A 72,089-nucleotide genomic window follows, 5' to 3' on the forward strand; every position below is an offset into this window, starting at 1 on the left:
TGGCTAGGACTTAGTATGAAGATTTGTGATTTTTGGCTGGAAAGAGAAGGAGAAACCTAGAATTTATGGGTTCGAAGGGGCGCACCGCGACCCAGTTCTGGGGTGCCGCATCGCGTGTGCATTGTAGGCCCTGGGTGTGATCTTGGGTTTGTGGGTGCACCGCGACCCAAGGGGCAAGTCGCACCCCGCCTCCCCTATGGCTTGGGTTCTTGGTCTCTGACATAGGGGCAAGTCGTGACTCTTGGGGCCAAGTCGTGGCCCGCCTGGGGGTTTTGCCTTAGGTTGGTTTCTAGGTTTGGTAAGGCTCGGGGACTCGAACATAGGCGCTCGGGACAATTTCTACTACCCAGTTTAGTAGAAATTAAGGTCTCGGAGGCTATAATTATATCTCGAAGTTATTTATTGGATTAGAATTTGATGGATGGCTATTATGAATATGTTGTGACTTGGTTTTCAACGAGGCTCGTGTTAGAGGACTGTGCTCGGGATTGCGGTGCTCAGATAGCTTGGGACACAGGTAAGAAAACTATTGTACCTGTAGAGCAGGGCGTGGCCCTATTGTTTGTATTGCAGGGCGTAGCCCTAGTGTTTAAGTTTAGTGTATGGTTATTTATCTGTTATTACATTATGTGATGTATAATAGTGAGTGAACGTCGAAGGCCAGGAATGGCAAAGGCCGGGAACGGTAAGGAGCTTTGTACAGCAAGGGGCCAGGATCAGTATTGAGAACACAAATTGCAGGCCATTAGGGCGAGACCCTCCTAGGATGCTGGAGACATCCTCTCAGTGAAGACCATGAACCCAGGGCCAGGTAAAGAGCCTGGGACGGCATGGCTGCTTTGTGTTTAACCTATTGGCTACTTTGTTATATGTTGTTGATAGAAATGCATATGTTATTTGTTTTGTGTTGAGTTTTCTTGTTGGGTTTTGGCTCATGGGTGCTCTATGGTGCAGGTAAGGGCAAGGGAAAAGTCAACCACCCATGAGTATGAGAGTGTGGGGTGACGGGTACATGTTTGGCTTGCCCGGCCGCCACAGGTAGGGTTATTTTTGGGGAAATGTACTGTAATAGTTGATTTGTCGCCTAAGTCAACCTTAAATTTATTTTGAGATGTAAAGTATTTTCTAAACAGTATTTAGGGATCCCAAATGTTTAACTATTTATGTTTCCAATGATGACCACATTTTTATATTATATGTCTTTAAACGGCTTTCGTCACAATTTTAGCTACACTTTTAACCTAAAACCTCGATTAGCAAGCTAATGGCATGATTTAAACTCACTTAGTAACGACTCTAAGGAAGTAGGGCGTTACAACTTGATATCAGAGCGAGCCAAGGTTTATGGTTCCTGGAGATTGACCGAACATGTACGCTCGCTGCCAGTGACAAGCTGGACTCAGGGTTGGTTGGTAGTTATTTAATTATATGTTTAATTGCTTGTTAATGTGCCCTATTATCCTGAGTACTTATGTAGAGCATGATGAATGAGTTGACATATGTATGATGCTAGGGCATGGCCCCCTTTATTGTTGTATGTTATTTGTGATATGTGGATTTGTTGGTTGTGATTGGTTGATGTGAATTGGGAGGTGGTTTTGGATGTTGTTATCGTACCTGGTGATCAGCATCATTGATTGCAGACATATTGTTGTGATGCCACGACGATCAATCAGACTCTGCAGAAATAGGGCCGAGGATGACAACGAGGGTCAGGACCCTCCTCCTGCCCCACTAAATTGGCAACAGTTATTCGCTGAGATGGAAGCTAGACTTCACCAAACAGAAGAAGAGCTTCGACAGTTAAGGCAACAGACCCCTCCTTAGGGCATTGGGTTGCAGGTCCCATAGGCTGTGGCACCAGTGCCAGCCCAGCCTACTATGGAAAATAGATGGGAACCTTTGTATGAGAGATTTAGGAAGTAGCATCCTCCCACCTTAGAGGGTGGACCAGACCCACTGCAGGCAGAGCAGTGGATGAACACGATTTCTTCAATCCTTGATTTCATGAGGGTGGAAAGGAATGAGAGGGTAGCTTGTGCCAGCTACACGTTGAGAGAAGACATCCGCATTTGGTGGGATGTTGTGTCACAGAGAAGGAATGTTGCAGTTATGACCTGGGAAGAGTTCATAAACATTTTTAATGAGAAGTATTATAGTGTCATAGTCCGATCTTCGAAGGTTGATGAGTTTACCAACCTGACTCATAATCGAATGACGGTTACTAAGTATGCTCTGAAGTTTGACCGGTTAGCAAAGGTCATGTTGGATCTAGTGCCGACTAACATGACATGAAGAGATCGGTTTGTGCGGGGATTGAATGTCATGATCACTTGGGATGTCAAGATAACTTTGGATCTGGGGACTGCCACCTATGCACAGGAAGTGTACAAGGCCTTTACAGCTGAGGGGGTCGAGGGTCAAATATGGAGAGAAGGCACTGCTAGGCACGATGTTCGGAGGATGGTGCCTCCTTTTACTAGATCTAGTCGAGGTAACGGCCCCAGTGAGCAGAAGAGAAAGGCGCCAGACTCTTTTGTTCCTCTTGGCTCGGATAGGAGGGCACCGGGAGCTTTCAATGGCCGTCAGGGCAAAGGAGGCAACTGGAGGAATTTCCCAGTGTATCCTCGATGCAGACAACAACATTAGGGAGAATGGGATCAGAACCTGCTTTACTTGTGGGAGCATCAGTCATCTGAGGAAGGATTGCCCACAAGCCATAAAGGAAGAGTCAAAATAGAGCGACAGTCTTGCTCCTACCAGAGTATTTACCTTGACCCAGACTGAGGCTTAGGCTAGCCCCTCGATCATGACAGGTTAGATTTCTAGTGTTGGTTCTTTTTTTACAACATTGATTGATTCAGGGGCTACCCATTCATTTGTTTATGCTAGAGTGATATATTAGTTGTGTAGACCTAGTGATTTGTATGATAGGGGGTTTCAGACTTTGTTGCCAACTGGGGAACTGATAGTCTCTAGGAAATGGGATAGATCATTGCTGGTAGAGAAAGACAGTAGCGAGCTGTCCGTTGATCTGATTGAGTTAGCAATGGATGACTTTGATATGATCCTAAGGATGGATTGGTTATCGAAGTACGGGGTGACAATAGACTGCAAGCGCAAGATGGTGACTTTTGAACTGGAAGGGGAGGTACCATTTGTATTCATGAGGATAGTGAGTGGACCGCAAGTTCCTATGATTTCAGCATTGAAGACTAGAGACCTAATGCAAGAGGGTTTCATAGGATTCCTAGCAAACATTGCAGATACCTCTAGAGTTGTGTTAGTTGGGTTGAGTGAGACCAGACTAGTATGTGAGTTTCCAGATTTGTTCCTTGCAGATTTTCCAGGATTTCCGCCACGCCGTGAGATCGAGTTTGCTATAGAGTTGGCGCAAAAGGCGGAGCCAGTACCCAGGACACCTTATAGAATGGTTCCAGCAGAGTTGAAGGAACTAAAGATTCAGTTGCAAGAGTTAGTGGATTTGGGATTCATTAGACCGAGATTTTTGCCATAGGGTGCTCCAGTGTTGTTCGTTAAGAAGAAGGATGGATCCTTAAGGATGTGTATTGACTATAGGGAGCTGAACAAGTAGACCATTAAGAACAAGTACCCACTACCCATGATCGACAACTTGTTTGATCAACTACAGGGGAAGACAATGTTCTCTAAGATCGATCTTCGGTCGGACTACCATCAATTAAGGAATAAAGAGGACATACCAAAAACTGTTTTTCGCACGAGGTATGGACACTATGAATTCCTGGTTATGTTCTTTGGATTAACCAATGCCCCAGCTACCTTTATGGACTTGATGAATAGGGTCTTCAAGGATTATCTTGAAAAATTTGTGATCATATTCATTGATGACATACTGGTGTACTCTCAGTCAGAGACAAAGAACGAGCAGCGGTTGAGAGAGCATAGGTTATATGCTAAGTTCAGCAAATGTGAGTTTTGGCTACCGCAAGTAACATTTATGGGTCATATTTTCAATAAGGAGGGGATTCTAGTTAACCCAAGAAAGATTGAAGCAGTGAGAGAATGGCCTAGGCCGAGTAGTGTACCAGAGATTATGAGCTTTTCTGGATTGGCAAGGTACTATCGGTGGTTGGTCGAGGGATTCTCCAGAATAGCCACACCATTGACCAAATTGACGTGTAAAAAGACTAAGTATGTATGGACAAACAGGTGTGAGAACAGTTTCAAGGAATTGAAGCAGCGACTGATCATCACTCTAGTATTAAGTTTGTCGTTAGACAGTGAGAAGTTTGTAGTCTATTGTGATGCTTCCAGGCAGGGTTTGGGATGTGTTCTGATGCAAGCTGGAAAGGTAATAGCCTATACGTCGAGACAGTTGAAGGAATATGAACAGAGGTATCCCACACATGATTTGGAATTGGCGGTGGTGGTATCTGCACTTAAGGTTTGGAGACATTACTTGTATAGTGAGAAGTGCAAAATATACACCGACCATAAGAGTTTGAAGTGCTTCTTTACTCAAAAGGATCTGAATATGCGCCAGAGGCATTGGCTAGAATAAGTAAAGGATTACGATTGTAATATTCTATATAACCCTGGGAAGGCCAATGTAGTGGCCGGTGCGCTGAGTCGGAAGGGCCCAGGACAGTTGTTTAGTTCGAGGCAGATATCAAATAAGTTAGCTGAACAGATGACTAGAGCGGGTATAGAGGTGGAGGTTAGTCAGTTAGCCAACATCACTCTCCATTCTACGCTCCTTGAGAGGATCAAGGAGGCATAAGGGGAGGATCCCCAGTTGAGAGAGCACAAAGAGAGCGTTTTAGCCAGAGCAGCTAAGGACTTCTCTATTTCGGAGAAGGGACTATGGAAGTATAAAGCCCGGATTTGCGTTCCGATGGATTTTGGTATTCGACCAGAAATCTTGGATGAATATCATACCACTCCCTACTCTTTACATCCGGGTACAATGAAGATGTACCAAGATTTGATAGCTCTATATTTGTGGCCAGGAATGAAGAGGGATGTGGTAGATTATGTGGCAAAGTGTTTAACTTGTCAGCAAGTAAAGGCTGAACATCAGAGGCCAGCAGGATTGTTGTAGCCTCTAGGGATTCTAGAGTGGAAATTGGAGGATATCACCATGGATTTCGTGGTTGGATTACCAAAGACTGTGGGACAATATGATCCATGTGGGTGATTGTGGATTGGTATACCAAATCCACCCACTTTTTACCTGTTAGGACAACTTATACTATGGAGCAGTATGCTAAATTGTATGTGAAGGAAATTGTGCGACTACATGGGGCTCTAAGGTCGATAGTATTCAACAGGGACCCCACCTTCACCTCCAAGTTTTTGGAGAGCCTGGAAAAGGCTATGGGCACGCAATTGCAGTTTAGTACCGCTTGTCATCCTTAGATGGACGGACAGTCTGAGAGGACGATTCAGATACTGCTCGATATGTTACGAGCTTGTGTGCTGGACTTTGGGGGATCTTGGAGTAAGTATCTCCCTTTGATTGAGTTTTCATACAATAACAACTATCAAGTGACTATCGGAGTGGTTCCGTATGAAATGTTATATGGGAAGAAGTGTGATCACCTATCCAATGGGATGAGACGGGTGAGAGAAGGTATCTTGGTCCTGAGATTATACAGAGGACCATGAAGCGATTGAAAAGATTAGAGCTCGAATGGTTGCCTCCCAGAGTCGCCAGAAGAGTTACTTAGACTTGAGATGCAAGAGCGTAGAGTTTCAAGTCAATGACCATGTATTTCTCAAAATTTCTCCATTGAGAGGAGTGAAATAGTTTGGTGTATGGGGCAAGCTGAGCCCTAGGTTTTTTGGCCCTTTTGAGATTCTAGAACGGGTTGGAGAGGTAGCTTACAGATTGGCGATACCTCTAGCTCTATCAGGGGTTCATGATGTGTTTCACGCATCCATGCTTCGGAAGTATGTATCAGATTCCATGCACGTGCTGAGTTAAGAGAACTTGGAGCTCGAGAAAGATTTGTTGTATGAGGAGAAGCCGTATTAGATTCTCGACCGAAAGGATAAAGTCTTGCGCAGCAAGACCATTGCCTTAGTAAAAATGTTGTGGAGTAACTGCAAAGTGGAAGAGGCGACTTGGGAACTTGACACAGATATGCGGGATCGGTATCCCGAGTTATTCAGGTAATTTTGAGGATGAAATTTTTGTAAGGAGGGGATAGTTGTAGCGTTCCAAATTTTCTAATAAGGCTTAGGGCCTTGATTAGCATGTTGGGAGGGAAATACTTGATTTAATTACGTTATTATATGATTTTCGTGATTATGTGATTAGAAATGAATGTTTAGGTGAATAAAAAATATGCATATGGTCCGCATTTGGTTATTAGGGACATATTTGTAAGTTTAGCTCGTTGAAGGCATAAATGCAATATTTGTGTATATTGTGAGTGATACCACAAGTGAGTGGTGATATATTTGTGATGCACGATCCGAGACGGTCATAGGGAGAATTTTATCTAGAAAGTCACAACAGGGTCAAATACTCGGCTTGGGAGGAGCCTAGGGGTACTTTTACAATGTTATATGTGTTCGGGAACTATTGAGTAATGGGTAGTAATTTAATAATTATTTAGACATGTCGGGATTAAACGGGGATTTATAGGAACACTCGAGGAATTAGCGAGACTTGGCAATTGACGAAATTGCCCTTGGTGGCACTTGAAGATTTGGGTAGACTTAAGGGGAATTTTAGTCTTTTTGTTAAGATTGGGTATACACTTAGTGGCTTGAGAAAACACTGGAACTAAGAAAAGAATAAGGTAGAAACTCTCAAGTCTCTCTCTCCTTCGGTTCTCACCTCCTCTCTCTATGGTGCTTGGTGTTTGAAGAATTTTTGAAGGATTTTAGGCTAGAAATTCAAGGGTTCAAGGCTGGAACTTGGGAGGTCAAAATCTTGGAACTCAGGGAATTAGTTCAGAGGCTTATTTAAGTTCAAAGATAAGCTCTTAAACTTGATCATCATGTTTTTTCTGCTAGTTTTGTTGTTAGAACTTAAGCTTGCATGAGATCTGGTTTTGTGAGATGTATTTTATTTGAAATTGGTTGTCTTGTGAGAGTTTGAATTGCTTAGAAGTTTAGTTGTGATGTTTAGACTATGGGAATAAAAACTCTGGGCTTGGTTTTGAATTTTGGTTAGAACTTAGTTTGAAGCTTAGTAGTCTTTTGCTAGAAAGAGGAGGAGAAACCCAGAATTTCTGGGTTTGAAGGGGGAGTGCCGCGACCTAGTTTTGGGGTGTCGTGGCGCGTGTGCCCTGTAGGCCCTGGATGTGCTCAGTTTAGGGGCGCACTACGACCCTAGGGGGCAAGTCGCAACGTGCCTCTCCTATGGCTTAGGTTCGTGGTCATTGACTTAGGGGCAAGCTGTGATTCTTAGGGCCAAGTCGCTGCCCGCCTGGAGATTTTTGCCTTAGGTTGGTTTCTAGGTTTGGTAAGGCTCGGGCGCTCGAACCTAGGCGCTTGGGACAATTTCTACTACCCAGTTTAGTAGAAATTTAGGTTTCTACAGGCTAGAATTTTATCTCGAAGTTATTTATTGGATTAGAACTTGATGGATGGCTATTAAGAATATGTGGTGACTAGGTTTTCAATGAGGCTTGTGTAAGAGGACTGTGCTCGGGATTGCGGTGCTCAGATAGCTTGGGACACAGGTAAGAAAATTGTTGTACCCATAGAGCAAGGAGTGGCCCTATTGTTTATATTGTTGGGCGTGGCCCTATTGATTGAATTGCAGGGGCGTAGCCCTAGTGTATGTTTAATTATCTATTATTACATTATGTGATGCATATTTGTGAGTGAACGGTGAAGGCCAAGAACGGTGACGGCCGAGAACGGAGAAGGCCGAGAATGGCAGGGAGCCGTGTATAGCAAGGGGCCGAGATCGGTATTGAGCATGCAGAGTGCAGGCCGTTAGGGCGAGACCCTCCTAGGATGCTGGAGACATCCTCTTAGTAAAGACTGCGAACCTAGGGCCTGGTAAAGCGCCTGGGACGGCATGGTCAATATGTGTTTAGCCTGTAGGCTGCTTTGTTATATGATGTTGATAGATATGCATATGTTATTTGTGTTGTGTTGAGTTTTCTTGCTGGGCTTCAACTCACGGGTGCTCTATGGTGCAGGTAAGGGCTAGGGAAAAGTAGACCAACCATGAGTATGGTATGCGTGGAACGATGGCCGCCATGGCTAGGGTTATTTTTTGGAAAATGTACTGTAATAGTTGATTTGTCGCCTAAGTTAACCTTAAATGTATTTGAGATGTAAAGTATTTTCTAAACAGTATTTTGGGATCCCAAATGTTTAACTATTTATGTTTCCAATGAATGACCACATTTTTATATTATATGCCTTTAAACGACTTTCGTCACAATTTTAGCTACACTTTTAACCTAAAACCTCGATTAGCGAGCTAATGGCATGATTTAAATGCACTTAGTAATGACTCTAAGGAAGTAGGGCATTATAGTATGTTTTATTTATATAACAATAGAGAGAAGACCTAGCCCTAATCTCATTCGGCCTATGGGTGGGCCATAGTCCATTTGGATTATGGTTGGCACCAACTACACAACTTTTGGCCCTGTGGTATTTGATCTCCATAAAATGATATTTGTTGGGCCTTTATTATATTTTATTAGGTAGTATACAATTATACCACAAAATTAAATATTATTAAATTAATTTTCAATAAAAATAAATTTCATAAAATTATTCACATAATTTTATTTGTCATTAAATATTATTTCACAAACAATATTAATTTGTGAGAATAAAATTAATACTTTATTATTTTTAATTATTTCCTTTTAATACCAAAATCCTACCTCTCTATTATCGAGCTAGTACAGGGACAATATGGACCTGTAGTTCTAAGCTTCAATAATTTAATTAATTTCACTAACTCTTAGTTCTATTAATTAATTTATTAACTATGAACTATTCCACTAGAAATTCATAGTTGAACTCTCACAACTACAGTCTTATATTATTAGAAGCTATAACTATGAAGTTGTCCATTGATTGAGTCGTTGCATGAGTTATGACCCTCTGCTAGTTGTTCATAATTAGAGCTAGGTCTTAATGTCCGTTAATCTCTCTAATTATTTCTTCATCAAATAGTTCCATTGATCCTCTAATGAACATTATTCAATAAATTTAATTACATAATGAAATTTATGTTCTCTAACAGAAATTGAGCGTTCTATGTTCAAGCCCCAAATCAACATTGAAAGGAACAAATATGATGCTCTTTTTTTAAGTAAAGAGCAGATTCCATATCTGTGAAGTAAGTTCACAGCCACTTACAATTCTATGACTCCAATATATCAGGAATTTGGTCATAAGAATAATGAACCTTACTCACTGCAGGATCGAGGTCAATTCTTAAACGACCATTGATTGATGAATGTTGAACATCTATATTTTAACGGAGATTATCGGAAGTTGTTTCTTTCATCGTGTGTCAGCCCAATACAATTTATATTGTATACGATAGCTCTATCCTTTTGCGTCGCTACACTTTGTAGTCCGGATAAACTACTATGTCTTAAAAAAAGATGGATTGTACTCATAATCCTTATTAAAGAAAGCTCCCACTTTATTTAGTGATTACAGACATTTTTTAAATTATTATCTTGAGTTAAATCCTCTTGTATATATGTCATTATACATATACTTAATTCAATACAACATTAATAATTATTGATCTTCATGATAAATGGCATGTATAATTAAATACAAATGCAAGTGCAAAATATTAACTTTATTTAATTAACACTAATCTTTCATACAGAAATATGCTTTAAGGGCATAAATCCCAACAGAAGGTTGGAGGGATTCGAACTACTTCTGCTAAATAGCATAAAGTAATTTTGTGTTCGCACACACTACAACATTTACAGGCGGTTAATCTCGAGTACATTTCTACTATCCCTTTTCTATTTGAGTGTTCTTGATGCTTTTTGGGTTTAGGCCTAGACTTTTAATATTTTAGGATTCACGGGTGATTTTAGCCTCCTCTAGTGTCATTCTAGGTTTAGGCTAGCATTAAAACTAGCCAAAATGGACCGTTTGGGTCGTTTGGAAAAAATTTCGCATATTGGGCATCTTACCGAATTTTGGAAAAATTTCCAGATTCTGGTGAAGTTCGGTAGTTTCTGGTGGTGTTCTTCGGGGGCCGATTTAGGGTTCTGGCGACAGTCCTTTCCCTTATAAATTTCTATTCTCCTCCATTCCTTGAGTAGTTGTCTTAGGAGTTCTCGTGTTTTGGCCCATTTCCTTTCTGTCAAGGTGATAAATACTTTGTTATTGTTTTCAGATGTCCGAAGAGCTCCGAGAGCTACACCAACAAGGCTTTTACGAGTTTGACCACAAACTTCATGCCATGGCTCGAGAAGGAGGATAGCAGTAGGAGGAAATATGGGAGGAGGCCCGAGCACTAGGACGGGAGCTGGTGGTAACAGAGGTTGCTCCTGCTGCTGAGATGCCTGCCATAGGGGCATGACAGTAAAGGAAGTGAATGAGCCTCCCATTCCTCACCCCACCCAATAGTGTGAGGCTACGGGTTTGAGATTGAAACAGGTCCCTAGCAAGTTAAAGAGTCTCATGGCCCTAGAGCACATCATGAGATATTATGTGATCAAGGAGGAGTTTCTGGTATGTCTTTTTCGAGAGACGAAGAGAGCGCACCGTAGTGTGAATGGGCTCGGAGCATGGAGCCAATCACACCTGATGGCCGGAGTTGCCCTGCCATTACACCAATACTTCGTCAAATTTTTGAAGTATATGGAGATCGCTCCCTTTCATTTGTCCCCGAATGAATATCGAGTCCTCGAGGGCTTGTATATCCTGTACTGGAAAAGGAATTAGCCAAAGCCTTCTCCAATTGAAGTCCTGTACCTTTAAACCTTTCATACCACCCCCAAGGAAGAAACAGAGTGACCTCTAGAGGTACTACACCTTGATGAAGTTTGCTAACCCAACATGGTGTACAAGGCTCCTCATCACAATGAGAGCCATGCGTGGTACTGAAAAGACCAATTCTTTTTCACGAATGGTTTCCCATCATGGACCAAACCTACTCTCATCCTCGAGTTCTCCTGGGTTGGTAAGTGTGCTTGCGTCTCTTGAGTTGGGTATTTTCTGTCTGGAAGTTTCCTAATACTTGGTAGTTTCCGCTTTGTAGGTCCCTTTCGACAAACCCCATCTGTCCAAGCGTATGACGATTTCTTATAGAAGATGAAGGGTCTCTTAGACGTGGAGCTAGAATTAAGCTACCTAGTCAAAGAGGAGAACATAATTGTTGCCGGTCTTCTTCGAGCAGGACAACACATTAGCTACGTGGGCTTGATAAAGTATAGGATCATAATTGTTACAGTCGCTACACTATGAAGGAATTCCAAGATTACCAGCACCTGATCGATGTCTACCTTCATACTCATAGGAGAAGACTACCTCCGTGAGTATTCGTGCCACTAGACGATGTGACGTCTTTCTAAGTGGACCAATTTTGTCAATATGAGACCAACACCACCCAGGAGATGGGTAGGCTTGTGAGGGAGTTTGCACACATAGATCTTTACCCAGAGGAGTCACCTAGTGGTGGGGCTTCTTAGAAGCCCACGTTCTCTCGACTAATTTCTTTTAATTTTATGCACATTTTGTACTTGTCTTCATATGGTTTTGTCTATTTTCTCACTTGCAGATCAAATGTGGTTGGCGAACTCTATTCGCGCCAAAAGGAAGAGGCTAGAGGGACCAGCCAAAATACAAGTCCCTGCAGCACTAGTAGTAGTGCCCGTAACTCCAACAGCTGGAACCACAGCTCCAGCCACTGCTCTCAAAGGAGGTCCCAATGGTGGATGATCCACCAGTTATTGACCACTTTCGTGGGTCCCCCACCCGAGGGGAAGGGGTGTCTAAAGAGGAGGCTAACCAAATGTCCCTAGAAATGTCAGATAGCCCTCTAGATGAGAATCCTTGGTTGGTGACCTTCCCCAAAGACTACGAGGGAGAATAGCTGGAGAAATGCAAGGTCATGGTGGAGCACTTTAATGAGCATCTGGAGGAGGGAGAGCACGAGGTCAAAACGTTGGTGGAATACCTTCGGCAAGATAATTGTAACGACCTAAAATCACTAATAAGGCTTAAGGGCCTTGATTAGTGTGTCGGGAGGGCATAATTAGTTTATGTGTGATTTAAATGATTAAATGCATGATTATGTGATAAGCATGCTTATATGATTATGTGGATGTATGAAATGCATATTTATGAGTATTAATAAGCATGTGGACCCTGTTTAGCTTATAAGGGCATATTTATAATTTTGGCCCGTTGAGGGCATTAATGTGATTATTGGTGGTAAATTGTTAAGACCACATTATTATGTGGATGTATTTGCAGCATATGGCTCGAGGCGATCTTAGTGGGCGGTTTAGCGAAATAGTCACGGCGGGGATTTATACCTGGCTCGAGGGACCCTGGGGTATTTCTGGGAATTTGGGAGATATGTTGGAGATTTTTAGACTTTGGGGAAAATAATAGGTGATTAATTTGGATGACGGGATTTAAGTGGTAAATAATAGGGACACTCGAGGAATTAGCGGGAATTGGGAGCAGATGACCAAAATACCCTTAGATTGATTAAAAGGTTTAGTTTTAGTTGGGAGGGTAAAATAGTCTTTTGATTATTAAGGGGGATAACTGATACTTAGTTTTCCTTAGACAATAGTAGAAGGTGTTAGAAACTAAAGGAAAAAGAAGGGAAACAGGGCACTCAACTTACCTCTCTCTCTCCCACATGATTTGCTCTCTCTCTTTCACCCTCTCTTATGGATTTTGAAGCTGAGAATTCAGAGAAAGTCTAGGCTAGGTCTTGGGACTTTGATATTTGGAGTGGCTAAGGAGTTCAACTGGAATTAGCTTCCAAATTAAGGTAAGGTTTAAAGGTTTTATCTGAATTTTCAGAGTTTTGTTCAGGTTGATCTCTGAATTTGGATTTTGGATGGGAATTTAAGGACCTAAGCTTGGGGATTGGAGGAACTATAGTTTGGAGGAGCATTGAAGGCAACCTAGGGTTGGATTCACTCAGCTGAGGTAACAATTCCTGATTTTGATTATCTGGGTTTTCTAGTTTTCAGATGAAGTTCTCGAGCTTCAAGCTCAATTTTGGTTTTCTATGTTTTATGATGCTATTAGCTAATTTTATGATGTTGTTAGCTTATGATGGATGAGATATCGTGGGTTGTGAACTCAATTTTGAGTTTGGATAATGATTGGAGTGAGTTTTTGGAGCTTTGGCTTGGGAAAGTTCGATGGAAAAACCCATAATTTTGCATGTTCGGGTTGCATTATTTATGCTCTGCATTATGGTTTTCTTGCTGGGCCTTGGCTCATGGGTGCTACGTGGTGCAGGTAAGGGTAAGGGAAAGGTGGACCAGTCCTGAGATGGACAGCTCTAGGGCATAATGTACATAGTCAACTGATCAGCCGCCATGACCGAGGGATGGTACAGGGATAGGAGAACCTAAAGTGCCTATTTTGCCATTAGAGTGGCTTGTGGTTGTACATAAACTTTGAAATTTTGTAAATTTTCATTTAAAACCTATTTTGGGATCCCATGTATTAAACATTTATTTTAATGAGAAATTTCCTGTTTATGACCAAAATCTTTTAACCCTAACCTAATTACGACTTTAGGGTCACATTTTCAACTATATGACTTGATTAGCAAGTTTTGCACCTTTATAATCACACAGTGTAACGACCTTGGTTATCCAGGGTGTTACAATAATCCTCCCAAAGGAAGTCTCCCCAACCTTCCATAGGTCGAGCAGAACGAGAGTCCTTCTTCATGGGGAAGCTCAGCTGCTGCACAGCTCCCCAACCTCCCATTGGTTGGGTGGAGCGTTTGAAAATAGTGATTGAATCCTTATGCGAGATGACTTCTTGCAGCTATGCACACTTGGGGGTGACTCTTAAATTCCCTATCATGCTTCCTGCCGCTACGCTACCACCCGGGTAGGCCTTTGAACTATAAACTTGTTTGTTAGCACATTTATGATTTTATACTAAATTGTGTTTTATTGTGTCAACGTTTGGGGAACATCGTGACCATGAGGTTCTTCGAGCTAAGGTAAGCACATGTGGAGCTGGCCAAGCGAACAGTCTCCCACAAGGAGCTTGCATAACTCCAGAATGCCTTGGAGGATGAGAAGGCCCGCTCCCAAGAGTTGGAGAAGTTAGTGGTTGAGGAGCAGTCTTTAGTCCAAGCAGTGGAGGAGACCTCATTTTAATTGGTCGAGGAGGCAACAAGTTGTACCAAGGATGCTAAGGCGGTCACGGCTAAGGTGGTGGAGGAGGCCAAAGTTGCTCGGGAGGAGATCAAGGCCGCTCAGGAGGAAGCCACCAAAGCCTTCGGAGAAGCTTCCTAATCTGTGGATGAGGCCACCAGAGCGTGAGAAGAATCCTCCAAACTGGTGGAGAGAGCCCAAGTGGTTGTGTCTGAGGTGGAGGACCTTTGAGGTAACGTCGATGATCTGAATAAAGAGGAAAATGTACTCGCTGAGGACACACTCTATGTTCCTTGGCTGAGCAACAAGCCTTCACCAATGATCCCAACATAAGGCTTCAAAAAGCGCCTTCATGCAAAGGAGGCCGCCGCTGCTGCTGCTTAGGCTTCCATGGAGGCAGGCCAAATTCTTGAGGCTGACCCAATTATAGAAATTGTTGAAAAGGTTCCCCTAGCAAGATCTAGGCCGCCTATAGTTTTTCGTTTTTTGGTTTTACTTTTGTAGGCATATGTGCCATCTCTTCACTTCACTTAGGTATAGACAAGTGAATGCTCAAGCCCCCGAGAACAATTTCAAATATATGATTTTTTTAAGAATGCATTTTGCTTGCTCTATTTACTTGCCTTCTTTGTTTTTTCACTTAACTCATTTTTAACACAGCTTTTAGTAATAATGTGAATTGGACTTGAAATTTACAAGGTTTTTCTTCAACATTTTAACATAATGCGAAATCCCAAAATATATTTATTTAACCATGTTTTATCCACCATACATGGGCCTCAGTCTTACTAGACTTAGGTCTTGAATGCCCTAGTTGTTGAAACTTAGGACTTGTGCCTAAGTCTTGGCAACTCGGGTCTTGCATGTCCCGCAGGCTTTTTGTCTTCTCAACACTTAGTGTTGCTTTGAGGGCACTCGATTCTTAGGAAGTAACTTGAGGTTGTCACCAAGTTTGGGAAACTCGATGCATGTACTCGAGTCTAGGCAACTCGGGACTTGGAAGACCAAAACAACTTATGTTTTCGGGAACTTAGTGTTGTTTCGCATGAACATGGTCCACGAGAAGTCACATTGAGTTGAATAGTTTACGTGCCCAGTCTAGGGGACTTGGATCTTTTTGCTCAAGTTATGGAAACTTTATACTTGCCTCCGAGTATAGGCTACTCGGGGCTGCTTTCTTAAGTTTTGGCAACTTAATGTTTGGACCCGAGTACAAGATTCTCGGGTTTTATACCTTTTTTCATTTTTGAAGTCGGCAACTCAGCACTGCTTCGTGGGCACCAATTCCTCGAGAGGTACTTTGAGTTCTTCTCCTTTACGCTACTTAGGTTTTTATGACACTAGGTTTACTCTTGGACGCTTGTTTAGGCTCCTTACTTTGACATCCTTAGGCCATTTCATTCATTCTCACAAGCCTTGCCACTAGGTTTACTCTACTCATAATAAGCTTAGTTCCCTAGGTTATGCTCCATGAGCGATTACCTTTCGAGGTGACCTAGCTATGCCCCCCAAGAGCTCGGAGACTAGTCTACGTTCACTTGTCCAGGCCAACAAGCAGGTACTCCTCGAGTAGTAAAACATAAATAAATTAAAAATTAAAAATACACGCAAATTCTCTGAATTTCATCTATCATGTTTTGTAGACATAATTTCCATTAAGATGCCCAGAGGCTTCAAATGATTACAAAATTTAGAAAATACAATTGCTCATATTACTAGGAATACGAGGGAAGGTGCTCGGCATTCCAGGCATACGACACCAACTCCCCGTTCAGTCGGGCCAGTTTGTATGTCCTGGGACACACGTTGCTCTTGACATGGTATGGGTCATCAAAATAAGGGCCCAACAATCCAGGCCCTGGATCTCGGGATGCCAGGAAAACTCTTCGCAACACCAAGCCCCAAATTTGAATTTTCTATCTTTCACTTTGGAATTAAAGTATCTGGTCACCTTCTATTGGTAGGATGCTACACGTACCTGTGAAGCTTCTCAGAACTCCTCAACAAGGTCCAGAGATTCCTTAAGTAAAGCATGGTTTGTGGTTGGGTCGTAAGTATCTCTTCGGAGTGTGGTGATTGCTACCTCAACTGGTAGCATGTCATCATACCAATAGTCCATGGAGAATGGCGAATGGCCAATGGAGGTCCTAGCATTATTTCGATTGCGCAACAATACCTTAGGCAACTCCTCGGGTCAGGCGTCTTTCGCCTATTCCAGCCTTATCTTCAAAGTGGCCTTAAGCATCTTATTGACCGCTTCCACTTGTCTATTTGCCTATGGGTGAGCTATGGAGGAGAAACTCTTCATGGCTCCATACCTTTCACAAAAGTTGGTAAATAACTCATTATCAAAATGCAGGCCATTGTCGAAGACTATCTTCCTCGGGAGCCCGTAACAACAAACAATATTCTTGATGACAAAGTCCAGGGCCTTCTTGGAGGTGATCGATGAGATAGGTTCAACATTGAGCCACTTCGTGAAGTAGTCAACTACCATAATAGCATACTTTACTCCTCCCTTTCTCGTGGGCAAGGATCCAATTATGTAAATGCCCCAGACTACAAAGGATCGCGAACTTGTCATCTAAGTGAGCTTATTTGGAGGATCCCAGGGGATGTTGGTGTAACATTGGCATTTTTTGCATTTCTTGACATAATCCCTCAAATCATCATTCATCGTAGGCCAGAAGTACCCTTGTCTCAAAAATTTCATAGTGAAGTTTTGCCCCCAGCGTGGTCGCCACAAAAGCCCCTATGCACTTCTCGGAGGATGAGTTTGGTTTCATGCTCTGACACACATCAGAGTAGTTGTCCACAATTACATATCGAGGCATCTGATAAAGTAGCTTTTGAGCCACCTTTTTCTCGTACCGTAAGTCTCTGGAGACAAGATACTTCACAATGGGTCCCATCCAACCATCCTGGGGTTGGACCACTTCTACCTCCTCAGGAGCTGCAATGCTCGGGGAAGCCAAGTAGTCAATTAGGAGCATGTTGAGAAACTTTACGTCCTTGGTGGTAGCAAGCTTGGCCAAGGAGTCAACATTAGAATTATGTTCCTGTGGCAATTGTCGGATGCTGAATCTTTTATAGTTGTGCAACATTTCTTGGGTCTTGGCCATCTTGGTTCCTCGAGCTTCGTACTCTCCGAAGAGGTTCATGATAAGTTGAGAATCATTAAATATCTCAAGGCCCCAGCTCTGAGTTCCAGGGCAACTCGCAATCTGAAATTCATGGTTTCATACCCAGCTTCATTGTTTGAGGCGTCGAAGCCAAATCTCAAAGCGTTGTGAACTTTATGTCGCTCAAGGGACACCAATATAAGGCCTACTCCAGATCCATTCTCATTGGAGGACCCATGTACAAACAGATTCCATGTGGGCCCGACAACCAGGACCTCAAGAGGTCTCTCATGTGTTCCTGGGCACTCAGCAATGAAGTTCGCCAATGCTTTCCCTTTTATGGAAGTCCTCAAGTGATTGGTGATGTTAAAATGGCAGAGTTTGACTGCCCACTTCAGGAGTCTCCCGAAGGACTCTGGCTTCTGGAGGACATTCCTTAAAGATTGGTTGGTGAGACCCTGATGGGATGAACCTGGAAGTAAGGCTCGAGCTATGGAGAAGCCATCATCAAGCAAAAGGTCAGCTTCTCCATGAGTGGATACCTGAACTCCGCTCGGAGGAGTCTCTTGCTTACATAGCAGATGGTTTTCCTCGCGAACCAAGGCAACACTAATAGTGTTCTCAGAGATTTTCATATAGAGGAGGACGGGTTCTCCATCCACGAGCTTTGACGGAATCGGAGGATTCTCCATATGTGCCTTCAACTGCTGGAATCGCGTATCTACTCTAAAGTTGTTGTAAAAGGGAATGCACTTGCTGGTAGCCTTAGAGATGACACGTTTGAGAGTTGTTATCCGAACAGTCAAGCTTTGCACATCCTTATGCTTTTTGGGGGATGGCATCTCGATCATCGCTCTTATATTCTTGAGATTTGCTTCAATTCCTCAAGCACTAACAATGAATCCTTGGAAGTTCCCGGAGGCTACCCCAAATGTGCATTTCTGGGGATTCAACTTCATCCCAAATCTGTGGAGGACTGAGAATGCTTCCGCCAAATCTTTCACATGGTCAGGGGTCGTTCTAGACTTCACTAGCATGTTGTCCACGTACACCTCCATTTTCCGACCAAGCTGGTTTTTGAACATTTTATTGTCCAACCTTTGGTGTGTGGCACCAGCATTTTTCAAGCCAAAAGGCATCACTTTGTAGCAGTAGATGCCTTTCTCTGCTCAGAAGTTGGTGTTCTCCTGATCAGCAACATGCATGGAGATCTAATTATACCCCGAGTAGGCATCCACAAACAAGAAGAGTCCATACCCGGAGGTGGCATCGACGTTCTGATCGATCTTTGGCAAAGGAAAGTAGTCCTTTGGATAGGCCTTGTTGAGGTCGGAGAAGTCGATACATGTTCTTCAGGTGCCATTAGGCTTTGGGAATAGTACCGAGTTTGACAACCACTTTGGATATTGCGCTTCTCGAATGAAGCCATTCACAAGAACTTTATGGACTTCTGCCTTCAACCCCTTCACCCTGGTCGGGTCCATTGTCCTCCTCTTTAGTTGCACTGGGGCACATTTTGGTCTCTGTTCAAGGTGTGTCAGATAATGTTGGGGTCAATACTGGTCATGTCTGCATGAGACCAGGCGAAGACATCCTTGTTCTCCCGGAGAAAGCTCACCAAAGCTTCTTGAATTTCCGCCTTAAGATTCTTTTCGACCTTTGTTTTTCTTTCGGGGCTGGAGCTGTTAAGGATGACTTCTTCAGTTTCCTCCATGGGCTCAATAGCCCTATCATCTCCAACCTTGGGGTCCAACTCGTTGATCTCTCTTTCTTCTAGAACAGCTTGGATGTACATCTCTGCCGGAGGAGGCTGCTCGGGGGACTACTGCTTCAACCACCATCACTAAATGTTTCAATGACACATTGTAGCATTGGCAGGCCTCTTTCTGGACAATGCCAATTCCCACCCCTATGGGGAACTTCATGCACAAATGGCAGATAGAAGTGACTACCCCAAACTCCACCAGGGCTAAACGTCCCAGGATGGTGTTATAGGCGAAGGAGCAGTCTACTACCACAAAGGTGCAATATTTGAAGGCCTAGCGAGGCAATTTTCCAAGTGTCACTGGTAGCTTGATATGCCCCATCAGAATTAAACATTCACCCGAGAACCCATAAAGTGTTAAGGCGCACAGGAAAGGTCACTTATCGTCAACCCGATCTTTTCGAAGGCTAACTTGAACATGATGTTCACGAAACTCTTGTTATCCAGCAGAATCCAAGTTATCACCATGTTGGAAAACTGGCTCTCGACCACCAACAGATTATGGTGGCGTAACTCTCCAAACATCATCCATAGAGAAGGTGATGATTTGGTCCATCATCCAAGGCATTTATGCCGGAAACTAGGCCAGTGCCAACACTACATCATCATGATTTATGGCCCACAATTAACGATTCTACGAGCCCTATGACATGCCCCCGGGTGGGGTCCTCCAGATATCGTCCCTAGTCTTTCATTCACCGGAGGAGTTCCATGGGCTGCCTACTACAGTGTTGTAGGTACTTGGCCTAGGGGATGAGGAGGTGCCACCTGCTGTGAAGGAGGCAAAGTCATGGCTGAAGCCTGAGCAGGGCATGTTCCAGACCTGGCGTACTGGTGAGGATATCCTAAATCTCATCTCAAATTTGTTTTCACTTGTTTATGTGGTGTCCAACGTCATTGTGGAACTTGCAGAACTTCATGGTTTCCCTTCGCTCCCTGTCTCTCTAGATGAATTGAGGTCTTCAGTAGTGGACTTGATGCTATTTGGCCAGGAAGATGTTTTCCCAAGAATCCACCAAGTCAGTGTACTCGGAATACTGAGGAGTGTACCTATCCTAGGGAGCAAAAATTCTCTTAGGCTTCTTGCCCTTGCCTATTCCCCCATGCTTGCTCTCGCTAGGGCCATCGATGGGTGCTGGAGCCAATGTTCCATCATTGAAAGCAGGCTGAAAAGCTTGTATTTAGTTGGATTTGCTCCATACCCAGAAGGAGTGGCACTAAAACCATCTTGGGGAATAGTTGCACTGTAATGAGGGGTACTCATAACACTCGTTTGTGTTGGAGTGTATGGCGAGAACTTCCGGCGCAGAGCTATGGAAACTAGGATTGTTGGAGCCAAGAAGGAAATTGGTCATTCTATTGCTTTAATCTCAGCATCTTCCCCATGAATATATTCTTGGTCCCGATGTATGAAGTGGTCAAGCCAATGGCACCCTCACCTTTGCAAGTCGACCCATAGTGGAGACTTGGTCAGATGTCAGCTTGTAAGGCCATCAACTTTTGACCATCATTGACCTCCTTGGTCCTGGCTACTTCCTCCTTCATGAGTTTGATGTACGCCTTAAGGGTCTCAAAAGGTCCTAACTTAATGTTAGCTAAAGAATTGACCTCGAAATGAACCGTCTGAGGAGCTATAAATTTCCTTCGAAAGGTGGAGAGTTTGTACTAAGAATGGATTGATGCTGATTGGTGCTTCCTGAACCACTCGTCTGCCTGGCTCATCAAGGTTAACAAGAAGACGTGGCATCTTGCATCCTCGGAGACGCAGTGGATCGACATCAATCTGTTGAACTGAGATAGATGGTTGTAGGGAGTGATGTCTGACATCTTGAAGCCTAGAGGTAATAGAAATACGACAATGTGTGGGCCACATGGCCCCCGATCTTCATCCTTTGAGTTGGAGTCATGGCCCTATCTCCTAGCCATCTTAAGCATTATTTTATTTAAACTTTCAAACTCCGCGTGGAGAGGGTCATGGTCATGGTTGAACTCTGTGTCGGGTAGGCGCTTTGGTCAGGCATAACTTCTCTCCTCTGAGCGTTGAGATTTTCTCAAAGGTATGATTATGGTTGTCTCCAAGGGTCACCATATTCATTGTTAATCAAGATGCTTATTCCTTGTCCTCGGTTAGCGAAAATATTTCTCTTGTTGGCCCATTGTCTAGGGTTTCTCTGGGATTGTCGAGGCATGAGTGGAAATCCTCCTCCAGGCCTAGCACGATCTGTCGCAACGCACCTGGGCGAAAGGCCCTAGGCCCCACAAACGCTGGCGACTTGGCAGTGTCCTCTAACCCCATGAAACTCAGGTTCATTAGCCCTTCTCGTGATGTGAATGGGCTAGGAGGCCCAAGGAGTCCTCTTTCTCTTCTAGGAGGGCTCAACCTTCCTTTTCCCACGAGCTTAAGGTGCAGGGGGGCTCCAACTGGGTGCACAGGTGGAATGTCAGCTGGCGAATCTTGCGCCATATCAGCGGGGTGCTCGAGGGGCATGCCCGCTGGTTGAGTAGGAGGCACCCCAACTGGGTTTCCTCCCTCAGCGACGATGGGAGGAGGGATTTCATCAGTAACGTTGTATCTGGTAATCATTGTGGTTGTATCTCCAAAGCTTTCTTCAAACTCTCAATGAAAGCACCAAAATGATGACTGTCTTTTTCGCAATCAACTAATTAAACAGAGGCTTAAATAAATGCAGTAGAGAACACAGATTTTTACATGGTTCATGTTATTAATTAACATTAGTACATGAGTTAATTATATTAGGATTTGAGAAACTTGGGGTCTCAATCTTCTATGGAGTTCAGGCAACGTTTTAGCAATGCTCTGAATACAAAAAGTAGGGATCCTTTACAATTTGTGCACTAGCCTTATTTATAGATTGCTGAAGACAATTAATTTCCTAAATGGGGATTTATTACAAAAATTCTCCCTTAATGGGGTATTAATGAATAATAAATATACATTCTCTTAGTTAAGGAGTTGGTGGGCCCAAGCGTATCAAAGTGGGCCCATTTACGAGGCCACAACCCACAACTTTTTGGGGTAACACGTTCCTATGATTTTATGTACCAAAATTTTTAGTCTTGACTTCCAAAGGGTCAAACGAATTTCTTATGTACTTGTTTCTAATGTGTTGTTTATGAAGAGTGGATGCTCATAGTGTTTTAAAATGTCGAAAAATATTAGATTTTTGGTTTATTTTAATCTTAATAATTATGGACTTAGATTTTGTACACTAAATAATTATTAGGGCTAATTTGGATATTAGAAATAATATTTTTACAAATTAATGAATTTTATTGAAAATAAAATAAAAAGGGTCCAAAGCCTTAATTTTTAGGAAATTATGGACAATTACCTTTTTAATCAAATTAACCTTTTCTTAGACTTTTAAAAGCAAATTTAATTATAATAATCTTTGTACTTATTTTCTCGGTCAAATAAAATTAACTTATTTTCTTAAAGGGTTACAAATTAATAAATTCTACAAAAATAAAAAGATCTTTATAAATTATCAAAAGAAAGGAAAATTTTGTAAAGCTAACACATTTTGAAATTATTTAATCTGGCTAGGTCCGATAGTAGGAACGGGTCGAGAAAATACACTTAAAGGCAAATTTTAATAACTACGCCTCGTTTTGGAAATTTTTCAGGAACTTAGAATACCGTTTTACAGTTTAAATCGAGTAAGGACGTTAATACCCTTACTATGTATTCTACAATGACCTTAATGCCCAAAGTATTTTAATCTACTATAAATGCCATAATTAACCTAAGTATATTGTATGACAACTACAGTATTGGCTAAAGAGCTGGAGCATTCCATGGAAGGAGTTGCTCGCACATAGCTAAGGATGACTTGTAAGTCAATCTTTGATTTAGGTGACTACAACATGAAATAAACTAGTGTATTATTTGCTAGAATTATGACTTTTGCACTAGTATTAGAGGAGTCATTTAGGGACAATGACTAGGGGGTGCTTATGCTCCAGGTGAGAGATTTTATGGTCCAGTTCGCTATTGATGATCCTAGGGGGGGCATATTCTCCATTGTGATATTTTATACTCTGGTTCAAATCCGTGACACTGTTTATTATTTGTCCAATTAGCTACCATGACATTTGGCCAGGAGTTAAGTATGTTGGTAAAACCTAGGAGTCTCGATGATCCAGTGTGATTGAACTTACCCTTGTGTTAGTATTAATGGCCTTGTTAACCCAATGGTTACCCTCAAAATGGATTTATGGCTGGGATAGTACTGATGAGACTCGGGTCTCCACCATTGATTGAGATGTATGCTATGGGATATCTTTTGCAACTCCCATGTTGGTTTCTATTGTTAATATTATTGTTATTCTATATCTGCTCTCTGGATTGATTTTTTGCAAGGTTATGTTTAATGTTTTTTCTCTTATGTGAAATAGTTGTGTTGACTAGAGTTTTGGTCAACCGACACTAACTTAATTAAAACAACAATTGAATAATAAAAATATTTGAACTTGTAAATGACACAAAGAATTTTTATAGTGGTTCGACCCCAATGGTTGATAATGACATACGTGTTGTGATTTGTTAAATCCATGGTGAAATTTGATAGGCACTAAGAGGGGCAAAAACCATAATGATTTCACAAAGGTCAACATATGAGAGTACACTTTCGGTATATACATGTATAAATCATCTTTTTGGGTCCAAAATATTTCTTTGGAGTATATAAGAGTACCCAAAAACTTGGGAGCATTTGGGGATATTTTGAGACAAGTTTTGGAGTGCCAAGTCAGTGGCATCTGCGATGCATTGCCTATAGGAGGCAACGCGTCGCTCGGGCATGAAATGATAGACCAGATGACGTGTCACCTATTTCAAGGGCAGGTGATGCATCGCCTGGGCCTTCCATACATGTCCGTACAGTGATGTGTTTTTGGCTCCAAAATTCAAATTAAAATGTTGTAATATCATTTGTTGAGTCTAATGAGGTTCCTATACTATTTAAAGGGTTCATTTAAGTTAATTCGTGACTTGATCACTCACCTCTCTCTCTCTAGCTTCCAAGATTACTAGTTTTGTATAAGATCTTCATCAAGAAAGCTTTACTTGTATGAAGGATCAAGGCTTGTGAATCCAAATCTCATTCCACTTTTGTAGCTACAAGCAATTCCAAGGAGAAGGCAAGGAATATAGATTTTTGGACAACAAATCTTCATTTGTGTCAAGTCTTGTAACATTTGTGATTCACATAAAATCATTTACTTATGATTTTATGTTAGAAGCATGTTCTTCAAGAAAGGTCCATTCTATACTTACTTATTTGTGTCTATGTACTTTGTGATTATCTTCCGTTAGAGTTAGATTACTTGTTATTATTGCTTTGAGGTAAATACATAACCAAGGTTATTACCGTATTCCCCCAACAATAAAATATATATATCTCTAAGCCTTTGTTTTGTATCAAAGTTTGTCTATCTCTAAGGTTTTTCTACTAACCAAAGTTATGGAAGAGGAGTATCGTTCTAGAGACAAATGCATGGAAGAGTCCAATGTTGGGACATCCAAGGCTAACGCCATAGAGAAATCCTCTCTATCAAAAGGGAAGACTAACAAGAAGCCCCAATAAAAGAAAAATACTTACCCATCAACTAAGAAGAATGAAGGGCAATTAAAGGGAGTGATAGGCCCTTGCGTTGTTTGTTGCAAGAATGGCCACATGTCTAGGGAATATAAGTATCGATAGCCCCATAACCATGGATCCAAGGTCAATACAACTAAAAAAGAGTTTGTTGATACCTTGAGAGAGGTGAATATCATCCAAGGGAAAGTGCAAGGCTGGTGGTATGACACTTGTGCAACCATTCATGTGATTTATGATTGAGAGGTCTTCAAAACCTTTGAATAATAAAGAGATGGTCATGAGATCAAATTGGACAATGAGCATTGGTCCAAGATGTTGAGCAAGGGGAATGTTGATCTTTACTTCACATCTGAAAAGAAGGTTTTATTGACCAATGTGTTGTAAGTTCTGGATACGAGTAGGAATCTTGTGAGTTGGCATATGCTGAACAGATCGGGCATCAAATTGGTGTTTGAGTCCGAGAAGCTAATTCTATCCAAGGACAACTACTTTGTGATGAAAGGGTGTGTGTGATTGGATGATTAAATTGTGTACCAAAGACAATTGTTTTGATAATATTAATAATAATAATGCATGCTCATCTTCCTCTTATGTGCTTGGTTTTGATTCTATTATTTTGTGGCATAATAGATTTGCTCATATAGGATATAGTACAATTAAAAGAGTTATCAACTGTGGTTTAATTGTATGCAATGATGTTCAGCATGATAAATGTGAATTATGTTTTAAATCTAAGATGTTAAAGAAACATTTCCAAGTGTTGAAAGGAAAACTAATTTGTTAGATTTGAGACATAGTGATTTATGTGAATTGAATGAAATAATTACTAGAGGTGTACATAGATATTTTTTTACCTTTATTGATTATTGTTCTAGATTCACATATGTGCACTTGCTAAAGAATAAGAATGAGGCATTTAGCATGTTTAAAATCTATAAAGCCGAAGTTGAAAGAATTTGGAAAAGAAAATGAAAGTAATTAGAAGTGATAGGGGTGGTGAATACATTTCCAATGAATTCAATGTTTTTTGTGTGAGATGCATGGTATAATACATGAATGTACAGCCCCTTACGCTCCCCAAAAAAATGGCATAGCAGAAAGAAAGAATAGAACATATGTTGAAATGATGAATGTTATGCTATTACATGCAAATTTGAGTTTTGTGTCATGGGGAGAATTCTTGCTTACTGCTTGTAATATTCTAAACCAGATTCCTCTCAAGAAGAATTAAAGTTTACCATATGAGATATGGAAAGGAAAGAGGCTCAACCTAGAGTATCTTAAAGTGTGCAGGTGCCTTACTTATTGCAAGAGCACGGAGCCTAAAAGGACCAAGTTGGGCCCAAGGGACATCAAATGTGTATTTTAAGGCTATGCCTCAAATAGCAAGTCCTATAGGCTATTAGACTTGGAGTCTAATGTGATAATTGAATCAAGAGAAGTTGAGTTCTTTGAAAGTTTGTTGTATAGTGACAATAAGCCTCAAGAATCAATCTCATTAGAAGGAACTCAAGAGGAGTTACCTTCTGTTGACCTGTGAAATTGGCCAACGGTCGTATGCATAGTATACGACACCTTTTGAACAAAATAACTGAAATAAATGACAGAGTACAATTATCTTAAATAGACACACAGGAATTTTATAGTGGTTCAGCCCTGTTCAGATGAATAGTAATAACCTAATCAACTTAGCTTTTAGTATTGAGTCACTCGACAATTACAAGTACAAACTGGTGAGTTCACTCATTAGTAAGATTTTTCTCCCAAAATTCCAGAGAAAGAGATTAGATCCAGAAAAGAAAGTCCAAAAAAAAAAGTCCCTTTAAATGAAGCCCTGTGTCCTTTATTTATAGTACCCAGGGGCTGTTACGTGACTAGTCATACTGGGATCGTGGTTTGGCACACGATTATCAGGTAGTGGAGATACGTGTCCACCTCCCCATGATCATGAAATCATGGGTCTTCTCGTTGTTTCTTTAGATCATGGTCTTGCACGATTGAAACTTCTGGGAAAATGTTAAGTCTCTGTCGGTATATGAGACTTAGGTGCTAGGCCTGACGACTGAAGCTTGGGTGCTGGACCTGCGAGCTTTTGGGTGATGAACATGTTGATCCTCTGGGTGCTAGGCCTGTTGATCTTCAGGGTGCTAGGCCTACTGATCTCAGTTTGAAAGAGAGTGATTATTTCTCAGTGAAATGTACTTGGGGGTTTAGGCCAACCACCCCATGAAAGATAGGGTGGGTTGACCACCCAGGTGGCTCTTGGGCCTGCTTGGGCCAACCACCCTAGGGGTTGAGGTCAGGTCGATCGCCCCTAGGGGTCCTTGGGCAGATTCAGGCCGACTACCCTAGGGGTTAGGGTCAGGCCGACCACCCCTAGGGGTCCTTGTACAAGCTGGGGTCGACCACCCCCGGGGTAGGGGGTCAGGCCGACCACTTCTAGGCCCTTAGGCCTGCCTAGGCCAACCACCCTTAAGGGTAGGGGTTAGGCCGACCACCCCTAGGCGGTTTAGGCTTGGTCGACTTTCCTAGGTCCTGGACCTATCTATTTTTCCTGTCGGTCTTTTCTCAATACTTTGTCATTTTTCCCTGATTGGTGATGTCACGTATCTCATTCTCATTCGCCACGTCATCCTTGTATTTTTTAGGGATAACATTTTCCCCCCAAGTTTATTGCAATGTTTTCAACATTACGATAAACTTGATCCTGACCCGAGAAACATACCGTAGCAGTACTCAAATAGTCAAGTCCCTCGGGACATTACATAGTACTTTTTTAACTATTGATACTTTTCTCGGTACGAATTTTTCAGGGACAATTAGTAATTCCTAAAAATAATTAGGTTTTTGAAGGAAAATAAATTTCCTAAAAATCTAATTTATTTTTCAAGGACATTTGAAATCCTAAAAATATTGCATATTTTTCAAGGAGTTTTAAAGTCCAAAAAATATAATATATTTTTCAAGGATATTAATTCCTAAAAATAAAAATAAAAATTCAAGGAATTTTAAATCTTAAAAATATAAATATTTTTCAAGGAATTTAAATTTTAACCATATTATATATTTTTCAAGGAAATTTGAATTCCTAAAAATATATTGTCTGCCTGGGAGGTTATAAGTAGATCCCCTTCCCCATTCCTGCTCCTTTGTGCCACTTTCAAACAGATCCAAGTCTGATTTCTCCAGTTCCTCATCAAACTTAGATCTTTGGTAAGTACTTTCTTCTAATCCTCACATCATTTAATTTAAATGTGCTTAGATTCATAAGAAACACTTTGTATTTTTGAGGAATTTTTGTCTGAATCTTCTTGCTATATTGTATCTTGATACAAAATAATTGACTTTCTTGAATCAAGATTTCTCTATAAAAGTCCTTAGCCTGGGCGATTTCCAGGGATACAAGACCCTAGGCCGAACACTCAATAGTCCAGGTGATTTTTGGGACTCCAAACTTGGTGCCTGCGATTTCTAGGGATAGGCCCAGTTTGGGCCGAGCACCTCCTTGGCAAGGGTCGAGTACCTCCTTGGCATGGACCGAGTACCTCCTTGGCATGGGTCGAGCACTCCCTTAGAGCTTCATAGGTCGAGCACCCCCTTTTCTTCCTTAGGCAATTTCTAGGGATAGGCCCAGGTTTGGGCCGATCACCTCCTTGGCATGGGCCGAGTACCTCCTTAGAGCTTCATAGGTTGAGCACTCCCTTTTCTTCCTTTAGGCGATATTCAGGGATTCAGAGTGGTCGACCCAAGCATAAGCCGACCACCTGGAATCCTAAAAATATTCTGGAGACTTGAACGGTCCTCTGGCACTTTTCTGAAGCTTACTTCCGTGGGGTAGTTGGCCTATGCTTAGGCTCACTGGGCCAACCCCCATATACCCCCTATATAGAATTTTGCTCCTGATTTCTTCATTTTTACTTTTTAGTTCATGAACGTGCATCCTCCATTATGCTCATTTAGTAACTTTAATCTTTATTTTTCTTCTGTTGCAGATGTCCAGCTCCTCTTCATCAGACAAGTCATTAAGTGAGCATACTCCCCACGAGCTTTTGGAAAGGTTGAAAAGGATTCTCCCTCGTTTTGTTCTATACTTATTTAGTGAGGAAGATTTCTTAAAGAGGTACTGTCCAATGGCAAGAGTGAAACAGACAACTCGGAAACCCTGTGAAGATGATCCTCAGATTGCCAGGCATATCACTCAGGGTTCCTTGCCGGGCTCTTCTCAGATTACTTCTCAGAACAGTACGCCCTGCGATTCCCAAGGCACCCAAGGCACACCTCAGCGAAGTCATTCTTCTCAGTGGGATAGGTCAGGTCAGCGAGAATAATTACAACGCCCTTCGCACCGAGATACTAGTTGGGTTACCCATCAATCTTCTTCTCGACAAGATTATATCGAGGGCTCACATTGCCATACTGCTCATCCTCAGGAGCGTCCCATTAATAGATTCCATCCTAAGGTAGTTTTCCCTCCTTCCAAGAGCAAGACAGTCTCGCCAGCTGAGCAGCAGAAGAAGAGATGACAAAAGGAGTTCCATTTATCATATTCTGGGGCCACCTTCGCCAGTGAGATAATATGGAAACCGGTTGAGAAGCCTCGCCCTACTCAGCAAGACAGTCTCGCCAACTGAGCAGTAGAATAAGAGATGACAAAAGGAGTTCCATTTATCAGATTCTGGGGCCACCTTCGCCAGTGAGATCATATGGAAACCGGTTGAGAAGCCTCGCCCTGCTGATTATGAGGTTATTTGGTTCAAAGGGGCGGCCTCTGACATGACTGAAGAGAAGGCACTACAAGAAAAAACAGTATTCATAACACTTAAAAACTGCTATCCGGGATTATTGATAGCACTTCTAAAAATGCTAACATAACCCCTGTTATTAAAAGTCCAGTCTTTTCTATAACAGTTTTTGAATGTTATGTTCGGTGTTATCTTAAACTGTTCAATAACACATTTTTAGGTGCTATAATATTGAAATAATAACATTTAGATAGAGTTTTTAATTATAAATTTAAAGTTTAATCTTGTACTTTTTTCATAACACTTTTCAACTGTTACATTTGATAATTTTGATAACATTTTAGTTTGTTATATTATATAAACCATAACAATTTTTTACGTTTATAATATGTTTCTAAATCGTAACATATAGTAATAAAATTTTGTTACTTTAGTGTGGATAATATATTTTAAATTTTATTTTAATAAGTATACTTATATGGTTTTTTTTAATTAAAAGATCTTCATTATTGTATTTTGATAAAAAAAAACAAAATAAATCATAAAATGTAATTCTCAATAAATTGATAAACCATAAGTATTACATTAAAAACTAATTAATTCAAACCATGAATGTGTCTACTTCATAAGATATTAGTTCTAACTTAAGTTTGAAAGCATAACATAATAAAGTTTTATAATCTTGAACATTTTTTACTTCAAACTATAGTTTGGATGATGTTGTTGCTGCTAATGCTATTGTTGCTGTTGTTGTAGCTGTTCTTCAGATTGTTGTGCTTGACTATGAACCCCAGGTTGTTGTGCTTTCCACCTCACGTGCCATCTATTACTCTCCAATCAAGCAAACCACTCATTCTGAAGAACAAAAAAACCACTATACTTTATTTTTTATGCTTATAGTGTCTCAAACCAAAGAATACAAAATGGATTATATTACTAAGCCAATGATACAGGAGAAGACAAACCAGAAAACAAAACTAGGCTGTATAGCACACCACTATCAGAAACAAAATTCCCAAAACTAGCAGCATATATAGCATGTTGTAAACAATAAACACAACTAGGATAAACAAACAAACTATATACAGAAACATAAAACCCAAAAACTCTAAATCTAAAACCAATATAAAAAACAGAATACCCAAAGATGATGCCTAAGAATAATGGTACAAGTTTAATCATAAATGTGATAATAGACAAATGAAATATCCCAGCTAACACTCAGCACAATGTGGCTCATCAAAACAATAACTTACAAGTGCAACAAAAAGAATCTTCGGTGCACAAGTAAAAATTCAAATCATGTATCAATGAGACATTATAAATAAACTATCACAGGTACTTAGTAATTGTACTTTATGAAAACTAAAATGTGAGAAAGGAGGCATCATACTGTGCCTAAGCATAACATGAGTTTGGAAACTCAAAACAATTATCAAACCCATAAATGTTGTAGAATAACTTGCTCCAAAAATAACTTTACCTGCTCTTCGCAGGAACCAATTGCATAAGCCTCAGGAATGTTTGTATTAAGAGGAATCATGGTCTGACCAAAAGGAAGAAAAAAAAATATTAATAGCAACACAGGAACAAGACATACAATTAAATAAAAGAAAAAACTGGACAATGATGTGATGAGTAAGCCAACCAAAGATAGTACTACAATAAGCATTTCATTTCGGACCTACCTGTAACAGTTTCATGAATATGGTGTACATCTTAACGTGCTGGGCATTGTAGAAATCTCCAAAATTAAGTGCTGCAACCTAAACACCAGTGCAGTGAACTATGAGAACCAGGCACAGTTTTGAAGCAACTCTTAAACTAAATCAGCATACAAACACACCTCTGTCAAACACTGAAGAGTGAGATTCCGATACGATGGCATGGGGAAAAAATTCAGCAGCGTTTCAAGCTGTTACATAAACAAACGCAATCAGAATTTTGCTCAAATGTACTTACTCTTTTAAGGAAGTTATTAAGTATTAAATTCAAAGGCAATACAACAACCATCTATCAAGCAAAGCACATACCAATGGAGACTCAAATATATATCCCAGGGGAATCCATGAGGGAAATGCGTGCAATGTGAAGAGTGTTGCACGTATAAGCTCAGTTCTTTGAGAGGCTGATAGTACATATAAGCATAGCTCATGAATGAGTTGAAATTCACTGCAACAACCAATCACATTATGTGTGAGAGATTGGAAAAATGCATAAACATATCATTACGGTAACATGTGACATGCCAATTAGAAAATAAAAGCCAAATATATGATGACTATGAACTGGCAGTACGTGACTATCAGTAGTCCAAGATAAGTGATCAGATCACTTGACTTTGTGGTGGCAGTTCACCCGGAAGACATTGTATCAAAATATGTGTATAATAGTGAATAAAAATAACTTAAAAAGTGCATAATGACTTCTCATCAAAGGATATCTAAAGGAACTGTCCGTAATATATATATAATTATAAGCAAATGATAAGTCTACAGAAGGAAAAAAAAAAAAGCACTCATGAAACAATACAATATAAAACATGAAATGCATCCCAAAATGAAATAAAAATAAAAAAAACATAAATTATCTACCTGTTCAATGATTGTTTAAGCTCCTTTATCTTACTTTGAGTCATCTCTCCTCTTGAGAAATCAAACACCTCTTTACTTAGAAGCTGAAGAAAACATATTCAAGTAATTAGTGCCAACTAATTCTCAATAATTATCAAAAGCATCAAACAAAGAAGCCTAAATATGATTTTGATTAAGAGCTTATCCAATTTTAGTTTAAGGATCAGGTTGTTTAGTTCTACCTCTTTTTATGAATTCCTACTTTGTAGGACTCAGCTAAGCGGTTGAAGTAATTCTTTTGTTTCTTAGTGAAGTGGATTTAACAATGTTTTAGTGTTTCCTTCCTTAACCAGCTTTACTCGTTATGTAATCTTCCTTTCATCTTATTGTTTGTTTTATCATTTTATTCTTCTTTTGACTATATGATTTTGACTACTTGTAAGTTTCAAATTAACTTCATAACTATTACTAATTTTTTAAAGAAAACATACTAATCTATATACTAAAATTTATCAAAGTGCACCAGACACTATATAAGACTAAAAATATTCCTGTCCAATCATTTCTACTGACAAGAATAATACAAACAGAAGAAGGTGTACAAAGATATTGCCCTAATAGTTAAGTGAAAAAATTTGAACCAATTCATCATAAAGTGTTTCCTTTAGTCCAATTCATCTCAAACATAAGTTTTTACAATTATTTTGATAATAGAAACTGAGCTAACATCAAAGAATTAAAACACACAAAAATAGAAACATTAATTAAAAGTGAGAGAAAAGAAACCTGAGAAGCATTTGGTGCAACAGGCCTAGGGAAAAATACATTTCCTTTGCTTTCTTCCCCTCCATGCTGCAGAGAATGCATCTCAGATTCAGACTTGCTTGTGTTTGCCATCCAATCTGCTGAAAGGGTCCGCATATCAGAAAGAATCCTGAAAATTAGCAATCAAATCAACATATAAGTTTTTTGGAACATCCTACTCGTAATACAACTAATATACATAATAGGATATTAAATGAATTAGCCTTGAAATTCAGGAAAGGAAATATTTTCATTTGGAAATTTGTTGTGTCTTACTAGTGTAATGATTCTAGGCATAGTGTATATCAGGGTAGCATCAACTTTTTAGATGGAATGTCCAATTGAGTCAATCAGAGTAAATAACAAATATGTTAACCATTTAAATAACTAAAAACAAAGTAAAATCCCACCTAGAGAGATCCTTCTTCTTCTTAAAGGTAGTCCTCAACATAGTAGCCAATGTATTCTGGACAAAATCCTGGACCTTTGCATGTATTGTTTCCCATAAAGCATCAGCCACCAATGTATCACATTGCTGCATCATGTATCACATTTATTCAAGTATGCATCCCATCCTTGGAGACGATACTCACGAGCTGCCTCAGCAGGGTTTGCCGCCTTTATAATTCCACGCCCCACTATTATTATGTCACTACCTCTATCATAAATTACCTGAAAATGTTCAACCAAATAACTCTGAATATATGTATAAGAACTAGACTCCCCTTAAATCTTAAATTTTGTGAGTTCAAACCATATGGCTTATCATTTAAACTATCCAACATATCATGATTTTAAAGGCATCATTTACGTCTTAATAAAAAAAAATATCTATGATTTTTTTGTTGTTGTTGAAAATGAAAACTTTCCGCTTAACCTACAATATTTACTATTTAAAACTAAATTTTAAATGACTCGAACTTCTGATTTTATAGGAAGAAACTGCATACATGACTGTTTAAACTATCCCTATTGGATACAAGATATAATATGATTTTAGAAGCATCCTTTATACATTTTTTTACTTCTATTAACAAAATTCAAACGTCTTGGTCAATTAACCACTTTCATAGCTCTAGTTCTTAATAAATTGTATGCCCGACTTGTGAGTCACAGCAAGATTATACAGTAAAACTGGAAAAGGGTGGGCATAGCTTCAAAACTACAGTTAAATGATATCTCTTACTCTAATTTTCAGACAGGTTAAACTCTGATACTTCTCAAGAAACATACCCAAAAACAAAGCAAGTAATAGACAAAATTATGGACTGTCCAATACTCAAAAATAGAACTCATATATATGTATGCTGTCCATAAACACTGAGAAACATATCAGAGGAGTCATGGCAGCAATATAATTCATAGTTTATTTCAAAGGATACAATATAATATAATTGGTTTCAACATCAACATCCATACGAAATGGTTTTTCTTTCCTTGTTAGATTCAAAATACATTTGTTTGTCTCATAACAATCAATATGGGACTAATTGTATCGCTTAAAACTGCTTAAAACACCTCCTTGCTCAGGAAATTGATTAAAACCCTTTATCTCATAATCAAACAACTCTGGGAAAAACAAACATAAGGAACTGCCCCAAAAATATAGCAATGGCAGGGTATACTTAGACAAACATCACAAAATACACTGAAAAAAAATAGAAAGACTGATTCAATCAATAAATAAAAATTCACATAGTTGGTGTTTAGGGAAAAACCATAATCATAAGAGCCAAAAACATAAACTTTCATCTTTAGATTGTTAAGGTAACGAAAAATTGGATAAAAAACGTTTAAGTTGGATTATATGTAAATGAAAATCATATTAAGTCACAAATTGCATCTGATTTTGGGATGTAGAATTTGCATTAGACTACTGAAGCATTGCAACACCCTGTAAATAATTAAAAAATAATGTACAAACTTGCAAAAAAACCAATTTCCCCAAGAATTTTCTTATTACATATTATTATTATCATATTTGCAATGATAAAACTAATGATAAACAAAACAGAAAGAGAAATTGAAGGAAAGATGATAAGTAGAGTGAGAATTAGGGTTATAATTGGGAAAAAATATGAGTGGAGATCGCAAAAGTGAAGATTCGAAGTACATACCCATGCCGATGAGAGCTTGAGATTGAGAGAGTGATCGCCAGAAATCGAAGAGAGTGACAGGAGAAATGGATGAGAGAGACAGAGATGGAGAGAGAGACAAAATGGAATGTTAGTATTATATTTTTTTGACAAATATATCAAGGTTATTACTAAATAATAAATGTATATTAATATGAGTTAGTTACGTTTTTTAAAACATGTTATTATTTAATGTAATTAAATGGTAAAATTCTTGTAGTGGCTCTTTCCGCTGTGGTTCCAGGTCTAAAGAAGGTACTTACTGCTAGTCTTATGCCAATTAATTCAGCATGATATGACTATATAATCCTATAAGTTTCTTTTTATGGGATCTCAATACTACATTGTATATATGTAAAACCATTAATATTTCTCAAATTTGTAAATGATGGTAAACTCTTAACATATGGACAGGACTTCTGTTCTGGGAGATGCCATCAATTATGTAAAGCATCTGGAAGAACGAGTAAAGACACTAGAGGAACAACAAGAAATGAAAACCGAAAACCATAAACCAGTCATTTTGATGAAGAAATCTCTGCTATGTACTGTCGAAGATGGTTGAACAAGTATTCAATTCAGAATATATACTTGTAAAGAAGAACTCCAAATAACATTTTTACTTGAACTAAAATGTACAATAATTATTCACTTCCAACCAAGTTTCTCAAAAGAAGCCTTCTTCAATGAATAAAGACAAACATATGGAATCATTACATATTGAAATTTTATTTTATCACTATTAATAGGAAAACCAATTTTGACCATTTTATTTAAATCTAACAGTCATAATAAATCACTTTATCGATAAAGCATCAATGTCAAATAAATAACAAATACCATTTTTCATACAAAAAATTGACCCCTGCCAATAGGGAAAACATCCCTACTGAACTAGCTCCCTATATATATAGATAGATATTTATTCACACACATAGACAAATTAATATTAATATGCATGTTGCACAGGACCTTCTGATTCAAAGAAAAAAGCCAAGTAAATTTTTGGTTTGGCAACTACCTGGTCAATCCAGCAAGTTTTGTGCGAAACTCATTGAAGTCTTTTGATTGGCCCTCTGCATTAAGGTAAACATGTAGCTCCTTTTCTGCACATTGATGAAGTCTTTCCAACCTAGACTCTGCCTCACCTGCACAAAAAGCCAAAGTTAAAACTTAAAAGAGAGCAAAACAATGATAAGTTTAGAATCAAGCTCAATAATACTACTAACCTTGCAAGTACTCAAAGAACTGTCTCTTGGCATGTTCATGGTCTGGTAAATAATATCAAGCTAAAAATTGGCACTGTATGTCACTCAGCTTCTCAAGCTAAAAATTGAATAAATTGTAAAACTTAGATAAGTAACAATAGGAACAGTCTCAGCCAAGTAAATGTAGAACAGGAAAACAAAAAAAAATCTGCCTCCCTCCAATCACAGGAATAACACACAGTTTATATATTGAAGATGAATATTGCTTGAGCAAAACAAAAGCAGAAATATCTTATAAAGTAGGATAGTTACAACTGAAGAGAACTTATTTGTTGGCAGCAAAGTAATTTTTTTTTAAGTGACAAGTAGGCATGAACAGTTAACATACAAAAAGCTAATGTTATAAACAAAATAGGAAAGAGTCGAAATACTGTTCTCTTAGGATATACTTTGCTCAAAAAATAATAAGGCATACTTCTGCAGTGCTATTTCCTTTTCTATTCGAAAAAAAGAACTAAAGATCTAATTCAAGATTGGTGAACCAAAAGAACAACCACTTGAGGGGCATGTCCCACATTTTTATACATTTTTATACATTAATACACAACAGCTGAATAAAGCTTTTGATGACAGAATAGGGATGCAAAACTTGAATTGATAAATGGAATATAAGTAAAGGAAAACAATCAAGGCCAGTTAAATGCATACCTAACATAAAGGTCGTTAAAATTAAACCTATTAGCGGAAAGGGAGCTTCTATCTTGAGCTTCCTCATATGCATTGTTAATGTCATCCACCTCATCATCGAGAACACGCATTACAAATGGCCTAGAACTTCTTTCTACGCTCTTCACATTTGAAAGTTGACTATACAAAATTTACAGCTGAACGCTTAGTTAAACAGAAAAACACATATGCACCAAGCAGTTATCTAAATCACACACGTACATACACGCACCCTTTCCCCACCCGAACCCCACCTAATTAACACAAAATCTTGAGCATTTATAAATACCTGTCCAGTGATGGTGTATAGCCTGTTGATCCAACCATTGGATGCCATTCCAAACGCTGAGAATAAGTATCTGTGAGTCTCCCCTGGTCTTTGCAGGGTGTACTCGATGTAGTAGAAACCTGGCATGATTCAGTTCAAATTATACCACATAGTCCATACCAGAGTTTGCTAAAACCAGGACTAGAATGCTGGATTATATAAAGTCTTACCATTGGAAGATTTACTGTTGATAAGTTTGGCTTCCACACCTGGTGGTCTTTGCCAGCTCCTGTCCAATCCACTCACCTGTTCGTAAAGATTACGAATTGAGTTTAAGAAAGGAAAATAAATAATAATAATAATAAAAAAATGTAACTACTTGGCAGAATTTGAGGAAGCCCACCAGAGTCTCAGCAACTCATCAACTTTGCCGAATGATTCTATCTTGGTGAAATCCGGACCAAGCCCCGTAATCACAACGCTCACTGGTAGTGGTGAAAAATGAAACCAAACCAAACCCCATTGAGGCATTTTATCAAACACATAGAGATCAATCAGTTGGTGAAGGAAGAAAACTACAATTCATACCGTTGGGGCTAGTGTTCCCTTCTGGGTAGAAAGCAGTGACGGATTTGAACCCATCAGGCTCACTTGCAGCCAATGACCACCCTACAAAAAGCAAATAATTGAAATTATACACAACACAAGCTGAACTGAAAAGGCAGCCATTTTCAGCTCACCTTTTGGTACAGATATCTTGAACTTGTTTACATCATCAGTGTAGATACGAAAACCCTCTGCCACTTCTGTAAGAATAACCCAATACCCACTTTAGAATAAGAACTAAAAATGGTAACTTTGAAGAAGGGAAGGCAATGATACCGGTCTCTGCAAATGCATTGGACAAAATTGGATTACATGAAAACCCAGCAAAACTCATGGTCATGCCAACCAAAATTTGCCTCCTATTTTGGAAACTGCCAAGAAGAAAAAAAAAACAGTTAGAGTTAATAATAATTAGAGATAGAAAGAAAGAAGCCCATTTCTCACAAATGCTTCAGTTGCATGAGTACCGGCGTGAGGGAGGCTTCAGCAAGGTGTGGTTGTGGTGTGGTTCAATGGCGCGAGGGTTAGAAAGCTGAGAGAATGTGAGAGAGCGAATGAGAGAAAGAGCAAGGGAGAGCGAACGAGAGAAAGACTGAATGCACTGAGAGATTAGGGATTTGAGACTGAATGCAATGAGAGAAAGACTGGTAGAGATTAGGGATTTGAGCGAGAGAGAGGCACACTGGTAGAGAGAGAGCGAGAGAGAGGCACGCTGGTAGAGATTAGGGATTTGAGAGAGAGAGAGGCACTGAAAGAGTAGGGATAAATTTTTTTTTCTGTTCTCTTTTGTCAATTTCAGGCGGCAAAAAGTGTTTGCCGCCTAATTTTTTTTTCCCCGGGTCTTTTTTTCTCCAAGTCTCCCTATCAATAGCACTTCTAAAATTATGCTATATTTTAATGTAATATTTGAGAAAAATTGTTGTAGTGAGGTAAAGAACTTGAGGAATACCTTTGACCTCTCCGGTGTGTCCATCACTATCCCTAGTCCAGATGATAGAGCTGAGGACCCCCCTCTAGGTATGTGTTCTTGGACACGTTCTGCCATTAGGTCTGGGGCCCTACTTCCTCTTCATCCGTACTTCCAAAGTGTAGCAGACTATTTTGGTATTCGTCCTTTTCAACTGGCTCCTAATGTGATCTTGGCCTTATCTGCATTGTACATCATCTATCACCATAGAAAATGGGCTGCCCCAGTGCCTCATGAGATCCACTATCTATTTGACCTGAAGACAAACCCTTCTCAGCGCAACTCAGGATATTTCCATTTCCACCATTTTATGGGCGAGGGTACTAACACCTTTTTGGAAGAGATCTCTGGAAATAGCAAGGCATTTAGATATGCCGATAACTATTTCTTTACCAAGGACGCAGAGGCAAACTACTCCAAGTTTAAGCACATTGGGCCCTTTTATAGATCACTCCTGACCCAGGCTATGACAGTTAGGGCCAAGGCACTGATTGCCATGACCCTTGAGGAGAATAATGTCAAAACCCTTGTTACCCAGGAGAACCATAGGAAGTTGGGGCTGTTTCCTCCTACCATATCAGACGTTCCGGATGATGATGGTTCTAAGCCCGTGATAGCCATAGACTTCCCAGGAGCCATTCATGTCGAGGAGGTACCCTCTTCGCCAGTACTAGCTGGACATGAGGGTGATGAGGCGGGTGCATCTGTTGCGTACTCATCACTTGCTTCAGATGACTTTGATGAGGCTGCGTTTGAACTCGAATCACATTCAAAAGGTTCGAAACTTTATCACTTTTATTTTATTGTTCATCGATACTTAATATCCTGCTAACATTTGATCTTCTTTTGCAAGCTCAGACATGTTTGGTTTTGTCCATACCCAGCAGAGGTCAACTCCCACTGAATCCAGTCCTTCTATTCGAGCGGCAAAAAGGGCCAAGGTTGAGGCTGAGTCGGTCTTCCTCTTAAGGTGTCTCCTTCGACTCCTTTGGCATCTAGTCCAATTCTATTGGCGTCTAGACCTATCACAGAGGTAAAGCCATCTTTGTCTACACCAGTTCCTCCCATTTTCAATGAGTTGAGTGCTTCTTGTTCTGCGCTTGCTCCTTTATCTGGGCCACATTAGTTTGCTATACGGAACTTAAGTGCCCTCATGGATCGAGCATCGCATCTGGAGCAAACAACAACAACCTTTATGGGATCAAGAATGAGGATCTGAACACCATTCTCACAAAGTTACTCTTAGACATTCGGAGTGTGAGTCCTTTACAGTTCCCTTCCTGTCTATTTATCTTATGTTCTGACGTTTATCTAACACTTGTATATTTTTTTTTCAGGCATTGATGTTGGTCTCTCATGTCTATGATAGGTCTGTAGAGTGTACTTCTACGCTTTCCAACCTTTGTTATGAGCTTGAAGAGATACTAGACCAAGAGGTCTGTAGAGAGTACTTCTACGCTCTCCAACCAAGAGGTACTAGACCTTAGGTGCATTCTTGGCTCTAGGGATACTGATATTGCCTCAAAGGATGAAGAGATCAACACCCTCCGCAGTACCATGGAGCTCAAACGGAAGGAAGTGTCCGAGTTGACTCTCAGGATAACCCAGATGGAAGGGGAACTTGCCGATCAGCTCCAACAGTCTGAAGCTGAGAAAGAGAAGTTGATTGCCGACATGGACCAATTGCAGAAGGATTCTTTTGTTGAGAAGGAGAAAGAGGTCAAAGCTGGTCGGGACAAGGCTCGAGAGGAGTATTCAGAGACAGCCTTCTCTTGCTACTTCTTGATTTGGAAGTCCAACATATATCTGAACTTGGATTTCCTTCCCGAGAAGATGCGAGCGAAGGATCTTAGGAAGTGTCTGGCTTGTGAGGCTATCGAGGCTCAAGGTAGTCTTTCAGATTATACTCCTCACCCTAGTTAGTCTTCTTGGTCCTTTATTCTATCTTTCCTCTCTTGCCATTGGTGGGGCACCTTGCACTTGACAGTTTTACATATGCCATTTTATGCATGTATGCTTTTTTCTTATGAGTACTCAGTGTATTGACTAAATTTTTTTAATTTCCAATGCTTACTAAGTATATCAACTCACAACCCTCATTGGTTCAGGTATCAGTATACTCTAAACACATGTATTTTATGTGCCATACTAACCTTACTCCTTTACATTTTTCATGCTAACAACCATGGTAATGTGAGTAGAATGATACTTCACCAAGTACCATGAACAAAATGGTCAAGTCGACCACCCCATGGGTTATAGGCCGACCACCCTATAGGGTTGATGGACTAGCCAACCACCCCATTAGGGACATGGTTGGGAATCTCCCTACCAATGCCTATTTTGTTTTTTTTTTTTTTTTTTTGCACTTTTGGAACATATGTTGAACAAATGTCCTAGAAAAACTTGAGCTTTCTTAGTACTGAAGGTCACGCCCTCATTGCTCTTATATACCCCAATCGGTATGTACTCTATGCCCCCCAAGTGATCATGGGTTTAAAATCCTTGGTCACTTGCTACTTGACCATGCCTTGCTTCGAGCGTTAGACACATAGTACTATTCTTTTCATCCAATGATGTAAGCAGAAAATGCATTTCCCTCATTGGTATTCGGGTGATGGTTTCATACTCAGTAGTAATGATACCTATTCACAGATGCAGATTGCGTAGCAATTGTCAATCACGATCTATGTAATCTCTCGTGTACTCGTTATAATGATTGTAGACGGAAATGTCTAAGTTTGACCAACTGGGTCTAGATGGGCTAATCGAGCCTGTAACGAGTCTGAGATCAAATTATCGATCGATCCCACAAGGATCAGATTCAATTATGATCCGATAATAGTGACTGGTCCTTGGACCAGTCTCTTGTTTTTTGATCGTATGTGCTGATAGGTTCCTCAAGAACCGGGATCGAACATGATCAAATAAGTTGGCGACAAGGTCCTCGAACCAGTCTCTCATTTGGATCCTATGGGTCGATAGGCTCCTCAAGAACCAAGATCGAACATGATCCATTAATTTTGCGATAAGGTCCTAGGACTTGTCTCTTTTGTTGATCGTGTGGGTCGATAGGTTCCTCAAGAACCAAGATCGAACATGATCAAATAAGTGGTGACAAGGTCCTCTGACCAGTCTCTTGTTTGGATCGTATGGGTTGATAGGCTCCTCAAGAACCAAGATCGAACATGATCCATAAATTTGTCGACAAGGTCCTATCACCTCTCTTTTGTTGATCGTGTGGGTTGATAGGTTCCTCAAGAACCAGGATCGAACATGATCAAATAATTGGTGACAATGTCCTTGGACCAGTCTCTTGTTTGGATCGTATGGGTCGATAACCCCCAAGAACTAATATCAAACATGATCCATAAATTTTGCAACAAGGTCCTAGAACTAGTCTCTCTTTTGGATTGTATGGGTCGATAGGTCCCTCAAGGACCAAAATCGAACATGATCCGATGGGGTTGACAGGTCTACAGGAGAAGACATTCGTTGAACAAAATTTAAAGAACTAAGAGAAACTTTAGAAATTAAATTCATTCACTGAAGCACAATGGTTGTTACATAGGTAATTCGTAAATAATACATTTGCAAATAAAAACTTGTATTGCTACTGAGCAACTTCATTGATAGTACCGGTGGAGGTGTTCTCCATTCTAGTAGTTTCTGATTAGTTCACCATTCAGTCGAGTTATCATGTACGTCCCTGGTAGTATCACCTCCTTCACAAGGTATGGCCCTTCCCAGTTAGGTCCTAGTACCCCTACCATAGTGTCCTTAGTGTTTAGGAATACCCTCATGAGTACTAAGTCCCCAACCTGGAATTTTTGATCTTTCACTCTGAAGTTGAATTATCTGGCCACCTTTTGTTGATGTGCTGCTACTCTGAGGCTTTCCTTTTCTTGTCTTTCTTTGATTAAATCAAGCGACTATTCTATTAATTGATGGTTCCTCCCCTAATCATATGTCTCCCGTCTATGCGATGGGGGAGTGAGTTCAACTAGCAACATGGCTTCATACCCAAATGCCAAAGAGAATGACGTATGTCCTGTCGCCGTTTGCGCCATCATTCGATGTGACCATAGGACCTCCGGAAGTAATTCTGGCAAGGCTCCTTTGGCTTGTTTAAGGCGTTTCTTCAGAGTGTCTTTGATAGTCTTGTTGATTGCTTGTACTTGGCCATTAGCTTGGGGGTGTGCTACCGAGGAAAAGATCTTTGTGATTCCACACCTCTGACAAAAGTCGGTGAACATATCACTGTCGAATTGAGTCCCATTGTCTGAGACTATCTTCTTTGGTAGGCCAAATCGACATATGATATTCTTCACCACAAAGTCTAAGACATTCTTTGAGGTTATGGTGGCGAGTGGTTCTGCTTCAGTCCATTTGGTGAAATAGTCCACAGCTACAACAGCAAACTGGACTCCTCCCCTCCCCGTGGGTAGCTTTCCGATTAGCTCGATCCCCCATACAAGAAAGGGCCAAGGAATCTGCATCTGTGTTAATTCGTTAGGTGTCGCTCGGGGTATCTTGCATAACATCTGGCACTTTTGGCATCTTCTGACATATTCCATCGAGTCTTCATTCATCATCGGCCAAAAGTACCCTTGTCTTAGGATTTTCTTTGATAGGCTCTACCCCTCAGCGTGATCTCCACAAAAACCCTCGTGTACCTCGATCATTAACCACTTTGACTGGTCAGGTGTAACGCACCTTAGCAGTGGTAGGGAGTACCCTAATCGGTACAGTACCCCTTCGACTATCATAAATTGCACAGCTTGTCTCACCAACTTCCTTGCTTTGTTCCTATCACTGGGCACTACTCCTTTGTTGAGATAGATAATAATAGGGGTCATCTATATATCTCCAACCTCAACAGGTAGTGTCGCCTGCTCGGTTATGCTTCTTTCTGCCAAGTATTCGACGGGAACAACATTTAAGGTGTCTGCGTCTTTGGTACTGGCAAGCTTGGCTAAGGCATCGGCATTGGTGTTTTGCTCTCTTGGGACTTGTATAATTGAGTATTTCTTGAACTGTGCCAACAAGTCCTTCACCTTGTTCATGTACAGCACCATCCTAAGTCCATTGGCTTGATACTCCCCCAGTACTTGGTACACCACTAGCTGGGAATCGTTAAATATCTCCAGGCACTTTGCATGTACATCTCGAGACAAGCGTAATCCAGCTAATAATGCCTCGTACTCAGCCTCGTTGTTTGAAGTGTTGAATCCAAATCTGTGAGCGCAATGGATTCGATGATTTTTTGGAGTGATCAGTATGATTCATGCACCTGAGTTGTGTTCATTTGATTCTCCATCAACATATAGCTTCCATACAAGAGTGTCTCCTTCCTTCTCGGTATCTCCATTCTTCGATTGGTAGGAAGGGTCTTGAAGGTTGGTTCCTTCGACTATGAAGTCCGCCAATGCTTGTCCTTTTATCGCCGTCCTTGATTGATAAGTGATATCAAACTGTCCCAGTTCCACTGCCCACTTGAGTAATCGTCCTAAGGCCTATGGTTTCTGAAGACCCTGCCTCAGCGGTTGATCGGTCAGGACTCGGATCGAGTGAGCTTGGAAATATGGATGCAGCTTTTGAGAGGCGATTACTAAGGAGTAGGCTAGTTTTTCAAGAGGGGGATACCTAGACTCAGCACCTACTAGCCTTTTACTGATATAGTAAACAGGGTGTTGTACCCAGTTCTCTTTCTTTATCAAAGTAGCAGTGATTGCATGCTAGGTGATTGCCAAATAGATGAATAGTACTTCACCATATATTGGCTTCGCTAGGATGGGAGGTTGGGAAAGGTGTTCCTTCATGGGTTGGAAAGCCTCCTCACACTCCTCAGCCCATTGGATCTTCTTGTTGCCCCTCAGTAAGTTAAAGAAAGGGATACACTTGTCAGTAGACTTTGATATGAACATACTAAGGGCAGCTACTCTCCCGGTTAAGCTTTGCACTTCTTTGACTATGGTAGGTGACTTCATGTCGATCAATGCTTTGATCTTCTCGGGGTTATCCTTGATTCCACGTGAATTGACTATGTATCTGAGAAACTTACAAGAAACAACTCCAAATGAGCACTTTAGAGGGTTCAGCTTCATCATATACTTTGTAAGTATTGCAAAGCAATCCTCTAAGTCTCGAACATGCCCTCCAACTTCTTTGGACTTGACCAACATGTCATCGACGTATACCTCCATATTTTTGTCGATCAAGTCTTGGAACATGCCATTCACTAATTGCTGGTAGGTGCTCCAGCGTTCTTCAAGCCGAATGGCATCACCTTATAAAAGTACAATCCCTTGTCGGTCTGGAATCTGGTATGTTCCTCGTCGAGAGGGTGCATACTTATTTGATTGTACCCAGAATACGCATCTATGAATGAGAGTATTTCATGTCCTGTCATTGCATCAACCAGTTGGTCTATTCTAGGTAGTGGGAAGCAGTCTTTGGGGCAGGCCTTGTTCAGATCTATGAATTCCATGCATGTTCTCCACTTCCCGTTTGGTTTTGGGACCAACCCGGGGTTTGATAACCAATCAGGGTAGTAGGCCTCCCTTATAAAACAGTTTTCCTTCAGCCGTTCGACCTCCTCCTTCAGGACTTGAGATCCATCTTTGTGAAGCAGTCTCCTTTTTTGGTTCACTAGTGGGTAGTTCTTGTCTATATTGAGGATGTGACTTATTACGAATGGAGAAATTCCAACCCTGTCCTTATGTGACCAGTCAAAGACGTCCTGGTTTTTCTTCAAGAATTCCACCAATCGTGCTTTAATTTCCACCTTTAACTCCTTCTCGACTTTGATTACTCTAGTCGTGTCCTCCTCATCTAGCAGGATTTCATCAAGATATTCGACTGGTCCTATTCCCATGACATCATCCCCAAAGTGACGATCAATGTCGTTTCCCTCGCTTTGGGAAACTTGCTATAACAACAAATCTTTATTTAAAGAAGCCTCCAACTCCAGTAGAATGTTTCTTTCAACGTCAACTTCCATGTTGACAATCTCATCGATTCCTTCACTCTTTTCGCAACAGGTTACTATCATGTTGTTTATGCATGGTCCTTTCTTTTCCTTGACCACTGATGCATTATAGCATTCCCGTGCTTCCCTTTCGTTACCCTGTACACATACTTCCCCTCTGCTGGTGGGGAACTTCAAAGGTAGATGCCAGATAGATACTGTTGTGTGTAATGCCATCAGGAGGGGTCTCCCGAGTACTACATTGTAAGCTGATGAGAAATCTACCACCAGGAACTCTGTCATCACACTCTCGTGCCTGGGGGCATCCCCCATTGTGACCGGTATTTTGATAGTTCCTGCTGGTGCTAATCATTTTCCCATGAACCCATATATCACTTAGGAACACGGTGTCAGGTCCTTAACCATGATCTTCATCTTCTCGAGAGATGATATCTACCAAGCTTCTTGTATCCACCAAGCATATCATCACTCGAGCATTGCTGATTTGAATGGTGAGGACTAGAGGGTCATTGTAGGGGTTCCTCACGTGTCTGGTGTCATCCTCTGTAAAAGTGAGTGTTTCACTTTCATACTTTGGATTTTTTGGAGATCGTTCCTTAACCACCATACACTGGGAAGACTCCCCTACCTCATGCTTGAGGGTCCTTGCATATCGCTTGCGAGCATTGTTACTATTGCTTGCTATGTCAGGCCCTTCAAATATGGTATCCAGTGTGAAGTCTACAGCCGCCAGCTCCAGTGGTGGACTCCTCTACCTTTGGAATTCTGGATTCTTGCTTGGGGTCTCTGTCTTGCCACGGTACCTTGAGAGTTTTCCTGATCGGAGAAGAAACTTTATCTCATCCTTCAATTGTTTGCACCGTTTGTGTCGTGCCCATAATCAATATGGAAATGACAACTTATTCTTGTTCTTCTTTCCTTCTGAATGCAAGGGTGGTGGCTTTCGGTATGGTACCTCCTGGTATGTGGACAAGTTAATCTCAGCCCTTGATGTGGTCAGGATGGTATAATTGGTGAACCTGGGCTAGTAGGGTTGATGCTTAGCTTGTTTGTCGGCGAGTCCTGACTTAGATTTCTTTTCTCCACCCTGCTCAGCCCTTGAGGTATTCCTTTTCTTACCATTGCCCCCACTGCCACCCTGAGGGTTCGTGCCGCTTTTATCCACCTTGACAGTGGTCGGATGGTTTATGCCTTTTTCTTCCTACATGATAGCATCATCTAGCTTCATGTATTTGTTGGCTCGGTCTAGGAACTCTTGCAAGGTCTTGATAGGGTTCCTGTGTATACTATCCCACAAGGGACTACGATAAATTATTCCTCCCGAGATGGAAATGAACTTCCCTTAATCTCCTACTGTGGCCGCTTAGTTTGCCTCTCTCATGAATCTTTGAATGTAGTATTTTAGGGATTCATCTTTCCCTTACTTGATGTCAGCTAACTAATTGGCATAAACCGGTTGAATCCGCCCGGCACTAAAGGCCTTGCAGAATTCCTTCCTGAACTGCTCCCAGGAAGTGATGGATCCATGTTTGAACTTCCAATACCATTCCTGAGCTGAGTTAGAGAGAGTGGTAGGGAATACCCTGCACCTATAATTATGCTCCACACCGAGTAATTCCATCTGATCCTCAAACTTCCCAATGTGTCGTATCGGGTCCTCTTTCCCAATGTATGTAGGAAATTTTAGGGTCTTGTATTTCGATGGTGGTTGGGTAGCTTGGATCTTGGCACTGAAAGGACTCCCACTTCTATGAGCCAGCTCGATATATGAAGGTTTCTTTGTTAGACCCTGAACAACCATAACGAGTGCATCTATTTGAGCCTGTACTGCTGGTGGGACTGCTGCTCCAGGTGGGGAGGATATCACTGGTTCCCCCTCCTGAGCATTAGTCCTCCTGTTGATGACCTCCCTCAAATCCTGAGGTTGCGCATCTTTCCCTAGCCTATCGAACACAGTACTTGTGTTACTCATCGGTTCTTTTCCCTTGCGAGATTAAGGGTGTAGGGGTGGTAGGTCCGCCTTTCACCTGCCGGTGCGACCCTGCCCCCGAGCCTCTCCTCCTATATGACTTTGAGACTTTGAGCCTGTCCATTCCTATCACACCTTTCAGATGTTTGACCCTCATCTCCTGTGTTGTTTCGTCAGTCCCCCTAGGAGGGGGCCTTCGGGTTGGTAATATTCCTACTCCGAGATGGAGCGTTATTCTTCTTAGTCATGGAGGAGGCAGTCTTGGACTGTGCCTCTTCATCCTGTCTCTAGGAAAGTGGTTCTGAGAGTGTCCTTAGGGTCGTACTCCTCCCTTGGGACTCTCTATTACTGTTGTCTCACATTCCTACTGCTTTGGCCTGAGCCTCCCTCACCGCCTAAGCAGCAGCTTTAGTGTTAGCTCGAGCTAACTAAGTAGCTGCCTCCAAGGCCACAATGGCCTCCTGGTGCTTGCGGTCAGCCTCCTGCTCCCTCTAGATCATCCTTTAGACCTACTCATCGATCTTTCATTGTTGTCATTCCATAGTCGACCTCTAAAGGGAAATTTCTATAGCCAAGGCCGCCTTCCTTGCCAGAAATTGCGCCATCTCCCCCTGGTGAACATTCTATGGATCTTTTGCATCATTTTGATCTCCTACCTCCACCTGAGGTTCATTAACGAGATCTATGTGATCCTGGGTGGGGGGATCCCTGGGAGCAGTCTTATTTGTCTATCTAGATTTTGGAGGCATCGTAAAAATGATGAAAATGTGTTTCTAGATTTTGTACTCTAAATGAAAGCACCAAAACGTTGACCTATGAAATTGGCCAACGGTCGTATGTACAGTATATGACACCTTTTGAACAAAATAAATGAAATAAATGACAGAGTACGATTATCTTAAATAACACATAGGAATTTTATAGTGGTTCAGCCCTGTTCAAATGAACAGTAATAACCTAATACACTTAGCTTTTAGTATTGAGTCACTCAACAATTACAAGTACAAACTGGTGAGTTCACTCGTCAGTAATATTTTTCTACCAAAATTCTAGAGAAAGAGATCAGATCTAGAAAAGAGTCAAAAAAAAAGTCCCCTTAAATGAAGCCCTAGGTCCTTTATTTATAGTACCCATGGGCTGTTACATGACCAGTCATATTGGGATCATGGTTTAGCACATGATTATAAGGTAGTGGAGATACGTGTCCACCTCCCCATGATCATGAGATCGTGGTAGACAAGAACGATTGAAACTTCTGAGAAAATGTTAAGTCCTTGTTGGTATATGAGACTTAGATGCTAGGCCTGACGACTAAAGCTTGGGTGTTGGACCTGCGAGCTTCTGGGTGTTGGACATGTTGATCCTCTGGGTGCTAGGCCTATTGATCTTCAGGGTGTTAGGCCTAGTGATCTCAGTTTGAACAAGAGTTATTATTTCTCAGTGAAGTGTACTTGGGGGTTTAGGCCGATCACCTGATGAAAGATAGGGTGGTCCGACCACCCAGGTGACTCTTGGGGCTACTTAGGCTGACCACCCTAGGGGTTGAGGTCAGGTCGACCGCCCCTAGGGGTCCTTGGGAAAATTGGGGCTAACTACCTTAGGGGTTGGGGTCAGGCTGACCACCCCTAGGGGTCCTTGTGCATGCTGAGGCCAACCACCCCCCGCGATAGGGGTTCAGGCCGACCACCCTTAGGGGGTTTAGGCTTGGTCGACTTTCCTAGGTCCTGGACCTATCTGTTTTGCCCGTCGGTCTTTTCTCAATACTTTTTCATTTTTCCCTGATTGGTGATGTCATGTGTCTCATTCTCATTCACCACATCATCCTTGTATTTTTGAGGGATAACTCCTTTAAGGGTTGTAGAGCAACCGATATTGCCTAGAAGAAGCCAATGGCTTAAAGAGAGTGGATCACAAAATGAAACGTCTCAAGCGGAGACTCTTTACCTAGTAAAGGGAAACCACAAAGGAGTAACTTGGAAGTATCCTATGGTACTTCAAGTGGAGGATGATCCTAAAACTTTCCAAGAAGTTATACCCTCGAGGGACTCTAACATTTGGAAAGAGACAGTAAATGATGAGATGGATTCAACTATCTCTAACCACACTTGGGAGATTGTTGATCTACGACGAGGATCAAAGCCAATATGATGCAACTGGGTATTTTGAAGAAAATACAGCACTAATGGGATGTTTAAAGCCTATAAGGCACGTATTGTGGATAAAGGGTTTAGACAAAAGGAGGGCATAGATTATTTTGATACCTATGAACCAATAGCAAGGACAACATCTATAAGATTGTTGTTTTCCTCATCATCAATACACAACCTATATGTTCATCAAATGGATGTCAAAAAGACATTCATAAATGGTAACCTCGATGAGGAGGTGTACATGGAACAACTGGAAGGGTTTGTTGTAAGGGGAAACGAACATAAGGTGTGTAAGCTTGTTAAATCATTATATGGTTTAAAACAAGCACCAAAACAATGGCATGCGAAGTTTGATGAGGCCATTTTTTCGGATGGATTTAAACACAATAGTGCAGACAAGTGCTTATACTCTAAGACTTGTGATGAATATGTCATCCTAGTGTGTCTATATGTTGATGATATGTTGGTATTAAGTAATGAAATGAAAGGAATAATAGAAACAAAGAGGTTTCTATCTTCTAACTTCAATATAAAATACCTTGGAGAGGTTGATACCATACTAGGAATAAAAGTTAGAAGAAATGTAGATAGGTATGCCTTAGGTCAAGCTCATTATGTTGAGGAAATGCTAGACAAGTTTGGTCATCTTAATATCAAAGAGGTAAACACACCCTTCGATTCAAGTCTAAAGCTTGAAAAGAATGAAGGGAGAGAGGTAGCTCAACTAGAGTATGCAAGTGCAATTGGGAGTTTGATGCATGTCGCTCATTGTACAAGAGCGGACATTGCATTTGGAGTTAGTAAACTAAGTAGGCTTACTAGCAACCCAAGTATCTTACATTGGAAGGTCGTGGAAAGAGTATTTGGATACCTTAAAAGGACCAAAGAGTTATGCCTCCAATATTCTAAGTTTCCTAAGATACTTGAGGTATATTCGATGCAAGTTGGATATCCAGTGTAGAACATAATCTCTCTACAACCGGTTGGGTGTTCACCCTTGGTGGAGGTATAGTTTCTTGGAGATATAAGAAACAAACATGTATATGTCACTCAACCATGGAGTCTGAGTTTGTAGCTCTAGCGGCAACTGACAAAGAGGTTAAGTGGCTAATAGATCTCATGTTGAAGATACCAAAAACCGCAGTCGATGTATCAAAGATTTTGATACATTGTGATAATAAATCCACTTTGATTAGATCTTACAAAAAGATATATAATGTGAAGTCTATATATATAAGTCTAAGACATAACTATGTGTGGAATTGATTGATAAGAGTATCATATCAATTTCTTATGTGAAATCTTGTGAGAAATTAGTAAATCCATTTACCAAACCTGTTGGGAGAAATTTGGTGAGTTCCACATATAGAGGGATGGAACTAACACTCCTTCACAAACAGATTCCCCAATGATGGCACCCAACTCAAAACATGTATACATCATGTGAAGAGTTCAATAGGTAAGAACAAGTCATTGGTAAAGGAATAGTTTCAATATTAACAACTTAAAGATCCCATCAAGCATGAGTTAATGTTGGTTGTTAACAGACATGAGGGTTGAGCCGTAGGCTTTTAACGAAATTCAGCTGAAGAACAACAAACATCTCTAAGGGTAGGAAAGATGCTGTAAGAATTTCACCTATGTGAACCTAGAGGTGGTGCCGCCTCTGAAGAGAGTAGGAGTTTTCTCTCTGGATGGTTCATGAATGGATCAAGCACAACGCCATTAAAAGTGCTATGCGCAAAAAGTGGGAAACACATGAGTAATCTCTTAAAGGTGTGTGAGACATTATCGGTTTTTATCACTAGGAATGTTGGGTTCATTCTTTTAAGAATACATTAGCATTTCAGTAGAAGTTTTGTAGTGTTTTCACAAAGATAAAGTTCAAACCCAAAAGGTTCTTTATTTTATGCACTAATATCATTGGCCTAGAGAATTGGGATGTATTTCTCCAAATGGTGGAATGTTATGATTGGTTAAATACATGGTGAAATTGGTTAGGCACAAAGAGGTGCAAAAACCATAACGATTTCACAAATGTCAACATGTGACAGATTACTTTCGATATGGGCATTTGTAAATAATATTTTTGGGTCCAAAGTGTCTCTTTGGAGTATATAAGAGTACCCAAAAAATTTATGAGCATTTTGGGATGTTTTGAGATAAGTTATGGAGCACCAAGTCAGCGACATCTGCAATACGTTGCCTCTAGAGGCGAAGCATCGTTCGACCACGAAATGATAGACCAAGTAACGTGTCGCCTAGCGCTAGGCGATGCATCGCCTGGGTCGTCCATACGAGTCCATATAGTGATGTTTTTTTGGCTCCAAATTCAAGTTAAAATGATCTTATCTCATTGGTTGAGTCTAATTAGGTTCCTATACTATTTAAAGGGTTAATTTGAGTTAATTGGTGACTTGATCACTCACCTCTCTCTTTCTCTAAAAGAACGCTCTATCTCTGTGTGTGTGTCTCTCTCTCTCTCTCTAGCTTTCAAGATTACTAGTTTTCTCCAAGATCTTCATCAAGAAAACCTTACTTGTAGGAATGATCAAGGTATGTGAATCTCAATCTCATTCCATTTGTGTAGCTTCAAGCAATTCCAAGGAGAAGGATAGGAATAGAGATTTTTGGGCTACAAATTTTCATTTGTATCAAGCCATGTAACATTTGTGATTCACATAAAATCATAGACTTATGATTTTATGTTAGAAGGTTGTTCTTCAAGAAATGTCTATTCTATACATACTTATTTGTGTTTATGTACTTCGTGATTATCTTCCATTAGAGTTAGATTACTTGTTATTATTTCTTTGAGTTGTAATACAAAACAAAGTTTATAAGCCTAATCTCCCAACACTACGTCTACTTTCACTTTTATTAATCACGACAGTTTCAATACTCAAGAACAGATGAGCCGAAGTTAACTGATTTTCTTAAGCCCGAGAGAGAAAATACTATACAACAAGGGTTATGTATGTGAGTGATATTTCTAGAGAGAAAGTCAAGAGACTTGTGAATCGAATCCCCTCAAATGAGAGTGAGAGGTCCTATTTATAGAGATTTGAATGGGCCTCGGGCCTTACAAGTGTGAAAATGTCCCCTACACACATAATGTGGGTCTTTTACAACTGAATATGAAATAAAATACATTCAAAATATATTTACATAAATATCTCATGAAATGCATATGGTTCTTGTCGTTGAAGCTGCTCCTGGGTCTTCATTCGATCAGCATTCTTTCGTTGAGCAAGTTGCATGTAGTTAACTTGTACTTGTGTGATCAACAACCTCAGACGTTCTTGGAAAAACTCAAGAGGCATCTCTTTGTCTTCTAGTCATGCCCATTCAACAAGGGCTAGTGAGATTAATGTTTCTTGTTGCCACGCGTCAATTTTTTCATGCCACGTCATCGCGTCTGGTTTTGGGATAAGCACTTACCAGCCTTAGAGTTATGGTTAAATTCAGGGTAAGCAAGTTGATATTGTCAGGACGCTTAGGCATTCTCTAATTTCTTGTTTAGGGCCCGGATTTAACCGGAACACTAAGGTTGGTAAGTTCTTATCCCAAAACCATAAGTGATGACTTGACATTACAAATTGACACGTGGCAACAAGAAACATTAATATCACTAGCCCTGGTCCAATGGGCATGACCAGAAGATGAAGAGATGCCTCCTTGAGTTTATCCAAGAACGTCTAAGGTTGATGATCGCAGAAGTACAAGTTAACTACATGCAACCTGCTCAAGGAACGAACGTTGGTCGAATGAAGATCACAGAAGTAGCTTCAATGACCAGAATCATCCACATTTCACGATATATTTATGTTACTTTATTTTGAATGTATTTTATTTCGTATTTAGTTGTAAAATACCATCATTATGCGTGTAGGGCCCATTTTCACACGTGTAAGGCTTGAGGCCCATTAAAATCTCTATAAATAGGACCTCTTACTGTCATTTTATGGGATTCGAATCTCTAGACTCTTCACTTTCTCTCTAGAAATAACACTTACATACATAACCCTTTTTGTATTGTATTTTCTCTCTCGGGCGTAAGAAACTTAATTCATTCTGGTTCATTTGATCTATAGTACTAAAACTTTCGTGATTAATTAAAGTGCAAGTGGACGTAGGTCATTACCAACCCTTGGGGTCGAACCACTATAAAAATTATTTGTGTTGTTTACTTATGTTATGCTATTTTTATTTTTCCATCATCGCTTTAATTGACTCAGTGTCGATTGCTAGTCAATATTTTGGTGCTTTCATTGAGAGTTGAACTTAAGGTACATCTCATTTCACCAATCTGAACAAATGGCTATAAGTACAAGAAGCCAAAGTCAAGAACCTCAAGGAGGAAATCAGACTGCTAGGAAGCCAGACCACCCTTCAAGTAAGTCCTACTCACGGGGAATTTTCCTCATCACGAAATACCTTGTAGCGATGAGCCTTAAGCATATTTGAGGGAAGACCTTAACCCCGACATCGAACAACTGAAATAAGTTGTAGGGAAAATGCAAGAACAATTTGTTGCTTTACATGAAACTCCGGCAACCACACAAGAGGTAGTAGGGAAAGCCTTAAACAAGCAAAGATAGGACTTCCAAACTTGGATGGATAAGAGTGAAAGGGCCCTAGAGGCTCGACAAGAAAAGGATAATCAGAGGAATGTTGAAGCAGCTCGATTGTTAGAAGCTATCTTAAAGAAAACTCAACTAAAACGTGTAGCAAATCCACATCCTGTAAATACTAGTCTAGTTAATGAAGTTCAAGAACACACTGGTCGAGTTGTTGAACCTAATCAACCACCAAGATCTCGAGATCAAGTTGTTCCTCCTGGACAAACTCGGAGTAACCACACTAACAGAGAATATCGATCAACGCATCATCGTCAGTTGCATCAAGATGAACAAGTCATGCTTATTCGTAACTATGAGCAATGTCATCGCAGACAAGTCTCTGGAGAAGGAAGACATGTGAACGACAACCGAGGCGATCAGTCTCAAAAGGTGGAATTCCTCCTCAACAAAATCAATTTATTGGTCAAAAATTCTAAAAACCAAGGAATAATTGACCAGTAAGTCAGAATAGAGGTCAACAACCTCAACGCAATCATTCAGCAGGGTACTATCAATGGCAACCAAGGCAGCATCGCCAAAGAAAAGACCAAGAAGTAAGCAGCAGATATTGGTCATCTTACAGAGATGGTTACAACGATGATGAGGGAGATAATGGATATTACAATCTAAGGGATAATCAATCATATGATATTCCACTAAGGCCACCTGTGCCCCAAAACATCCCTCCTCGGGATAACATGCATGCTGAAGGACTGTTTGTCTCACCAAGGCAGCACGTGCCTACAAGATTATTTGTCCCACCAAGGCAACCCAAACAAAATAATCATCCTAATACACCACCCCCAGTAGCTCCTCCAGAAGATATCCAAAATGTTGGGGGCAATAAGGAGGAAATAACATCTTCAACAGACTTGGGAATAGAAGGCGAGAAGACTTGAGGAATTTCCTCGACCACATTAGAGAGGACAATTGGTCGAACATTGTTGGACATACTGCAGTTGTGGTACCTCGAGCACCAAGAAATGATGCAGCAGCAATACCTACTCTTATACCAACTACTTTACCTGCCATTCAAGGGAAGTTAGACTCTTTAACACAAAATTTTGGGAACTGACAGTCCCGAAATCTACTGACATTGATCTGGAAAGAAAGAAAGAATCTCTTTTTGTGGATCGAATAAATGCTCTAATAATTCCTCCTAAGTTCAAAATGCCTACCTAGATGATGTATACAGGGAAAGAGGACCAGTGTCACATGTCAACAACGTTGAAATCCAAACCAATCTGCAACACATTAGGGATGATACCCAGTGTAGGATTTTTCCTGCTACTCTAGCAGATGCTTCTCAACAATGATTCTTTAAAATAGAACCAAGAGCCATTGATTCTTGGGGACTCTTCTACTCACTATGTTTTGCTGCTTGAACTCTTCGGGCTGAACTTAATGACTTGGTGGACATCAAACAAGGCGTTGACAAGCCTCTTAAAGATTTTGTACAATGATTTATGCAAGAGGCTTCAAGTTCGAAAACCTTTAGTGATGATGGTACTAACTTAGCCACGGTTACCTGCCCCAGCAGCAGGACTGCTGGATACAATTTGTGAAGGGCCACATCTAGCAGGTGAAAGTAGGAAGGCCCTAGAAAGATATGCCTGAACACTCCACCATGAGCCAAGTAATGATGCATTGCCTGTTTCTACACAATGATCCTTTGGTCATCGAAGCACAGATTGCTAACATGATAGTCGCACGAAAAATGATCAACACTTGTTCTTCTATGAACATATTGTACAAGTCGACCCTTGAAAGAATGAAAATCTCCATTCGAGATCTCAAGCCTTGCACTCAAATCCTTTACAGCTTTACAGGACAAGGGATGTCTTCGGTAGGAGTAATTAAGCTTGCAGTCACAGTAGGCAGTGCACCAACGAATAGCACAGTTATGGAAACATTTGTTGGGGTGGACCTTCCATCCTTGTTCAATGCCATGCTTGGCAGACCAATTCTCATTGACTTGCGAGCAATAGTTTTGACATTTCATCTTACGGTGAATTTTCCAACCAATGCTGGTATAGCCTGTGTTAAAGGAAATCAGAGAGAAGCACAAGAATGCTACAACTCTTCTATTACTACAGCCAAGAAAGGCCCAGTCACAACCAACATGACTTCATAAGGTGCTAGCACACGGGGTCAGATAAAAAACTCAAGTGTTGAATTACACCCTTACTATGAGTTAGTGTAAGGTTGGTCGTCAAGCACGATCTGCCCATTTTTACACAACTAGCTATTTTTGTTTTCTTGTACTGACTGGTTGTAAGGCGCAAATTGCCCATTTTGTAAATAACCAGTTATCAACTGTTACTTTGTAAAAAATTTGGTCATCAAGCACATTTTGCCCACTTTGTAAATGACCAATAGTTTATCTATTTTAAGAATGTTTTGGTTGCAAGGCAAGTTTTTCCCATTAAGTAACCACTACTCATTTTTAATATCTTGTATGTTTCGGACGTAAGGAACAATTTTTTCCCATCTTCACACGACCAACTATTTCTATCTTGTATGTGTTAACTAATTGAAAGCCACAATTTGCCCATTTTTAAAAAATTAGTTATTTTCCATGATCTAGACATTGTAAAGCTAGTTTTCATACAAGACTTGCCCATTTTTAACAACCAACCTTTTATATTTATAAGACTGAGATTACTAATCATAAGGCATGTTTTGTGTAACGACCCAATTTCGCTAATAAGGCTTAAGGGCCTTGATTAGCGTGCCAGGAGGGCATGATGGGATTTATGTGTGATTTGATGAGTTAAATGCATGGTTATGATTTGAAGCATGTTATATGACTATTTGTTTATCTAAGATGCATGGCTATGTATATTAGTATGCATGTAGGCCCGGATCGTGTTAGAAGGGCATAACTGTAATTTTAGCCATGGTGGGCATAACTGCATTGATATGTGATAATTGTATTCCGTGATTTGTACCACGTGAGTGTGGTGTTATTGTTGTGATGCACGTGCCGAGACGGTCCTAGAGAGCAAATTAACTTAAGAGTCACAACGGGATTTTGTACCCGGCTCGGGAGGAGCCTAGGGGTACCTCGGGAATTTTATGGTTAAGTAGAGAATTAGCGGTTAATGGTTATTGGTGATTTAGTAACTTGGGTAACCATTAGTTACTGCTGTGGGTAACAAGTTTAGTGGGAAAATGGTAGAATTGAAATATTAGTGAAAGGACTAGAGTACCCTTGAGGAATTAGTTGAGAAAGGATCATTTGGAGGGGTAGCATGGTCATTTGGCAAGGGTAATAGGCAATTCTCAGCTGGGTTTTAGTGGGTCACAGTTTGGGTATTTAGGGTCATTTGATGCCTTGATAAAATTGGAAGAGAAGAAGAAGAAAGGAGAAGAGGTGTAGATGGGGCTGAAGTTCTGAGACCTAGGAGGAGATTCAAAGGGATTTGAGGAACCAAAAACCAGATTTGAGCTAGGACTACTCAAGGTAAGATTTATATTCTGTTATTTCTTGGGTTCAAGGTTGATTTCTCAAAGTTTTAGTGTGGAATTTAAAGATAGGATGGTTGGTTTAAAGTTTGAGGAATTTGAAACTCTAGATGAGATTTTTTTAGTGTGATTGTGTTTTGATCTTGATACTAATGTTGTGATTATTAATTGGTTTTGGATTGGGAGCTTTGGGATGGCTTAAGGTGAGGTTTTAAGCTTGAAAATGGTGGGTTTTTCTGGGTTCGAAGGGTCGGGCCGCGGCATGGTTCTGGGAGGGCCGCGGCCCTTACCTGTTTCTGGGCATTTTTGTGGCCCTGTTTGGGGGCCATGCCGCGGCATGGTTGGGCCATGCCGCGGCGCTTAAGGGATTTTGGGATTGTGAGATTTTAGGCTTGGGAATTTAACCTAGGGTGCTCGGGGTTGAGTCTTTTACCATATTTGGTGAAGTTCAATGTTCCGAGTACTAGAACTTGGCTTGGAAGCTCATTTAAGGATGTTTCTTGTGTGTTGTGACTAGGTTGTTGGTGAGGCTCGTGCTCGCGGCTTTAGTGCATCAGGAGGCTCGGAATACAAGTAAGAAAACTATAACACCCGTAGGATAGGGCGTGGGCCCATAGTGTGATTGCCGGGCACGGCCCTATATTGCATGTTGCATGATGAGATGAATGCCGGGCATGGCCCTATATTGCATCACATGTTAGGGTGCAGATTTAAAATAAATTGGCATATGTTTGAATTTTGCTTGATTTATGTTATATATGTTTGTAATGAAATGAACGGCAAGGGCCGAGTGCGGCGTAGGCCGGGTACGGCAGCGGAGCCGGAAGTAACACCTAGCACATGGGATGCTATAGTCAGGGCGGGGCCCGGTGGATACGTGAGTTATCCTTACGGTGAGAACCGATACCCCAGGGCTTTGGTAAGGTTTCTGGGGCGGCATGGCCGTGTTTGCTTAGTCTAATGGTTGACTTGTTTATTTGTGGATTATCTGTTATGATAAACTGTATACATTGCATATGTTATGTTCTGCATGAGTTTTCTTGCTGGGCTTCGGCTCACGGGTGCTCTGTGTTGCAGGTAAGGGCAATGACTGAGTCAACCAACCATGAGTACGGAGAGCGTGAAGCGACGCGTACATGTTTGGCCTGCCCGACTGCTTTGGTTGGGGGTTTATTCGAAAATGGTTGTAATAATCTATGATCTTATGATTAATCAACTGTAAACTTATTTCAATATGTAAATAGTTTTCAAACCTTATTTTGGGATCCCAAGTGTTTCATACTAGAAGCTTTTTAATGAAACGTCGCATTTTCAAAGATTACAGCCCTAACTTTTAATTAGTCACACTTTTGTTTCAAAACCTCAGTTAGCGAGTTCATTGCACTGTTTTGTCTTAAAACTCACTTAGTAACGGCTCTAAGGAAGTAGGGCGTTACATTTTGCCCACTTTGTAAACGATTAGTTTTCTATATTTCTTACTATGTTTTTTGGTAGTCAGGCACGATTTTTCCCACATCAAAACGATCATATCTTTGTTATATTTAATATAATGGTCGAAAGATGCGATTGTCCATTTTATATCGACCAGTTGTTTTTATGATTGTAAATTGATCATAAGGCACAGTTAGCCCATTTTTCAAATGATTAGTTATTCACAAGTCCAAAACCAAATATTGGTTGCTCGTACAAACACGATTTTGTCCATTTTTGTAAGTTATTTACAAGCGAGTATGCTACTTCATTCATTTTGCCAACTATTGTTATTTTCACAAGTAATGCTAACACATATGGTTATTTGGAAAGTGACAAAGGATAACCTCCTCGATCACTTGGGGGGAATATAGGGTATACACCAACATAACGTAAGTAAAAGAGTAAAAAGCATTAAGCAGTACTTAGAATTTTTTTTTGAAAATTGATAAAGTGTTGGTGCTTCGTTTGTTTGTTCAAACACTAAAGAGGAAAAATGACAAGTATGACATGAAAATGTTGTACCTAGGAAAACATATATAGCATGAACTTGTTATCGGGGAAATCACATGAGCAGCGAAATTGTATTTGCATCATCAACACGAAAGATGCCCAAAAGAATATTACAATTACTGAGAACAAAAGCTGCTCGATCAGCCATTATCTTGACACTACGAACAGTTATGTCCGAGTGTCCTGGTATATAAAAGAAAAAAAAAAGAAACAACAAAAGAGAAAGACAAAGATTATTGCTGGTCGACCATGTCCTCAGCCACTTCCTCCACGAAGACCTCTGGCACAGGAGTTTCAGGAATAGAAGCCTCTGCATCCTCTCGAGCAAGGCACTTTTCTATCTCCTTTTTCAGGACATCATTGGTGAGATAAGAAAAGTTTGCCTCTTTGTTACTGTTGACGTGGTTTTTTTTAAACAAGGGATTTAGAAATTCAACATATAGAGATTCACCTTGCAGTAAACCGAATGTAAAGAAATATAAACACACGCACAATTTACGTGGTTCAGTGGTCAAAATACACCTACTCCACGATTCAATATTATTGATCTATTTATGAACCCTAGATGAAATTTTTGATGACTAATTTCAGCAGAGTTTTTGCTTATAGAATGTCGATCCCTTTTACTTTTAATTACCCTTATATTTATAGGGAATTATGATGGACAATATTAAATAACTGTACTATAAATGGTATTGTACAATATTGGGTAACTTCCCTACTGAATGATCCAAAGTAAACCCATTATAGGGATCAACACCGGCTTCCAATAGCCCGTCTCTGACTGCCGATTGCCCATTCAGGAGCTCCGGCCTTAACTAAGGAGGAGGAAATCTTGAAGGCCAAATTAATGGACATTTAAGTATCCTAATTAAGCCTATTTACATTTACATCAATCAATAAATGTTTATTACGATTGCGTACATTTATTGCGCATATTAGGCATTCGAGTCTATAGGGACCGTTCCATGTGCGTCGTTGAACCACCCCAAGATAGATGCCATTCTCGAGTTGGACATGACTGGAATAGGATGGCTTGACTTAGATAATGCTTGGGCGTGATGCAGGCAATCTAGACATTGGGAACCTCGTTCTCAGTCATTTGCATCTCTAACGGTCTAGAAGTTCATGAGCTATTCCGGACTCAGTGACACAGCCTTGGAGTTCTTTGGTCGAGAGTTAACGAAACTTCTCTGAAGTCTTACCTCCTTTATTTATTTCACACCAGCTACACCCTAAGCTAAATAGTTGAGCTCGTGTATTAGGGTACAACATTTTCTCCCCAAGCCCCTACTCGTGCATGACGTCACTTCTGACACGCACAGTAGGGGCTTTTCAGCTTCTTTTATGAGAAAACGTGCCCACCCACTCAGTCGAGTATGAGGCACGTGTCTACTTGTTATTGTTGCATGTTCGGATTTTGAGTACTGTGATAGTTGTCTTGTCAACCTTTTGTCGTTGTTTGGTTTATTTAATTCTGACCCTCAGATCTCTTCTTGCTTTAATCATTCGGCTCAGATTTGTCCCTGATGTTTACGTAAAAATAGAAGGGCACAATCTATGCCTAGCCACCTTTGCATTCAAAATCTTCCTTTTATCTCTTTTTTTCTCAAAATATTCAAACTCTCTAAAATTCTTTGTTTCCCAGAAATTTTCAGACCCTCGTGCTTGGATTTTTCAGGCATTTTCTATTTTCCTTCACTCGTCGATCTAAATTCCAATCTGTAAGTATGCTCATTCCTCGTTTAAATTTCTATTTCTCATTTTTCAATAAGTTTTTATGAAATTTTCCAGTGCTTTTTCCTTACTTTGGTTCTGTACGATCTTAGTTTAGGTTTTTACTAGGCCAAAACCAGTATTACTAGAAACGATTAGAAATAATGTGCAAAAAATAGGTTATTTCTGGATTTTCTGGGTTTAAAGGATGAATGTTTGAATTTCTAGGTTTTAAGACTCACAGATTTTAGGTTCAGTTCTAGGTAGCTTAAGGGTTATGGTATCGAACTAGTTTTGCATTAAACCGTTTTTTGAAACCACTGTGTCTGACACATGATTCCCAAAATTTCAGCACCTTCCCGAGATTCGGGCACATGAACTAGAGACGTGCGTGGGACCACACGTCGAGGTATTAAGCCTATAGTTAACTCATAGATTCCTTAGGTCGAGTACTAAGGCCTTAGACTTTTAGGTCGCTCTTCCTTCCATTATTAGAATTAGGTTACATTCCCATGTTGCCTCTAATGGGTTATTTTGTAATCCTAGGAACTAAAATATTCTTCATGGCCCCTAAAAAAATTACTATGACAAGCTCCTCTTCTTCATGCAAGGATAAGCAGGTCGCCCTCGAGACCCCCATTCCCCACTTTAGTCCAGTGGTGGAGAATGAGATCGAGGTAGGATCTGATAGTAACTTTGAGGTCGAATGGATAGTGTCTCGAATTACTTCTCAACCCAAAGAAAATAAAATTATGCTAAGTCACAAGATCGAGATGAATCCCAACTTCTATGTCTGGCCTCCCTTGGAAGGTGAGCGAAGCTACTCCCCGTTGAAGGACAACTTCGACGCTTGGAATGATGAACACCTGAAGGCAGGAGCCTTCCTCCTAGTGGATCAGTATTTCGGGGATGTCCTGTATTACGTTAAACTTGCCCCTTTCTAGCTCCTGCTAAATTACTATCGCCTCCTTGGGGGGTTAAAATATTTATTTCTCAAGAACGAGTGGGAGGTCCCCACTCTAGACGACATTTTTTAATTTTTCTGTCTCAAGGCCAATCCAGACACTAAAACTCAAGGTGATGGCTTCTACTTCCTCACCCGGCTTACTATATTTGCCAGCATCATCAACCTCCCCAGCCATCTGAATGACTTAAAAGACCAGCTCTTTATGTTAAACAGATTCTGGAACTGCAACTACCATTTTTTCAACTGACCTCGTAAGTATCTTTGCTCTTAAACTCTTCATCTGATTGAGTTATTTTCTCTTTTGATAAGTTTTATTTAATCTGATCGAGTTGTTCTCTTATGCATCTATTTGCAAGAGAACAGAGCGTTCCGAGACCCTTGGGGGACAATACCATACTCTGGCAAATGCCCCTGTTAAGGAGAAGGAGTTCAAAGTGGGGGGTGAATGACACCACCATGGTGGCCTGCAAGTTGATCAGAGAGGATTAGACAATGGCCATCAAGCCTCATTTATTATCAATAAAAGAATAGAAATCATTTTTTGACTTGGTCAATCACTTTGCACACATGTTATATTTTCATTATTATTTGTTTAATATAAACTTCTATTAAATCCCGAGCATATAGCTAATCGTATTTATAGTGACGTAATCACAGTGGAATATAAATATGATTATATGATCAAAATAAGTTAGTCTTAAGATTAGTCAGTGCATAGGATTTACACTGACTTGCCAATCTATGATATGATCTACTTATACATTGTGGTGTTATGTTCTTTCCAGAACATTAGCCCAGTAGATAAGATCGGATGTATTTGTTACATCGGACATGACCGATATTGACAATTGATACGATAAGTAAACATACCACTATTATCTATTCTAGCCATATCATATAGTTGACCATAGGTCAATTCAATCTCAATTTTGAGTGGTTAGTATTCTAACTGATTGTATTATTTGAGTTCTTTGACTTGTTCGTTACCAGCTTACCCTACAGACTAGCCCATACTTACATCTTGGGAACTCGGTAATATAATTGAGTGGGAGTGTTAATCATATATATGAACATCTATAACTTCTGATGAAGAAGTGAAACGATGGTTTCCTTTTAGTTTGGTTCAAGGTGTTAAATGATAGAGATCTCATTTCAGTAATTAATATTAGTTTACTGAAATATCATTTACAAGGAACTAAGTGTTTTAAGGATAAAATACAATGAGGGGTAAAACAGTATTTTAGTCCCATCTCATTGTAGGCCGTCTATAGAGGATTGAGGGACAACTATGGTTGTAACAATGGATAATTAATAGAGTATCTATATTTGTTATAGAGCGTTCTATGAATTCAAGAGTGCAATTTTGAGTCTTTAGTGGAGTTATGATGAACTAATAAGTTAATAAATTTATTTGTTAGATTTTTGATAACTTATTTGTAACGCCTGGGATAGCCAAGACCGCTACACTGTGTACTTATAAAGTGCAAGACTTGCTAATCAAGTCATTAATTTAAAAATGTGTCATTAGCTTCAGTGTTCTAGGGTTAAAAGACATTTTGGCCTGAAAAGATACATTTTATAAATTATAAACAGTTTACAGAAGGGATCCCCAAAAGATCAGTGTTCAAAAGTTGGTTTGCATAACTCAACAGTTAAAAGTAAACATTAGCCATACTAAGGCAAAATACAAGGTTCTGGTCCTCTTGTCTCTGTAATCTCCTCAACCGTGGCGGCTGAGCAGCCTGCCATGTACATTCACCCTGTAGAGCTCTCCAATCAGGGCTGATCGAGCTTACCCTTGCCTTTACCTGCACCACGTAGCACCTGTGAGCCAAGGCCCAGCAAGAAAACATTATATACAACACAATCAATGATACCAAACAGTTAATTCAACAAGCATGAACTCTCATTAAATAACTCACAATAGACATTCAGCACATATACTCAGATTCAGGATGCATTCAATCATTTATATCACTCATTTCACATAATATTCAGGGCCGACGACTTAGGCCGCACCCTCTGTTTAACCCACTGACTCCGGCCCGCTTAAACCGAGCTCAGTGGATAATAAGCTGTCATTATGTATGGTGTCCTTGATACTGGTTCTGTCCCCGGTGCCAACTCAATCTCAAACTGAATCTCCCTGCGCGGCGGCAACCCTGGAAGATCCTCAGAAAATACTACCAAAAACTCACACACCAATCTAGTCTCTCCCGGCCCTGCCGGCATAACTCTAGCAATATCCACTACTCTAGCCAGAAAACCTATGCATCCCCCCTGCAACAAGTCTCTAGCTCTCAATGCTGAAATCATGGGTACGCGAGGTCCAGACACCGCACCCACAAAGACAAAAGGGTCCTCGCCCTCAGGCTCAAAAGTAACCATCTTCTTCCTGCAATCAATCGTAGCCCCATATCTAGCCAACCAATCCATCCCTAGAATCATATCAAAATCCTCCATATCTAGCTCAATCAAATCCACCGAGAGTTCCCTACTATCAACCATCACTGGCAGTGCCCTAATCCATCTCCTAGAGACTACCAGTTCCCCTGTAGGCAACAAAGTCCCAAACCTTGCAGTCCGATACTCACTAGGTCTACACAATCTATCAATCACCCTACTAGAAACAAAAGAATGTGTAGCACCAGAATCAATCAATACTGTAAAAGGAAAGTCAGCGCTAGAAAGCTGACCTGTCACTACTGAGGGACTAGCCTCAGCCTCCGCCTGAGTTAAGGTGAATACTCGAGCTGGAATCAAGCTATCCACCTTTCCCGCTTCACCTTTCTGCACCGTTGGGCAGTCTTTCCTGAGATACCCTACTGCCCCACACACAAAGCATGCCTTGGCCCGACACTTGCCCAAATGGCATCTTCTACACCTCGGGCACTCTGAATTGGTCCACCATGCCTCATCGCCACCCTGACGGCCACCCTATCTACCCCGACCCCTCCTATCAGGACCAGGAGTGGTCGAAGTGTCAGGGGTCTTCCTCTTGAAGTCACTGGGGCCTCCGCCCCTACCTGTCCCTGAATAAGGAGGTACCGCCCTGCAGCCCTCACGCCTTATTGCGCTCTCCCTCCATATCTTGTTCTCCGCTTCCTCAGCGGTAAGAGCCTTCTCAACGGCCTGGGCATAAGTTGTTCCTCTAGGTACCATTGTGATCCTGACATCCCGGGCTATCATGGCATTAAGCCCCTTGATAAAACGTTCTTGCCTAGCAGCATCAGTAGGCACAAGATCTGGTGCAAACTTCGTAAGCCTATCAAATTTCAGGGCATACTCAGTAACAGTCATATTGCCCTGCACCAAACTCACAAACTCATTAACATTTGCTGCTCTGACAGTAACATTGTAATACTTCTGACTGAACAAATCTTTGAAACCTTCCCAACTCAGAGTGGTAACATCCCTGGTCTGTGATGCCACTTCCCACCAAATGCGGGCATCCTCCCTCAACATATAGGTGGCATAGGCCACCCTATCATGCCCCTCAATCCTCATAAAATCCAGAATTGTAGTGATCATAGTTAGCCACTGCTCGGCTTTTAACGAATTCAGTCCACCCTCAAAGATTGGGGATTGCTGCTTCCTGAACCGCTCATATAACGGTTCCCACCTGTTAACAACCTCCCCAGATTGCACAACTAGTACCACTGCAGGTTGTACAATAGGGGCAGCACTCCCTGATGGAGCCTGCTGTCGCAGAATACGGATCTTCTCGTCCTGACTCTGTAATTGAGCCTGCATTTATACCATTAACTGCTGCCAATTCTCAAGGACTGGCGGAGGGTTCTAGCCCTGGTCATCATTCCCGGCCCCAGACCTAGTGCTGGCTAGTCGTGTAGACTTTCTTGGATGCATAGCTATCCAAGTCAATCTGCAAATAACGACTCGGCAGTTAGACCGTGATGACAGGGTAAAAACTTTTCCAAGATCCACCAATAAAACACAACCACTCTTAAACAACCATCAAATAAGCATCCATTCTCATGCACTAGCTGCTAATAAGCACGCCTCCAATCTCACTACACAATGACTAAAAAATAAGCATTCATCCATGCACTATATCCAGTTTAATCATCCATATATTCATTTACATGCACGACAATGTTAATAAACATGCCTCAATATTTTCACACAGCATTCAAGGGCCAGGCCCTATTAGTATCTCATGCTTCCTAATAATCCAGTAAATAACAGCATTCATAGCTCACTTCAGGCACATAAGCACATATACACATTACTGAACCGTGATCTGAGCTTGTCTCTAGCAGCGAATGTACATGTCCAGCCTGTCTTTAGGAACCCTTAAACCTAGGACGCTCTGATACCAAGTTGTAACGCCCTGGATATCCAAGACCGCTACACTGTGTACTTATAAAGTGCAAGACTTGCTAATCAAGTCATTAATTTTAAAACGTGCCATTAGCTTCAATGTTCTAGGGTTAAAAGACATTTTGGCCTCAAAAGATATATTTTATAAATTATAAACAGTTACAGAAGGGATCCCCAAAAGATCAGTGTTTAAAAGTTGGTTTGCAGAACTCAACAGTTAAAAGTAAACATTGGCCATACTAAGGCAAAATACAAGGTTCTAGTCCTCTTGTCTCTGTAATCTCCTCAACCGTGGCGGCTGAGCGGCCTCCCATGTGCATTCACCCTGCAGAGCTCTCCAATCAGGGCTGATTGAGCTTACCCTTGCCGTTACCTGCACCACGTAGCACCTGTGAGCCAAGGCCCAGTAAGAAAACATTATATACAACACAATCAATGATACCAGACAGTTAATTCAACAAGCATGAACTCTCATTAAATAACTCACAATAGACATTCAGCACATATACTCAGATTCAGGATGCATTCAATCATTTATATCACTCATTTCACATAATATTCAGGGCCGACGACTTAGGCCGCACCCTCTGTTTAACCCACTGACTCCGGCCCGCTTAAACCGAGCTCAGTGGATAATAAGCTGTCCTCGGCTACCAGTGGCCGAGCCGCGCCCTGTGCGCTAGTGTAACCCTTGGCACCCTTAGGCCGCTGGTTCACTAAATAGCTTTCATGGCATAATACCATCATTCCAAGGAATTACAATATGGAGCTCTTAGTTCCGTCACATATATTCAGCCAGGTGCAGTTTTCTTACCTTTAGTCTGTACAGTTATTGATTATGAGCAACGCCCCTCAAGCACGATCTGATCCCGAGCCTAAGCCTTTATCACCTAGTCACAACCAAAGTATAGGATTCCATTAATACTCGAATATAGGTTTCCGGTTACAAAACTAACACCTGGGAATCCGAATTTCACCAAACACGGTGGTGAAATCAATCCCGAGCACACTAAACCACATCCCCCGTGCCTAAAACCCTCAAAAGTTCATGTGTACAACCAAGGGCTGCGGCCCTTGAAGCTTAGCCGCGGCCCTAGCCTCAAAATAGAAACAAGACTATTCTGAGCGAAGACACGCACCGCGGCCGTTGCTTTGGGCGCCGCGGCGACCTCCCATGGCCGAGCCTCCTTGGCCCTTTCTCATCCTAGGGCCGCAGCGCTCTAGAACAGAGCCGCGGCCCTTCCCTTCGTGCCCAGAAAACACATCACTTCAAAGCTCAAAACCTCACCTTAAACCATCCCAAAGCTCCCCAACTCATAACCAATTAATCCCAACTCTTTTGGCATGACTTAAACCACATAATTCCACAGAAAACTCAGCCTAACATACACTAATCTCCTCTTTCAAATTTCTGAAACTCAAAATCTATAAACACCCAAACCAGCCATTCAAATCCAAATTAAAACCTTTAAATCATGGGTTGAAACTTACCTCTTCTACTGAACCACTTCACCAAACCAAAACCTAGCAAAATCCCCAAGTTTTCCCCTCAATTCTGCCTTCAAATATGAAACCACAGCTTCCTTAGTAACCCAACAAGAAAATCCAGAAGTTCTAATCATAGAAAAGGAGATTAAGTACTTACCTTAGCCCTGATTTAGTTCTTGAGTATGTCCTGAGCTAAGCCTCCAAAATCCAGCTTAATCTCCCAATAACTTCCTCAGATTTCTCTATTTTTCTTTGAATCTTACTTAGCTTCCTTTCCTTTGTTCTTCCTGCCTTGAGAGTGAGAGTGAGAGTAACCAACTGAGTATGGAAAATGGTAATGTCGGTCTAATTTTTCTAAAGGCTTCCTAAGTTTGTCTTATTTGTTAAGTTAATCTCACGGCTCGGGGTGCTGGAACCGTCCCCGACGCCAAAACGGTAAAATTCCCCAATATTCCCGCTTAGACATTCTAACCTCAGCTCAATTGTTAAGGCCCATTTACCTGAGTTGGACTTAATTGTATATGTTCATTATATTAGTTAAACCTAAATATTGATTAGCAACAAATTAATTCTAAATTAATCGAATTTGTTTTAATGTGACACTTTAGAATTAATAGGAAATTATAGGACTTTGGTTTTAAAAATTCTAATCTTACTATTTTTTTGAGAACCAGTCATTAATTTTCGAAAAAAAATAAAAATATTATTTTTAATTTTATAATGAGCGTATTTTAAGAATTATATTCGTTCTCCACTGTTGGTTTAACAACGTCAATAACTTAATGTGGCCTCGAGACGCTTTGATTCATCCCCCTACGGAAAGTGTTCATTAGTTATTTTGACAAGGTTAGATTTCGAAAGATAGATAATTATAGGTCAAATTCTACTAGACTCACCCCTACAGTGACTACTAGGACTAAATCTGTGATTATTGAAACCGTGGGTCTAGCTCATAAAATAAGAGATTTTGTTTTCTTATTTTGATCGAATATTAGGTTGTTAATAATGGTGCCCATTATTAAATGAGTTTACAACACTATGTAACTAGTGGTATTTTTTACTCTCATTAACAGGGACAAGGATATCATAGATTTGTTAAAAACCTAAAGAAATGGAGATATGATTATTGTGTTATTTCTTGAAAATTTGTGTGAATAGAAGTTTTATTGAGAAAATGTGATTTGTTTCTATTTTATTGATAATTTGTAGTATAGACGAGTGCACAAACAAATGCACAGACGCCTAATAGGAAGAACAATAAAATCAAGAAAGGTAAAGGTAAATATTTTTACTACAAAGAGAATGGGCATTGGAAATAGGATTACCCCAAGTTTCTAGCAGCTAAAAACAAAGGTAATGATTATAGTTCATTTATCTTAGAAACATGTGTTTTAGAGAATGATAAATATGTTTGGATTATTGATTCTGGATCTACTAACCATGTTTGTAACTCTTTATAGCTTCTTGAGTCGTGGGGGAAGTGGACGAAGGCAGCTTAAAGCTTAAAGTTGGAAACGGAGCATTCGTTGTTGTCCAAGCTAGAGGAAGACCTCGTCTGAAGTTCAAAAATAAATTTTTATTTTAAATGATGTCTTTTTTATTCTGAATTTTAGTAGAAATATAATTTCAGCTTCCATGTTGCAATTAGAACGATTTGTTATGACTTTCTCAAGTTCTAATATATCTATTTTTTTTAATGGATCACAGTTGTGTATTGCATGATTGGAAAACGAGCTTTATATTCTGCAATCTAATGAACCCTTCGCTCTTAACAATGATTTATTCAAAGTAGCTAAACCTAGGACCAATAAACGTCAAAAGACCGATAACGATAATATAACGTATGTATGGCACTTGAGACTAGGTCACATTGGCTATGATAGGATTCAAAGACTTACAAAGGAGGGGCCTTTGAGGGAACTTACCTTAGGTGAATTACCTGTTTGTGAATCTTGTCTAGAAGGCAAACTAACCAAGCGTCCATTCTCTAGAAAGGGTGATAGGGCCAAAGAACCACTTGGACTTGTGCATTCAGATTTTTGTGGACCTTTGAAAGTACAAGCCATGGGTGGTATTGAGTATTTTGTCACTTTAATTGACGATTACTCTAGATACTCGTGTCTTTACCTAATGCATAGGAAATCAAAAACATTTTCAAAGTTTCAGGAATTCCTAGCTATGGCTCAGAACCAATTGGATAAAACGTTAAAGATCTTGTGATCTGATAGAGGTGGAGAATATTTGGATATGCACTTCCAAGATCATTTAATTGAACTTGGGATTTTATCACAACTGACTGCCCTGGGTACTCCGCAACAAAATGGTGTAGCGGAATGCCGGAATAGAACTTTATTGGAAACGGTTAGATGCATGCTTAGTTACTCAACTCTACTAACTTCGTTCTGGGGACATGTAATTGAAACTGCGAATGGCATTCTCAATGTTGTGTCGTCTAAATCAATCCCCAAAACACCCTTAGAACGTTGGAATGGACGTGAACCTAGTTTACGCCATTATAGAATCTAGGGGGTGTCCCACCCACGTCCTGAAGAAAAATGAAGGAAAGCTAGAACCACGAACTGAAGTTTACATGTTTGTTGGCTATCCTAAAGGTACTCGGGTGGACTTTTCTATTTTCATTCAAAAAAGAAAGTGTTTACTTCTACGAATGCTACTTTTATAAAAAATGACTATGTCCAAAACTTCAAACCACACATCAAAGTAGTTTTAGAGGAGATGGTTAAAGAATTGACTCCAACCAATGTTCCGTCATCATCAATGCGAGTTGATGATGAAATTCCCACTCTTCATGTCCAACCGACGCAAGTCGATTTAAATGAAGAAAATACCACTGTTCCTGAGCAAAAAGTCACAGAGCCTCGTCGTAGAGGGAGGGTTTCTAGGAACCCAGTTCGCTATGGTTTGGATGGTGAAACCAATATGGTTGTTGGTGACACTAGTGATGATGTTCCGTTGTCTTTCAAATAGGCAATGGCTAGCCCTGAAAAGGATCCATGGCTCGAAGCCATGAAATAGGAAATGGAGTCCATGTACTCAAATTCTGTCTGGGATCTTGTGGAAGCACCTAGTGACTTTAGGGCCATTGGGTGCAAGTGGATCTACAAGAAGAAACAAGGTGTTGATGGAAATATCGAGACTTATAAAACTCGATTAGTTGCAAAGGGTTATACCCAAAGAGAAGGTGTGGACCATGTGGAGACTTTTAGTTCGGTAGCCATGCTCAAGTCCATTCGTTATTTTCCTATCCATAGCAGCCGCTCCCGACTATGAGATCTTTCAAATGGACGTCAAGACTGCTTTTCTTATTGGGAAGCTTGACGAAGTCATTTATATGGATCAGCCAGAAGGCTTTAAAGTAGCTGGACAAGAAGGAAAAGTTTGCAAGTTGAATAGGTCCATTTATGCACTTAAGCAAGCTTCTTGTTCCTGGAATCTTAGGTTTGATGAAATAATCAAAACCTATAGCTTTGAACATAATATTGATGAGCCTTGTGTTTACCAACTGAAGGAAAATCAAA

The 72,089-nt window shown here is 40.5% G+C and overlaps 1 protein-coding gene and 1 pseudogene across 1 annotated transcript; both read right to left on the reverse strand.

Annotated features, from left to right (window-relative positions):
- Positions 1-28,110: 28,110 nt before the first annotated feature.
- On the reverse strand, positions 28,111-38,861 carry LOC133806861 (psbP domain-containing protein 3, chloroplastic-like; annotated as a pseudogene).
- On the reverse strand, positions 30,505-32,250 carry LOC133804354 (protein EXPORTIN 1B-like). Its single transcript, XM_062242518.1, has 7 exons — positions 32,163-32,250; positions 31,602-31,740; positions 31,415-31,483; positions 31,257-31,334; positions 31,052-31,114; positions 30,962-30,966; positions 30,505-30,682 (listed from the first exon to the last, which is right to left on the reverse strand). Exons 1-7 carry the CDS (start codon positions 32,204-32,206, stop codon positions 30,505-30,507), a joined length of 576 nt encoding a protein of 191 aa, XP_062098502.1. The 5' UTR covers positions 32,207-32,250.
- Positions 38,862-72,089: the final 33,228 nt, after the last annotated feature.

The sequence above is a fragment of the Humulus lupulus genome, chromosome X, assembly GCF_963169125.1.
Source record: "Humulus lupulus chromosome X, drHumLupu1.1, whole genome shotgun sequence".
NCBI classification, from domain to species: domain Eukaryota; kingdom Viridiplantae; phylum Streptophyta; class Magnoliopsida; order Rosales; family Cannabaceae; genus Humulus; species Humulus lupulus.

Excerpts from the sequence above, each read along its gene's own strand:
- LOC133804354 (XM_062242518.1), bottom strand. The coding sequence starts at position 32,206 with ATGACTCAAAGTAAGATAAAGGAGCTTAAACAATCATTGAACAG. Across the intron at positions 31,741-32,162 it reads CTTAAACAATCATTGAACAG|TGAATTTCAACTCATTCATG; the intron begins GTAGATAATTTA and ends TGGTTGTTGCAG. Across the intron at positions 31,484-31,601 it reads ATATATTTGAGTCTCCATTG|CTTGAAACGCTGCTGAATTT; the intron begins GTATGTGCTTTG and ends TTTATGTAACAG.